We start from the raw sequence: 69,907 nt of genomic DNA, 5'->3' as shown, positions 1-69,907 counted from the left end.
GCTGGGTACTGAGCCAGGTGGTCTCCACTTACTTGTGACAACTGGGGCCATGTCCTGGTTCTGCCACATGGGACCTCCCCACAGGCAACTGACCTGTTTTGAAGGTGGCCAAAGGTGAATGTATGTGGGCAGTCTTGGGGCTTCACCAAGGGATTCAAGTGGGGTGCCCCTCGCCCCAGCTTTTCATTCTCATCCAGCCTTTGAGCAGGTGACAGGCAGGGAGAAGTGTGGAGCCCTGTGACTCCAGCTTTCCTGGTCCCCAATCATCTCAGCTGACTGGAGAACAAGGAGTCATTCTCATGGGATCCCTCCATCAGAAATCAGGGTGATTTGTTCAAAGTGACAGCTGTCACCTGGGGGAGTTGTGATCTGAAGCTGGTCTCAGACACCCCCCAGGATTCACACGGAGCCTGGCCCCGGGAGCCTGAATCCTGCTCCTCCTCCACCCCAGACTCTGCGTCTGAGCTCTGGGGGTTCTGTCCTAGTGAGCTGTCCGGCACCGGCTCTGGGTCCCCCGGGGGGCTAGGGTCAGGTAAACAGGATCCCAGCCTAGCTGCCTGACCTTGCTTACCTCCCGAAAGAATGCGAGGCATTCTGCCCTGTCTCGGGCTGAGTCACCCCGCAGCAATGTGCCCCAAGGCGGCCTCCAGCAGCCCTCTCCAACCGACCCCAGCCCCTTGCCTTCCCACCGGGTGATGTCACTCCTGTCGACCCCCCTCCAGCCGGCCCCCCGTGGAGCCCACCGAGGGCTCCAGTTGTCATGACGACGGCTCACAACAGGAAACGAGGCCTGCACTGGGCAGAAACACAGGAAGCTGCTCTGAGCGCTGGGCAGCATTGTCAGCCCGTAAAAAACAAAACAGGACAAAAAGATTTAATGAGAACAATTAGCCCAAAGAAAGAGGAAAAAAAAAAAAAGGCCAAAAAAACAAACAAAGCCAAACAGCCTGAAGACAGGGGCTGGCTAGGCTCCAAGGACCCCATGTTTTCCCTCCCACACAATGTAGGTTAAATAATATTTCCTTCTCAGAAGAGGCTCCTTGGGGCGCCAGAGAGATCTTGCCGGTGGCTCCCCCTGCTGCCCCAGGTGCAGCACTGATGGCCCTGGGCACGACCTGCCCTGCCCCACTTCGCAGAAGGGGCACCCAGCTCAGTGGGGAAGGTCTCAGCCAATGGGTACTCTCGGAAGGACCAATGGCCCTGGTGTGAAATCACTGCGAGTGACGGTCTCTTGACGCTACTTCTCCGTCTCCCTCATCATAGCATCTTCAGCATTCTCGGCACCTTCCCAGGTCATTTCAGTGAGCCGGCCGGCGGGAGGGGCAGATGTTTGAGGAATGAGTTAGTAAATAATTTGACTTCCCTGGAGGCCAGAGTTCAGCGTGAACTAACTAGCATCAGAGACGGGTAAAAGAGCGGCATCAGGGACCAGGCACCAGTTGTTGGAGCTGGGAAGACTTGGTGGGGCCTTACCGAGGCCTGCTCATGCCTGTCTTTCTCCCTGTCTCCCATGATTCTCTCGGGTGGTAGGCTGTCCCCCTAGCTCTGTGATGGAGCTGGAGGAGAGCCTGCCTCTCAGAGGAACCATGAGAACTGGAATGGAGTTGGCCCTGGTTACTGACCAGGGCTGCCACTGACCAAACCCATCGGGCCCCCTCCTTAGGAGTTGACGAGTGTGGATGACCTCGGCGGAACGTGGATGACCTCGGCGGAACGATGGTCGGGCTGGACTCTGGACATGTGACGAGGCGCCAGCAGGCACCCAGTGAGTGGCCATGGGAGGCCTCTTGGAGCCAGGCTGGAGAGTGGCAGGCGTGCTTAGACAGGAGGCACTGCAGAGACAGGACTTGAAGTAACACACAGGCATTTGGTTGGGGCAACAAAAGTGTTATTTGTTCGATTCGTGTATAACAGTGTACGACATGAGCTCAGGCGCAGGAAAGGAAACCCTGGTTGTCCTGGGAGAGACCCAGACCCACCTACCCCACGGGTTGGCAGTGGAGTCTAAATAAGGAGACCCAGGGAGCCTGACTGTCCAGGCACCAGGAAGCCCCTGGTAGCAAACCCCTCCCCCCCTTTCATCAGGGTCTCACAATGTTACTGACTGGCCCGGAACTATCTGTGTAGACCAGGCTGGCCTTGAACTCAAAGCAATCCACCTGCTTCTCCTTCCTGAGTGCCGGGATTGCAGGCGTATGCCTGGCTCGCAGGTGGCTTTTGAACAGGAGGTAATGTGTAAATAGGCCGGGTTGTTTTTCGGTGACCCTGTCTGGATATATCAGGGTAGAGGACAGAATAGGAGGTCAGGGGGTCCAGGACAGCTGACTTCCTTTCTTTTAATTAGAAATAAAAAATAAATAAAAAGCCAGGAGTGGTAGTAAGTCTTTAACTTCAGCACTTGGGAGGCAGAGGCGGGCAGATCTCTGAGCAGATCTCTGACAGCCAAGGCTACACAGAAAAACCCTGTCTCAAAAAAGTAAGACTCTGACATCCCACACAGGTAAATAGGAACAACAGATAAACAGGAAGGGCAATTTTACAGACTGCGGTCCAGCTTTGTGGTCCAAAAATGGCCATCTGCCAGTGGAAAGTTTGAGAATCCAGTAGCTGGTCAGTCAGTCCTCGAAGCTGGATGTCTCAGCTGGTCTGCAGTATATGCTGGAATCCTTAAGGAGGCCCTATTGATTTGTCAGTGAGTGAGGGCAAGCTAGCTTCCATCTGTGTTCATTATAAAGACTGCCAGCAGAGGGTGTGGCCCACATTAAAGGTGGATCTTCTGACCTCGAAAGATCCAGATTGAGGGGCTAGGGAGCTGGCTCAGTGGTGAGTCCAGTTCCTAGCAACCACAGCCATCGTACCTGTGGTCCCACAGGATCCCTTGCTCGCTGGTATGTAGACATGCATGCAAGCAAAATACTAATACACATAAAATAAAGAAATCTTAAAAAAGTCGGGCAGTGGTGGCGCTTGCCTTTAATCCCAGCACTTGGGAGGCAGAGGCAGGCGGATTTCTGAGTTCAAGGCCAGCCTGGTCTACAGAGTGAGTTCCAGGACAGCCAGGGCTACACAGAGAAACCCTGTCTCGAAAAACAAAAAACAAAAAAACAAAAAACAAAAAAAAAAAAAAACAAAAAAAAAAAAAAAAAAAAAAAAAAAAGAAATCTTAAAAAAAATAATCCAGGGGGCTGGAGAGATGGCTCGGCGGTTAAGAGCACTGACTGCTCTCCCAGAGGTCCTGAGTTCAATTCCCAGCAACCACATGGTGGCTCACAACCATCTGTAATGAGATCTGACACCCTCTTCTGGTGTGTCTGAAGACAGCTACAGTGTACTTATATACATAAATGCCTTTTTAAAAAATCCAGCCAGGCAGAGGTGGCACAGGCCTTTAATCCCAGCACTTGGGAGGCAGAGGCAGGCAGATCTCTGAGTTCGAGGCCAGTCTAGTCTACAGAGTGAGTTCCAGGACAGCCAGGACTACACAGAGAAACCCTGTCTGGGGAAGGGGGGGAGTAAAAAATCCAGATTGAAACTGAGTCTTCCCATCTTAAATAATTTAATTAAAAAAAAAAAATTCCCTCACAGCCCTTGGGGTTTAGTTAGTTCTAGATGTAGTCACACTGACAAGGGTGACCTTCACACACATCCAGCCCTCGTGGGCTGTAAGCAGGTCAGTAGAGAAGGCTGGATGGCTTTGGAGCGGGGAAGGGAAGGCAGGTGGCCGTGTAAGGAGGGCCACAAGGCTCCTGGGAAGGTGAGGGACAGAAAGAAACACCACAGGCTGGGGAGATGGTTCTGTGGGTGGAGACACTCACTTCCGGTCTGAGTTCAATCCCAAAGACCCAAATAACAGGGACAAAACTGACCCTAGGATGTTGTCTGACTTTCACATGCGTGGAGTTGTACACACCCCAAGTTAGTAAAGAAAAAAAGAAAAGAAAGAAAGACAGGGGATAAAGAGATGGCTCAGCTGTTAAAGGGAAGGCCCACAGCCAAAAGAACGACTTGCTGCTCTTCCAGAGCAGGTTTGGGGCCCAGGGGGCTCACAGGTGTTTATAACGCCAGTTCTAGGGGATACGGTGCCCTCTTCTGGCGTCTTTGAGTACTGCACCTCCTTGCTCTCATCCTGCCCCTGCACCACCTGGGGATAAATTATTTTCCTCTCTGGGCCTGAGTTCCTTCATCTGTGTGTTGAGAGACTATGACTGGTACTTCACAATGTCACATCTTTCAGGGCTGGCAGTGCAGGGAGGTGGAAGCAGGTAGATCTCTGTGTTTTCAGGGCCAGCCTGGTCTACTGAGTGAGTTCAAAGACAGCCTAAGGCTACACAGAGAAGCCATCTCAAAATAAACTGAAAAATAGGAGGAGGAGGGAAGAGACAGAGAAAGGAACTTAGTCTCTGGACCTCAGTTACCTGCAAAAAGAGGCTGTCAGTAGGCTCTCTCTCCTGGAGTGCTGGATAGCTCAGCATGCTTGGGCTAAGCTATGCAGCCTCTCCGTGCCTCAGCTCCCTTATCTGTGAAATAAGACTAATGGCGATTCCTACATAAGCCTGCCTTTAGCAAATGCTGAGGGCATGGTGGGGTGGGGTCTCCAGGCTGAGTCCAGTTCTGGTTTTCTCTGACACCACTTCGTTCACGGCCTTTCTCTCTTGAGGAAGAGCTGACCTGTAGGGAAGGTGTAAAGTCCACTGGTGTGCTGAGAGGAAAGCACCTAGAGGGCCAGCGGAGACGGGGGGGATCCACCTGCCTTCTGTGTTACCGTTAGCAAGCCTGGTGGTTGCGAGCTCCAGCCTTATCCAGCAGTGGAGCTGGGAGCATGGAGGAGCCCGTGGGGTGGCCAGAACTTGGGTGCTTGGCGCCACCTGGTGGTCAGTGTGAGTTCTGCTGCCCGGGAGGGCTCCAGGGAGGCCCTGTGGGCATCTATCTGCCTTGTTCCCAGAACCTTTGTTTTTACTGAAGATACTTACTTTGGCTTTCCAATCCGGAGTCGGGGTAAGGAGTCTGGTCCTCGCTTCTGGGAGCAGTGTAGCTTCCCATCTAACCTCTTCCCTCCAAGTCTTCTTGAAGAGCAGCCTCAGACCGAACAGCTCTCTTCAGAGGAACCCCAGGCTGGCGAGCAAAGAATCTCACAGATGACAGCAAGTCGCCGTGATGGAGGGACGCTGAGGGTTCTCTTCATCCAAAGCCCTCAGTGAGCCGAGGACTGGGTGGGAGGGGCCCCAGAGAGCGTGAGGCCTGACATTATGAAGCCACTGAAGCCTTTGGGACGGCATGGAGGTAGCAGAGACGGAAGGGAAACATGTTTGGGACTGTGAAGGGAGGGGTGGTGGCAGCAGCCACAGGCTCAAGGAGAAGGAAATGCCAGTTGGTCAGGGACACCTCTTGGGCGTCAGGCCGGTCTGGTTCATTTTGCCGGGGCCAGACACCTGAGAAAGGAAGAGAGAGAAAACAGGAATGGCAGGAGGGGAAGGGCTGTGGCCTGGGTGGGGAAGGGAGGGCGCTCCCTTGAGGCTGGGCTCTCTGTCTGAAAAGGTTGGGGATTCCAGGTGGCTCCACTGGGGACAGTGAGGGGCAGGGAAGTAAATGGTTTGAGGTCAGAGGTCACTGTTGATGGTGGTCTGTTCTGTTAGCGTGTAGACAGGTGTCTCTCACCAATAAATGTACACACGATCTCGGGGGCCCAACTGGGCGCCACCACAGAAAGGGAGGGGACCAAGACATTTACAGGGTGGTGATGCTAGTTGCAGGAGGGGCAGGGCCAGAGGCCCAGGAAGCTGGATTCGTAACAGTCCAGGCAGAAGAGAAAGGGACGTGGCTGTGACAGGAGGACATGCAGGATGGGGTCCAGTGTAGAGTGAAAGCCCAGTGCCCCTCACTCAACAGCTGGGGTGAAGGTTCTGGCATCGGAGTAGGGATTCTCCAGGCCCATGGAGGTGCAGCCTGCAGAATGGCACTGGCCACACACCTGGAAGCTGGCCCCAGGGGCTGGAGAGACAGGCAGGCAGGGAGGCAGGAGAACCCTCTCCGATACCCTCAGACCCAGCAGTCTACCACCTCCTTTCCTCCCTCCACCTGGTTGCCTCCTTCAGTTCTGCTGTGGGGCTGCAGTACAGCCCTGGTCTCCTCTGCCCTCGCTGATCCTAGGAGACTCCTAAGCTATAAGTGCAGCTAGACATCTCTGCACAAGTGCCCAAAGGCAGTCAGTTACCCGGGGTCCTCCCCCAGTTCCTTTGCTTATAGATTATATCCTTTTGAGGGGTCTACTTTGGGGGCAAATATCTACATATATAAATCTGTACTTTTACATTATTGCCATAGATATACAATTTCTAAATACACATGATTTTGCAAAGCTCATTGAGGAAAATAAACCCTTTCTACTCCTCCAAATTCCTCACTGCACCCCTACTCTTTGCCAGGGCCACTATATCTGTCACTTGGCTCCCACTGTGTGAATCTCAGTGTAAACTGCACACCCAAGGGCTCTTCCTGATGGTCACTGGAAAGGGAGGACGTGACCGGATGCCCCGCCCCTTCATTTTCCCAGGACAATGGTACACCTGTGGTCAGAACAATGTTCAGTCTTCTGGCAATGAGATCATTTGAATGTTCTGTGCGGCTGTTCTGTGCTTGTGTATGCTGATAATACAGAGGAGTATTTAGCTCCTTAGAGTTATTTTTATTTTTCTTGGAGGTTTTTTTGTTTGTTAATGAGGTGGTTTGAATGAGAATGGCCCCCAGGGCTCATAGGTCTGAATACTTTGTCCCCAGTAGGTGGAACTATCTGAGAAGGATTAGGAGGTGTGGCCTTGTCAGAGTAGGCGTGTCACTGAGGGTGGGCTTTGCGCTCCCCCCCTTCCTCTCACCCCCCATGTTCTCCACCTCCTGCTTGAGGATCCAGACATGGGCTGTCGGCTGCTGTTCCTGCCACCTGCTGCCACACTTTGCCGCCATAGAACTTAACCCCTCGGAGACCCTAAGCCAAATTAAACAATTTCTTTTATAAGTTGCCTTGGTCATGGCGCCACATCACAACAATGGGAAAGTGTCTTTCCAGTTAGGTCAAGTCCCTGGGGCCATTCAAGGCCTCGGCACCTTCTTTGATTCCATAGAACTCCCATAAGAAAGCAGGGCATGGAGGTGTACACTGATGCTGGCACTCAGGAGATGGGGACTGGCTAATGTCTGTGGCTCACTGGCTAGCCTGGCCTACTTGGTGAGTTCCAGGCCAGTGGGGAGACCCTGTGACGACAAAACTTGGACACCTGAAGAACTGCAACAGAGTTGTACTTCATATACATAGATGCATCCCTGCTGCTATAAACAGCACATGCACGCGTATGTGCACACAGACAGACGCATGCATATGCTCGAGCACACACACACACACACACACACACACGCATGCATGCGCATACAGACTGACAGACATGCACACATACCTTTTAGGTCCTTTTTTTAAAAAAAAAAATCTGTAAACTACTCAGAGCCTAGCTTTATGCCTTCTATGTAATGAAGCTATTTGCACAGGGTAGTCAGTCAGGTTTCTGAGGGTCCGCTGTAGCTCCTTCCAAGCCAGTGCCAGTTATTCTCAGGGCTCAGCAGCTGAGGAGATACTGAAAAGTTACTGAGGGCCAAGCCCAAAGGGTTTCTTTGCTTGTACAGTTGTTTCCTTAAAAGATAAATGTTGGATTAGTGTTTAGACAGAAAGCGCCTTACTCAGCCCCCAAAATCAATGATCATTTCTCACAAGCTGTGCATCTTCATCCTGGAACATTTCCTCACAGAGCTGCATCTTCCTGCCCCGCCCCAGCACCTCCCTCCCACCCCCCACCCCCCACCCCCCACCCCCCATCCCCCGCCTCCTGAAGGCCTCTTGTTGCTCAGCCCAAGCCAGACCTGAGGAGCTCTGTCTGGTGGGATCCGGGTTGACGCTGTGCCTGGCCTGAATTGTCTCTTCTTCCTCAGCCACACCTAGTGTTGGGTGACAGGGTTTCTCAGTGTAGCCTTGGGCTTTCCTGGAACTCTCTCTGAACCAGGTTGACCACGCGCTCAGAGATCTGCCTGCTTCTGCCTCCTGAGTGTTGGGATTAGAGGCGTGCGCCACCACCGCCTGGCCTAGGTCCAGATTAAAACCATTTTCGACTGCATTTTTGCATTATGGTACATCCACGGTCACCCTACCGCCCAGGCAGTTAACTACTGTGTGATGTCAGCCTCCTGGCTAAGCCCACGCGTCCCCTGCCCTCACTATTTGCACACCTGCCTAGGAGAAGTTCCCTACTCTCATCGGGACTTCCTCTCCTTACTGGTTGGTTTCACCATGCTGGTTAGTTCTGGGTTTGGGGGTTTGTTGATTCATTTGTGGTGTTGTGATAGGTCTTTTACAAATCCCAGTCTGGCCTTGAGCTCTTCATCTTCCTGCCTCTCCTTTCTGAGAACAGAGACCAGGACTAGTAAGTCACCACGCTCGCTCAGTACCTGCAGAGGGCTTTGTGGGTGCTAAGTGAGCGCGCCCTTCCTGTTCACGCTCAGCCCTCTGCAAGGTTTTGGAGGCAGAGAAGCCGTTTAGGGCCTTTGTCTTTTCAATATTTTAAAAGATTTGTTCGGCTTCTTGTGTGCCCCTTTGTAGTTCATTCAGTTTCAAGCCTGTATCACGATCCAGAGTGTAAATAACTTGGACTTAACTTTTCTGAACTCCTGGATTTAGGGGCTGCTTCCAGTTTCAAGTTGAATAAATATTGTTGCTATGGGTATTTTGAAACGTGCTCTCTGTTGCGTGTTTGGAAGAGTCACCCTAAGGAATGTCGCAGGGAGACTTAACGAGACCTGAGTGTGTTCAGGCGTGCCGAGGTTTCCCAAGCGCTCCGATCGGTAGGCTGCCTTCGCCTCAGCCAGCTCGCTCTACCCCACATGCCTGTCAGCACTTGCAGAAAGTGTCCTAGCAGATGCCAGTCAAGCAGGGGTGACGTTGCCGCTCATCTGTGGGGTTCTTTTGGCTTGCTTTGTGTACGGCCACATGTTCACGTGCCTGTGCGTGCGTGCACACGTGTACACATGGAGAGTGAGATCAATTCCCAGTGTCTTTGTCAATTTAAAATTTTTATTTATTTATTTTGTGTGTTGTGTAAAGGTATGTATGTATGTATGTGGGCACGCCTGTGCCAAGGCATACATATGTTGTTAGCAGCAATCTGGGCGTTGAAAACTGAACCTTCAGAGGAACTGGGTCCTCTGAAGAGCAGTCCGTGCTCTCACCACCGAGCTGTCTCTCAGCCCCACACTTTTTTTGAGATGAGCTTCCCTCTGGTCCAGGCAGGCTTTAAACTTGCTTTATAGGTGAAGGTGACTCTGAACTCCTGTTGGTCCTGCCTCCACACCTTGACTTTCTGGGATTACAGACGTGTGCCGTCGTTTGGCTGCTCTTTTTTTCTTTTCCTAAGAAATGATTTGGGCTGGAGGGATGGCTCGGTGGTTAAGAGCACTGACTGCAGTTCTGAAGGTCCTGAGTTCAAACCCCAGCAACCACATGGTGGTTCACAACCATCCGTAATGAGATCTGGCACCCTCTTCTGGTATGTCTGAAGACAGCTACACTGTACTTAACATATAAACAATAAATAAATCTTTAAAAAAAAAAAAGAAAGAAAGAAATGATTTTCCGGGCTCCAGACACAGCTCAGAGGTTGAGAGCACTGACTGCTCTCGCGATGGTCCTGAGTTCGTTCCCAGCAACCATATGGTGGCTCACAACCATCTGTAATGGGATCTGGCGCCCTCTTCTGGCATGCAGGCATGTATGCAGGCAGAACACTGCACATAAATAAATCTGGGGGTGTGGGGGAGGAATGAGTCCCAGCTATTCCACTCCTGGACCAGTGCCTGACACAGCGACACTTGCACCTTGATACTTAGTGCTGCTCTATTCACGAGGCAAACAGATCAAAGGAGCTTAGATGACTGTCAGCAGGGGAGTGGATATGTGGTGTGTATATAAAATGAAATGTGTGCATTAGCTGTAAGGGGAAAGGGAGCCATGAAATTTAAAGGGGAAAAATGGATAGATCCAGAAAGTGTAATATTAGCCGGGAGTTAGTGGTGCACGCCTGTGATCCCAGCACTTGGGAGGCAGAGGCAGGCGGATTTCTGAGTTCGAGGCCAGCCTGGTCTACAGAGTGAGTTCCAGGACAGCCAGGGCTATGCAGAGAAACTCTGTCTCAAAGAAACTAAATCCAAACATTCAAAAAACAAAACAAAACAAAAAAAGTATAACCCAAACTTTGAAAGAAAAAGAAACCTCATGTCCTCTCTCAGATGCAGCAGACCCTAGCCTACAATGTATGCATGTATGTGTGTAGATAGCTGTAAGTGTGGGTGAAGTAGGACATTTAGGAATAAGACTGGGAGAGGGTTATACTAGTTGATGAAGAAGGACAGAAGGACAGAATGCAAAACGACACAAGCCAAGAAAGGGGCAGCAAACTCAGCTGGTGGCTAATTTTCTTCCTAGCTTTAACCCCCCTTCTCTCTCTCTCTCTCTCTCTGTTCCTCCTCCCCCTTCTTCTCCTTCTTCATCTTTTTTCCACGTACCCTGACTGCCCCAGAACTCCCTCTATAGATTCTGTTACAGCCAAACTCAGAGATCTGCTTGCTTCTGCTGCTGGGATAAAAGGCATTCACCCACCGCCAACGTTATTTTCATTTTTATGGTTGATATGTGAATTCAATCTTCCTGATGTAGTAAGAAGCATTTTTGTATTTCAGAAGAATCCAGAGAGGGTTCTTTCTGTGAGACGGGCTGAGAACGCTGGGCTTTGTCTTTAATTACGCTGACCCTCGGCGCAGTGGGAATTCAATGTGGCTTGTCGCTGAGTTCATTTGTCACACTGACCCACTTAGAGTGATTTTTCTCTTCATTTGTTCCTCTGGAACTGTAATTACAGAGCACTGTGAGTCACCACATAGTGCTGGGAATGAACCCAGGTCCTCCACAAGAACAACTGGTACTCTTAACTTCTGAGCCACCTCTCCCCATAAGTGTGTGTGTGTGTGTGTGTGTGTGTGTGTGTGTTGTGTGTGTATATAACTTGTTTTGTTTTAAAATTTTCTTTATTGGTATATTGATTTTCAGGGAGAGGTTAGTCATGTTTTATAGAAGTTATACATTTTTAGAATTATATACATACATATAAGCGTATTCTTATAATATAACAAAACCTCATATAACTTAGAATGTTATGACTGCATTAAAAAATATGGAATGCCTCACGAATTTGCATGTCATCCTTGCGCAGGGGCCATGTTAATCTTCTCTGTATCGTTCCAACTTTAATATATATGCTGCCGAAGCAAGCATCATAAGTATATTTTTAATATTCTTAAAATATCAAGCCAGAAAGTGGTGGCGCACGCCTTTATTCCCAGCACTTGGGAGGCAAAGGCAGGTAGATTTCTGAGTTCAAGGCCTGGTCTACAGTGAGTTCCAGGATAGCCAGGGTTACACAGAGAAACCCTGTCTTGAAAAAACAAAAAAAGCTGGGTGGTGGTGGCGCATGCCTGTAAACCCAGCACTCTGGGAGGCAGAGGCAGGAGGATTTCTGAGTTCGAGGCCAGCCTGGTCTACAGAGTGAGTTCCAGGACAGCCAGGGCTATACAGAGAAACCCTGTCTCAAAAAAAACAAATACAAAAACAAAAAACAAAAAACAAAAAAAATTTCAGAGTTTATCATTTGCATTTGATTTTAAGCCACATAGAGTCCATATTAGGCAGTAGGCCCAACTGAACTGTTGCCACAAGTTATCTAGTAATTTTAGCACCATTTGCCAGAAATATTATCTTTGACCCATTGATTAAATTATCCCCCTACATACACATGAAATCTATAGGTGCACGTTCTATATTCAGCCCTCCCCTCCTCCTTCCCTCTCTCTTTGCAGGTATTGGGACAGGGAGACCCTCCTTTCTGCCCTGTTGCCCATTTGTCCCCTTTCATGTCAATCAAACGCCATCTTGTTTGCTTTATCTCTTGCTACCTCCTAGGAGTGTTGGGCGTGCCCACGCTGCATGCAGATGCACAGATTGCCGAGTTGGTTCTCCCCTTCCTCCATGTGGGTCCTGGGTCTCAGACTTGGGTCCTCAGGCTTGGTGGCAGGCTTTTCTAACTGTTGAGCCATCTCAGGGTCCCTCCTCCTGTTTTATTTTGTTGCCCTACTGTCTAAGACAGCATTATCAGATAAAATTCTAATGTAAACTTTACATACAAGTTGCAGACATAATTTGAAATTTTAAAAATATATATGATGTATTTTTATTTTATGAGCTTTTGTGTTTTGCCTGCATATATGTCTGTGTGAGGATGTCGGGTCTCCTGGAAGTAAGTTATAGACAGTTGTGAGCTGCCAATGGTGCTGGGAATTGAATCTCAGTCTTCTCAAGAGCAGCCAATGTTTTTGACTGCTGAGCTGCAACTTTTAAAGGCTTTAACCTCCCTTGTAGCCCACCACCCAACAGAGGTAGTGGAAAAGAAAAGATACAGGGGAAGTGGACCTGATTAGAAAGGTTCTTTGGAACAACTCTGTGTTGTCTGAAAATAGACAGTTTAGTTCACAGGTTAACAGCAGTAGCTCCATCCACTGGCAATCTCTCTAGCCCAGCTCAGTAGAGTCGGTGACAAACACTGATCAGTCACAGTGGCATTACCTAGCAGAGACAGCCAGACCTCAGACTCAGCTCCAGTCAATAAGAAGGACGGGAAAGAAGATCAGGAAAAGGTTTTGGCTGTGTGCGTGTACGTGCGCGCGTGTGTCAGGGAAGCAAAGATCAAAAACAGACATGGGACCCATGAGCGTCGTTTATCTGGTTCTCTAAACAAGTCAGGCCCCGCCCCCTTCCATCATTGTCTGTCGTGTCCTATTTATACCTTCCAAATATCACGTGTCCTCTACGGAGCTTGTCTCAACATGTGTCTTGCTTTAAGACATGAGTCTGTCTTAGCTGACATTTTGTCAATCAACCCGAGTCCACAGAAAGGACAAGAAAGTATAACACACTACCACAAGTTTTTTGGTGCATTTCTCTCTATAGAGTCTTGACAAATGTAGCTCAACTCCGTAATGAATGTAAGGTGGACCAATACATGTACATTGTTAACAAAAAATCTGTTATCATGTGTCCTTTTATATGTTTGTTTTTAATAGAACTTTTCTGGTGTCTGATTCGACAAAACGTTCTTTTATGAGTCTGTCTTAGCCTTTTACACCTATGTCCACTTTAATGCAATGTTCTTTTATGTGTTTGCCCCAACAAAACACCCATCTAACTGACTTTTCAAAGAACCTTTAACTTTTTACTTCACTGAGCTGTTTCTCCAGCCCCATAATTTGAAATTTAATGATAGCTACAGTTAAAAAATTAAAACAAGTAAAAAGAATTTTATATTTCATTTAGCCTACTATATCAAGATACTATCATTCCAGAAGAGTATTAAGTAGTGAGGGCTTGGTTTTGCTCTTTGAAAGATGATTTCGAATTGTAGCCTAGACTGGGCTCAAACTCAGAATGATCCTGCTGCTTCTGCCTCCCAAGTAGATTTCAGGCAGAAGCCCCCACGTCCAGCTAGAAAGTCACTGATATGTTACACTAGGATTTGGAGTACTGGATTTTTTGTTTGTTGTTTTGTTTTTTGGGCTTTCCGAGACAGGGTTTCTCTGTGTATCCCAGGCTGTCCTTGAACTCACTCTGTAGACCAGGCTGGCCTCGAACTCAGAAATCCGCCTGCTTCTGCCTCTGCCTCGGCTGGGATTAAAGGCGAGCGCCACCACCGCCCCACTGGGTTTTGTTGTTGATTTTCTTTGTTTCAGACAGGGTCTTACTATGTGCACCTGGCTGGCCCTGAACTCCCAGAGCACTGACTACCTGACTTCTCGATGCTGGAATTAATTGTGTGTGTGACTAGCTTTGGTACTGTGAAATCTGCATATGATACTCTTTATGTCTTTCTTGGGGTACACACATTTCAAGTGCTCCACCGTCACCATGGCTCCTGGCAGGCCATACTGATACAAGGGAAAATGGAGTCCCTTCTTGGGGTTCTTAGTTTCGTTAATAAAAGAATTTAAGACTAGGCTCAAACGAGAGCACAAGGCCAATTTTATTAGAGTTTTAGGAAAACTGTCAGCAAGCGGTAAAGCACAGCAGCTGTCCAGACGAGGGTGGAGGAGAGAAAGGGAAAGGCCATTTAAGCTGGTGTGGAGGTCAGTCATGTGATCAACGGACAGCTAAGGCAGGGACGGAAACTTTAGCATAAACCCAACATGCTGGAGCAAGAGCCCAAAGGGTTAAGGAAAGCGTGCTTAGAAAAAGATAGAGGTGAATAAATAAGGGGGCTGGGGAGATGTCACCGCGCTGAAGAGATGGCAGCTTATCCGGAGGTCCTGAATTCTGTTCCCAGCAACCACATGGGGGCTCACAACCCTCTGTAATGGGACTTAATGACCTCCTCTTCTGTCCGATGCTCTCTTCTGTCATGCAGGCACGTGTGCAAACAGCCTCATTTACATAAATCAATAGATTTAAATAAATAAAAGGAAAAGTTACGAATTTCAGAAAACCAGGCCCTTGGAAGGGCGGTTACAGTCAGTAAATTACTGCACCCGGGGTGGGTCTGTTTAGCCTGGCCTGGAGTGAGCCCGCCTCCCTAGGGGTGGTCCTTTAGCCCAAGGGATTGGACCAGCCCGACTGGAATCGTGAGCCTCCTCTGAAGCTGGAGACTCCGTTTTTTGACGGGGAGTGTAGGTTTCCGTGTTTGCTTCTCCTCGGTCGAGCTGGCTGGCGTAGTGAGCATTGGAAGTGGGCTGAACTTACCTGGCCACCCGTCTCCAGCAGATGCCTCCAGCAGCTCGTCTATAAAGAGGATATTTGTGGTACACTGTTTTTCCTTGGTCCCTTCACAGGGAGTAACCCATTCCCTTGTGGCTCTAACTTGCTTTGATTTTAAAAATGTAAGCTGGGTTTGGTGGTAATCCTGTAATCCAGAGACTGGAGGCCAGTGATCGCCACATTCCACACTTAGCTCACCAGGGAGGGGCCCCATTAAGCTTTATTCCTCATTGGGATGATTTATTTTATTTTTTATTTATTATATATTTTTTTGTAAATGGCTTCCCATGTAGTCCCATGTAGTGCAGAGTCTTCACTTTTTTATTTTTACCCCTGGTGTTAGCTAGTTGCATCTTAGCTCTGTTAAGTCCTTTCTAAATAAATAAATAAATCCCTGCACTGCACTCTGGAGGCCGAGGCCAGCAGACTCGTGTGAGTTCAAGGACAGCCTGGTCTACAGAGTGAGCTCCAGAACAGCCAGGGTTACACAGAGAAACCCTGTCAGGAAAAACCAAAAGAAGAAAAGAAAAAAGACTGTAGTCCATCAGTCAAATTTACAAATCATGTTCAAACTTCCGGTTTCTTAGTAACTTTTTCTGCTGGTCTACAGAGGCTGGGGTGGTAAGCCTCTGACTCTATCTAGTTTGTGGATTCCCTTTTTTCCCCTTCTTTTTGTAAGAGTCTGCCTCTCCCTACACGCCTTCAGCTGTGGTGTTTTGCATGTCAATCCGAAGCCATTCTCCTGGTAAGGCGGTCCCTTTAGTAGAAGGAGCTTCCTTTGTCTTTGTGATGCGTTTTTCCCCATATTTAAATAGCTCTGTTTACTATCCCTTCTTTACAAAGGTCCACCCCTTTTGTATTTTACTCCGAGCAAACTGCTTCAGCTGGGGAATTTCAGGTAGCCTGTTTTTTTTTTTTTTTAATTGACCCCAGTATTAGTTCCCTACGTTTACTGAGTCACAGGACATTTGAACTTAAATCATCTTGTGTTTATTTTTCTCTCTTCTTGCTTGGTTGCTTTTCTTGGTGTTTTTTCCTCCACTCTGGGGCTCAGCACCGACCTCTGAGTTTGCCTTCCTTTGGTGTTTACTGTATCCTTGGCAACTTGTATTCTTAACTTATCCGATTTTTTATTTTGCTCCGGGGTGTGTAAGGCTATTAGCACACTTGAACTCCACTTGCCCGGGTTACCCTGCCCCTTGTTAATTTCCCGTCTGTTTTTCTCTGGGAAACGTGGTTTCTGCTTTTCTCCGCCATCAGTGTTTTCATTGTCTCTTCCTCGTTGCATCAGACCTCAGACCCCTCTGTCCGCCGCCGTGCCCCACCCCCCCTTGCCTAGTTTTTGGGTTGGAATTCCCCTTAGGGATAGGGAAATTTCTATTGTCTGTAATCTTAAATGTCTTCATTGAACCTTTGTTTTTAGTAGATATTTCCGTGGACTCTATAGTTCTCGGATGATGGTAATTTTCTCTGGGGACAGGGACATGTCGTCCCCTACCTCTGGCTTCCTTTGCACTTGACAAAAAACCAAACAAACAAACTCAAAACACCTCAGGTGCCATTGTACCATTCCCTCTTTTTTTTTCCTCGCCAGACGTAGGTGTTTAGAGTTTATTCTAAGAATTGGGAACCTCGGAATGTTTCTAAGCACTGGGTGACTCGGTCGAGTCTGCTGGTAGGAAGCGCACTGGGTCACAGGACCCCGTCGGGGAGGGGGTTGCTGCTGAGATCCGGGTTGTGGGTGGTGACGTTGAGGGGGAAGCCCTGAGTCACATCCAGAGGGTCAGAGCCGCTGGAATGAGAAGGAAGTGGGAGGGACGGGGGCGGGGAGGGGGCGACTCGGACCTGTCCTACACAGTGCGGAAAACTGAAAAAGGCTTAGTGCTGGGTCGGGGGCGAAGGGTTCTTTCTGCCCTCCACACTTCGTTGCAGCAAACGTGCAGCAAAGCAAGGGCACGGCGGAAACCCACCGAAGCCCAGGCTCTGGCGCGATCTGCTGCCCGCACAAGCCGGTCTCCACCTGCGACCGGGTCTCAGCGCCCAGCCTGGACCCTCTGGATAGCGCGCTCGAGTGTGTGGCCGGTGCGTTTTAGCATCGCCGGCTAAGACTTGTTTGGGTTGATGGTGGAAGCATGGAACGGTGGACGCTGAGGCACCTGTTCAGGCCTGCCTAGACTACGTACTCGGGTGGAAAGCCTTTGCTGTCTGTCCCTCCTGCCGCGTCACGGTTCCGGCCCGGCCTGGTCTCCTTTGTAGGAAATAAATGACCTTTTACTCTATGACCTGTTTTCTGTTTACACAGTACGGCCCCACAACATTTTTCAATTTTCATTTTATTTTTTTAAAGATTTCATTTTATTTATTTTTATTACATTATATTTTAAAAACAGGATCTCATACATAGTTCTTCTGGCTGTCCTAGAATTCACTGTGTAGACCAAGGTGGCCTCGAACTCCGAATGGTATGCCTGGCTCTACCTCCCGAGTGCTGGGATTAAAGGCGTGAGGTACTAACCCCAACTTTAAGGTTTTGTCTTATTTTTGAATAAGTATTTATGTGTATGAGTGGTTGCTAGCCTGCGTGTATGTATGTGCATGCTGTGCGTGTGTATATCAGGATAGTATGGTATTCCTTGAAACCGTCGTTGTGAACCATAATGCGGGAGGTGGGAACCAGCCCAGGTCCTCTGAAAGAGCAGAAGTGCCGTCTCTCCAACCCTTGTTTCAGTTTGTTTGAGACAGGGTCTCACATAGCTAAGATGAACTCCTAATCTTCCTGCCTGAAAGAGCAGAAGTGCCGTCTCTCCAACTCTTGTTTCAGTTTATTTGAGACAGGGTCTCACATAGCTAAGATGAACTCCTAATCTTCCTGCCTCAGCTTCGGGGCCACTTCATTTGGGACCTTCCCAGACGTAAGGGGAATTTGGGAAGACTGATCTCGTCCAGCCCAGAAGACGAACGGAGAGATGGGGTGGACCATAGACTGCTCCATTTAGACCCTAAGATCCAAATAAGCGTGAAGCATCAGACCTGCTGCGGGCTGCCCAATTTGGCCAGCAGGCGGGGTTAAGGAGAGGGGCGTGGCTCCGGCAGCGAGGGGGCGGAGCTGACCCTCTGGGCGCTCTCCGAGGCACGCGCGCGCGCACCCGCTCTCTGGCGCTGGGGAAAACGTTGCGCAGGTTCAAAAATGGAACGTCGGCGGCGTGAGGGAGCACTAGGGGGTGTGCGCGCGTGCGCGTGCGCGCCCGGACGAGCCTGACGGGGTCCCCCGCCGTCCCGAGCATCGCGCGCAGCAGCCGCGGCCCCGCAGCTCCACCCCCGGCCCGGTCCGGCCCGGCTCCGGGCCCACTCGCCCGCCGCCCCGCATGGAGCTGTCAGCCATAGGCGAGCAGGTGTTTGCGGTGGAGAGCATCCGGAAGAAGCGCGTGCGGAAGGTGAGGCTGCTCGGGGGCGGCTCCCGGGACGGGGCGAGGTCGCCTCCCGCTCCCCAGCACCGCCCACTCCAGGTTGGGCATAGCAGAAAGTGGTGCGGGGGTCACCTGGGTACCCTGGGCTGCCTGGCCGGTCTCCACATCCTGTTTCTCACTTTCCCCGCCACTATGTAGGGCCAGTAGAGTTAAAGTTGTTGCCCTCAGATGCTAGTGCAGCGGAGGCCACCGGGGATGGAGATGAGGATGGGACTAGATGAGCTCCATTCCGCTTTGGCCCCTGTACGCTCACTTTCGAGGAGACTAAAGCTTGAGTTGAGGAAGGAACTTGCCAGCGCGTAGAGTCAGAGAGTCTCGAACTCGGCTCTCTGGATATTTAGTACCAAGTCCTTTGAAGTTGGCAGCAGAGCTTTGGGAAAGTCTCCAGTGGCCTCTGAAGTTTTCTTGTTGGACTTTAACCTTCCCTATCCCAACCCCCCAGGGCACACCTTTCTTCTCCGCTCCCATTCCTCCCCTCCCCCAACCTTCCAGCCGGGGTGCTGCTGCTCTGAAGCCTGGGCCACTCTTGTTGGGGCATCCTCGAAGCTCCTCCCACCTCTGCCCAGCCTCCACACACACACCCCGAGATTTAAGGAGAAGGTTTTGCCGCGCTTCGGACCACACACCTCAGCGTGCAGTTTCCGGTTCAGACCTCAAATCAAAGATCTTTGTGCACGTGCTTGCTGAGGGACTCATCCCAGAGTGAACTTGGATCTGGGCATATGCAGTGAAAAAGTTCCTGCCCTGGATCTATGGGAGGGTCCCCTTTCCTTTTCTCCCTGGCGGCCACCTTTTTCCATTTGCACGGGAGTATCTGCGGTAGCATCCTCAGCACGGGTTTGGGTGGAACCAAGGGGGGTGGCTTGGAGCTTGGCTATTTATTCGTTAGGGCCGCCTCCTTGCCATTCCACGGTATTAGACTGAAGCGGGTATAGACACGATCTCCTTTTTGACAGGGCGCAGGGATAGGTCAGACAGGGGACTCATTAATTCAACTCAGCACTCCCAAATCTCTACCGAGGCTGCAGTGTATTTTAGATACCACCCTGAGGCTCAAGGCTCCCTTTTCTCTCTCAGAGCTGGCTTTCTGGCAGAGGACAAGGATGCAGGCTGAAGGAAGGATGGATGAGGAAGTAAAGGGATGCCTTTGGTGGACTAGGTGCTTTTCATAAAGAGCTGTCCACTGCGTGGTGCTAGGGAGGGAATCTGGCAAGGTGATCAGAGAGGAGGAACTCAAAGCTCTCCTGTGTTGATGCTTTATCCAGTGCGTAGTGCTGGACAGGACACTTAAAGACCCCTTTTCCTGGAGACTCCAGTTCCTAACAAGTGGAGGGCCCACTACCTTTTGACGGGGGCGGGGGCCTGCTGGCAGCCTCTACCTGAGGCTTCTCTTTTGAAAGTGAGGAATCATGGTCCTGGCATGGGACCTCAGCCACCGTGCAAGGCGTGGTGTGCATGCTCCCATGTGTCACAGCTTCTCTCTGTGACACGAGCTCCTATCTTGGATTCCAGGGATGTCTGGGACCAGATACACTCCCAGGGGACAGCAAGGAGGTCTGGAGATGTCGAATAGTAGCCAGAGTTTGGGGGGGCGTTGACTCCAGGTTGACAGTCTTGAGGTTCCCAGGTTGATGATGCTGTATTTGGCAGAGGCTCCTTTCTCCTTTATCATCTTACAGGTGGTTGTAGACTGTGTCTCACCTGGTGCCTTTCTTCTTTTCACAGGGCAAAGTTGAATATCTGGTGAAGTGGAAAGGATGGCCCCCCAAGTAAGGCTCCTTTGTGTGTCCCCTGTCTGTCTTCCTCTCACCAAGCTGGCTTTATTTAGCGCCTGCTGCTTTTTTTTTTTTTTTTTTTTTTTTTTTTTGGTATGTTTTTAAGCCAGCGGTGATGCTATGCACCTTTTTTTTTTTTTAAGTTTTATTTCATGTATGTGAGTACACTGTCAGCTGTCTTCAGACACACCAAAAGAAGGCATCGGATCCCCATTACAGAGGGTTGTGAGCCACCATATGGTTGCTGGGATTTGAACTCGGGACCTCCAGAGGAACAGTCGGTGTTCCTAACCACTGAGCCATCTCTCCAGCCCGCTCCTGCTGCTTTATGGCAAACATTCCTAAGTCACCAGTTTTTCTAGGCCTTACTCCCGCCCCTCCCCCTCTCCCCCCCCCCAAGGGGCGTCCTGCTTATCCCCACATCCTTCCCTCCAGCTGGCCATGATGCAAAGGCCCCAGCATCTTGGCTTCCCAAATGGCTGCTGGACGGGTGAAAAGGTCCCACGTGGGGCAGGGACAGTGCTGGCTGAGGGGGGACCCTTGGGCAGAGGCTCCCCAGTCCTCACTGTGTTCTTTGTGGAGAGGGGCAGAGCCCGGGTCATCTTGGATTTGGCTGGTGTCCCCTTGCCTGCAGGGTAAGTTACCAGGCATTCTTTTTAAGTAGCTGTGATCTGAGCTTTTCGGGTGAAGAAACAGAGACAGTGAGCAGTTTTCCTTGGGTCACACAGCCATTTCTAGGCTTCTCTGAATTCCCAGTATTCTTTCCTGATGATGTGGGGTAGAGAGCCAGGTTTGATACCTAGCACAGCCGGTGGGCCTCTGGTGCTGAGACCTACTCAGGAGCCTCTCACTAGCCAGTCACCTCCTAGCAGTGTATTGTTGCTGGGGAGATCAAGCTAAGATATAGGACCTCTCTATTGGCTTGTGAATGATCTGTCCTGCCTCCTGGAAAATCCCACTGCTTTCCTGATGGCTCCGACGACCTCTGGACCAGACTTTCTTCTGTCTGTGTGTGGGAGGGGTGGAGGTGGAGGGCTGACTTGTGGTTGGGTCCTGAGATATCATGAAGGGATAATGAATGGGAAGAGGGAAGACAGCCTGCAAATGCCTCAATTTTCCCTTCTTTAAAGGGGGTTCAGTGGCCTAGGCCTTCTTCACCTGTCTCCCAGGCTGCCTAGCCTGGTAAGTTGGAAGGCCTGGGTGTTGGTTCAGGGTGGACTGCAGGCATCAGGTGCTGTACCTGATGACTGACATGCACATCACACACTGCCTACCCTTCCCCCTACCCCATCTTCCATTCCCAAATGCCCCTCCATTGGTCACTAGTGGTCAGTGTCCTCAGCAGGGCTCAGCTGTGCCATCTTCATCTGCAGCTGACCATAGCGACAGCTTCCCTGAGGAGAGGGGGAGCTAGTCCCTTGATAGCCCTCCTGGTCTGCTCAGAGCCATTTGGCTAGATCATCTGAGAATGATACCTGCTCCCCCTTTGCTGCAGAACTTAAGGCCTGTGGCCACCTGTGAGCCCTTGGGCAAGCCCTCCGCCTCTATTTGGTAGTCTTCAAATACTGAACCCCCGAAGCCTCTCCCAGAACCAATTGTTCTGGGAGGACCCATAAGTCATGTTTTCCTTTTGGAAGTAAAGATTCCATTACAAAATATGCGCTTAACGTTTCCTTAGAAAAATACTGTCCTTTCAGAAGGAGAAACTGAGGCTGAGAGAGGAAGGAGGTCATTCCAGAGAGGCAGGTCCAACTGCCAGGTGGCCCCACCTCCAGGGCCTCAGATCAGCTAGTTTTAGGGAACTGGCTTGGAATGGAGGCTGAGAGAGTGTGGGGTGGGTGTTGTCTAGCCTAGTCTTGGACCAGGCTGAGATCCTCCCATTTTGTAGCCACTCTCCTCATGGCTAGGTAAGGAAGTACTAATTAGTAGTAGTGACAGGAAGGTGCCCTTGCCTGGTCACTGCAGAGCCATTTTGTTCCCGCCCATTTTCTCCCCAGCAAAAGGCAACAACAGCCTCTCCATCGCAAGTGAACGTGGTAGAGGGGAACTCTTGGATCTTTGGGGGCACCAGGCAGAGGGTGTTAACTACAGGTGTTCTGTTTGCCTCATAGACCCTTGACCACTCCGTTTTTGCCTTTCCCTGTCCAGCACCCTGCTGCTCCCCCATGTTGGAGACCCTCATTCTTATCTTGCATAAATACAGCTCCATCTTTTCAGAAAGACTGCTCACTGGAGCTTGAGTAGCGACATGAGTCCCCAAGCTGCCATTGGGAGAGCTCTGGCATGAGCCAGGTGTCACCCCGTTTCAGATGGGGTACAGAAACTCAAAATGAGATTCTGACCTACCCCCGAGACACACGGCCAGCGCCACCAAAGGGCCCTAGTGTGTCTTGATGTTAGCTTTTCTGGTACCAGGCTATCGTGCCTCCTTATGAACTTTGGTTATGATTGACAAGCTGTGACCCAAGGCAAAACCCTAACTTTTTGCTCTTCCGCCATTTCCTCATTTTTAAATGAAGCCCGCTAGGAGTCACTAATGCACCCAGGGATAGGCAGCCAGGTACAGAGCAGAGCCTCCTCTCAAGGCCCAGAAGCCTGGTTTAGCCCTGGTAGCCATGCCAAGCTTCTTGGGTTTTACAATGTGCCATACTCAAGTATGCGAGTCACAGCATAACACATCGAATCTTCTCCACAACTCAAAGCGAAGGGGTTGCAGGGAGACCCGCTCTAGAATGAGGCTCAGCAGTTGGGGCCGTTGAAATTGGAGTCATGGAGCTGCCGCTGGCTTTGCTCCGCGCGGTCCCAGCTCACCCAGTTTCTGTGTTCATCACGGCAGTCCCCTCCCCCACCCCGCAACGGCCGGCTGGGACCCAGCGACCTGTCTTGCTGGGGTGTTGCGACCCACCCCAATCGCCTGACTAGCTCGCGGGTACTGCGCAGTCGGTCGGGTGCAGTAGTAGAGCTTGTTTACCGGGCTAGGCTAGTGAGAGGGCGGGGCAACGATCACGTGGCCATGTTTATCTCCAGCAGGCAAGCGTGCTCCGCCCAGATAGGTTTCCAGTGATATGAGTGCGCAGGCGCCCGCTCTCTGTACAACAGATATTTGCAGCGGCATTTTGCACCAAGTTTTGGGCCTCTCTTCAAGACCTTGCTGTTTCACGTTGCCTCAGGGGCTGGTGGTCCTCCCACCTCTTTCCGACCTGCAGCTTCCTCTCTCTGCTAAGGGACTTGGTTCTAGGACTCTGGCCCCCCTTTTCTGTGGTTTCACTGCTTGCAGGGCTTAAAGGCCCTAAATCTAGACAGTGATCCTAGCTCTGGAGGTGACCTTGGGCAAGTTGATTAACCTCAGTGCCTCTTTTTTTTTCCATTTCTTAACTGGAGTGATTCTTTAGGAACCTGCCTTTGTGAAATACTTGGGGGGGTGGAGTTGGCATTTCCTGGGATAGCCTGGTGCACTGGGTGTGACAGACTGTGGAGGCAGTTGGTTTTCTTTTGTTTGTTTTGTTTTTGATGAATGAATTGAGTAGAGAAGGGTGGGGACTTGCTTGGAAACGCAGTAAGAATGGGCCTAGAGGCAGATCGTGAAGGGTAGCGAGCAGAAGGCTGTGTTCCACCTGTGGGTGGTGGTCAGCTCAGTAGCTTTCCTAGAACCTGGGGCTCCGAGAGGCAGCGGCCCCTGGATTGTACCAGTTGCAGTCATAGATGGGCCAGTTGGGAAGGGAACCCACAGAAACCTGGCTCTTAGAGGGAGCTAGGGGATGACTTCTGGACCAGGAGAAGAGTTTGTATGCTGGGCTGGCGACACTTATCCAACACCTAGAGGGAGCTCCAGATCCCACAAACCAACTGAGTAGTAACAAGGAGCCAAGAAGGAGGAGTTCTGGGCCTGGGCAGCCTGCCCTTCTCAGTCTACAGACTGAGTTCCAGGAGAGCCAGGACTACACAGGGAAAAAAACTGTCTTGAAAATACCAAATATATATGTGCGTATACATATATATGATGTATTTCATATATGTATCATTTTTGTATTTCATGTATGAATTCTTATTTTATACCTTATGTTATCCTTCATATATTCATATTTTACCCTTTGATAATTTCATGTATGTATAATGTATTTTTCTGATAATAGTGTCTTTTTTTTTTTTTAATGAGTACACTGTCGCAGTCTTCAGACACACTAGAAGAGAGCATCAGATCCAGTCGATTACAGATAGTTGTGAGCCACTATGTGGTTGCTGGGAATTGAACTCAGGACCTCTGGAAGAGCAGTCAGTGCTCTTAACCGCTGAGCCATCTCTAACCCCGTTTATAATGTGTTGTGGTCATTTCTGTTTGTTTGTTGAGACAGAGTTTCTCTGTGTAGCCCTGGCTGTCCTGGAACTCACTCTGTAGATAGATCAGGCTGGCCTCGAACTCAGAAATTCACCTGCCTCTGTCTCGCAGAATGCTGGGATTACAGGCATGCGCCACCACCGCTCACCTTACAATGTGTTTTTAAAAGATGTGAATTTTCACAACTTTGTTTACATATGAACCATTTGGCTTGCATGTATGTGCGTATACCACCTGAGTGCTTTAGAGGCCAGGGGAAGGCGTCAGATTCCCTAAAAGTGGAGTCATGGATGGTTGTGAGCTATCCGCCGTGTGGTTGCTGGGAATGGACTCAGGTCCTCTGCAAGATCAGTCAGTGCTCTTACCTGTTGATCCATCTCTCCAGCCCCTAAATGTGACCATATTTACCCCATTTCCCTTTTTTGTTTTTTGTTTTTCATGACAGGGTTTCTCAGTGTAGCCCTGTCTGTCCTGGAACTCATTCTGTAGACCAGGCCGGCCTCAAAAGTCACAGAGATCTGCCTGCCTCTGCCTCCCAAATGCTGGGATTAAAGGTGTGTGTCTGTGTCTCTGTGTGTGTGTGTGCACTCACGTGTGTGTGTCTCACTGTGGAGGTTAAAGGATACCTTGGTTCTCTGTCTGCCCAGTAGGTACCAGGGATCAAGCTGGGCAGCAGTTGCCTTTACCTCCTGAGCCACGTGTCTAACCCTCATCTCCTTTTAGAAAATATGATTTGGTGCCGGAGGAATGGTTAAGAGCACTGGCTGCTCTTCTAGAGCACCAGGGTTCAATTCCTAGCACCCACATGGTGGCTAACTCCAGTTCCAGAGGATCTGGCACCTTTCACAGACCTAGATGTATGCAAAACAGCAATGCACATAAAAATAAAAAATCCTTTTTAAAAAAAATACATGATTTATTATTGTTATTATTTGTTTTGGGGGGATTTTTTTTTTCCGAGACAAGGTTTCTCTGTGTAGCCCTGGCTGTCCTGGAACTCACTCTGTAGACCAGGCTGGCCTCGAACTCAGAAATCTGCCTGCCTCTGCTTCCCAGAGTGCTGGGATTACAGGCGTGTGCCACCACCGCCTGGCGATTTATTATTAATACTACTATTTATCTGTATGCATGTGGTTATGTACACATGTGAGCTCCTTGACCTGGGGCTGCAAACTGAACTCCTGATCTCTGCAAGTACAGTATGTACTCTGGGCTGCTGAGCCATCTTTCCAACCCCAACATTTTAAAAATTAGCTTACCGATGAGTGGGTTTTTCGCAAGACTTTTCATATATTCATATATTCATAGTTGTGACTGACCCCTCTCGCATTCCCTGCCCTCATCCCCACTTAAGCGTTCTGGCCTACTCTAATGTCCCGGCCTCGTTTCCCCCCCCCCCCCCCAGAGTCTTTCCCCCTCCATCTCTCGTGACTTTTCTAGCTTCCTGACCTCTACAGAGGCTGCAGGTTATGCAAGGCCAAGCAGCAGAAGCTAGGCTGCATCTCCAAGGAAGCAGGTGCTGTCTGTCTGTCTGGGCCTGGATTGCTTCATTTAGTCTAACATTTTCCACTTCCCTCCATTTTCCTGTGAATTTTGTCACTTGCCTCTGAGTGACGTTCCAGTGCACATGTGCCACAGCTCACTGACTCTTCGTCAACTGTGAACACTTAGGCTCTGGTGCCCAGCGCGGTGGGCAGGGCAGCAGAGGACTCTGAGGAGCAAGTGTCTCTGCAATGGTCTTTTCAGTACATGCCCAGGAGTGTATACTTGAGGCCGTGACCTTTTTTGAGACTCAGCACACCCAGCGGTCTGTCCATCCATTTTTGTTATAATTTTATACTTGTAGCTGTAATTGATCCAATTTTCCCTCCTATTGCTTTAAGTTTATATTCATTTTTTTACTTTTAGGATACCTGTCAGCTGGGCAGTGTCAGCACATGCCTTTGAAAGAAGAGGCCAGCATATCTCTTGTGAATTCAAGGCCAACCTGGTCTACAGAGTAAAGTCCAGGGCGGCCAGACCTACACAGAGAGACTCTTTGTCTTGAAAAACCAAATAAATAAATATGTCTCTTATCATGAGATGTGCCGGTTGTGAGCCAGGCTCAGAGAAGGGGGCTGCAGGCCTTGCTTGACGGTAGAGATGCTGGCTGGGCTGGGGGTGGGGCTGTCGCTGAGCAACATAAAAACACAAGTAGCAGAACCCTTTCTCCCCGCCAGGCACAGTCAGTCAGTCAGTACCTCACAGAGAGGGACGGGGGATGCATAGAGAGAGCTGCTGAGTACACAGCTCAAGACCGCGTGACAGTCAGCCAGGCTCAGCTGGGACTTGAACCCAGATAGGCCAGCGCCAGGGCCTCTGCCATGCTGTGGGATGGGGAAGAGAGGCATCCTTAGGCCTCAGTTGGATGCTGGCTCTAACTGGAGTCTGCTGTAGGAGTCTTGATCGCCTCGTGGTGTGGTGAAGGGGCTGTGATGTCATGGAGCTCCCGGAGGCCTAGGCTAAGGGATGGGCACAGCATCCAGCTGCAGCCTCTGCCACCCGGGTGGTGGCAACACAGCTCTGACCTGTTGTTTTTGTTGTCCTCAGGTACAGCACATGGGAGCCAGAGGAGCACATCCTGGACCCCCGCCTGGTCATGGCCTACGAGGAGAAGTAAGGGCCCTGCCTGTTCTGGGGCTGGCCTCTCAGGAGGCCTGATTCTGGCCTTGGGCAAGGGTCTTCAGGGCAGGGTGGACTCAGGGAGATGTAGTGACACCTGGGACCTGACCCTGTGGCCGGCTGGTATCTTGGTATCTCCCTTTCCGCCAGCACCTGCCTCCCTGCAGCCTCCCAGTCACTGGCTGAGGATTTACAGATAAGCCCTTTGTGGGAATGGATCTGACTTCCCCTGTCAAAGAAGGAAGTCTGATGAGGTCAGGCAAGGTCAAGGTCGGGGATGTGGGGTGGGATTGGCTTCTGGCCTCAGCAACGTGCTGAGGGTCGTCACCCCACCATCCCGTGGGCCTCACTGCCTCATGTGGATCACAAACTTATCATTTTTAAAATTACGTCTGTTTCTTTGCGTGCGTACATGCATGTGTTGGTGTACCACAGGGCGTGTGTAGAGGACACTTTGCATTGGTTCTCTCTTCCTATTGTGTGGGTCCCAGAGAAAGAACTCGGGTGGTCAGACTTAGCAGACTTACCAGGAAGCCTCTTTACTAGCTGAGAGATCTCAGCAGCATCCCTACCCCACCTCCACCCCCAAAGCGGGTTTTTCTGACAGTCTTGCTATGGCCCTGTAGCCCTGGCCCACGAGGAGCTAAGACTGGTGCACTCTCCTTTATCTCCTACGCGCTGGGCGTAGGGTGTGTGCTACTCAGTGTAGTTCTCAAAACTGTTTATATTTGGCTCCTTTTGGTAATCTCCAGACACAGGAATGAGGGTGTCATTGGACAGATGAGGAGATTGAGGCGGATCTGGGCAGTTAGAGGGCCTTGTCCAGAGCCTTGGCACACAGCACCTGTGCTGGCTGACCCAGGCGCCCCTCATTGCTACATCCCTGCTTCTCCCCAGAGGCTTCTGGAAGCACATCAAAGCATGTGCCATCACTATTAGTCCTTACTTGTCATTGTTTTATTTGTTTTTTGTTTGTTTGTTTGTTTGTTTGTTTTTTCGAGACAGGGTTTCTCTGTGTAGCCCTGGCTGTCCTGGAACTCACTCTGTAGACCAGGCTGGCCTCGAACTCAGAAATCCACCTGCCTCTGCCTCCCAGAGTGCTGGGATTACAGGCGTGCACCACCACCGCCTGGCTGTTTTATTTGTTTTAAGACAGGGTCTCTCTCTGTAGCCCTGAGCTGCCCTGAAGCTCACTCTGTAAGCCAGGCTAGCCTTGACCGCATAGACATCCCGCTTCTGCCTTCCACGTACTGGGATTAAAGGCGTGCGCCCCTGCTACCTAGGAACCATTGTTCTTTTAATATTTATTTTAGTGTGTGTGTGTGTGTGTGTGTGTGTGTGTGAGAGAGAGAGAGAGAGAGAGAGAGAGAGAGAGAGAGAGAGAGAGAGAGAGAGAGAGAGAGAGCGCGCGCGCGCGCGCGCGCGCGCGCGCGCGAGCATTACATGCAGTACCTCTGGAAGCCAGAAGAGGGTGTCAGATCCCCTGGAACTGGACAGTCTGCCTTGTGGGTTAGCTGCTGTGTGGGTGCTGGGAATTGAACCCGAGTCTTCCACAAGAGCTGTCAGTGCTCTAAACTACTAAGTTGTCTCTCCAGTCCTTCATCATTTCTCTTAACTCATTGTGACAGGTGGCGGTCCTGTCCTACGGTTTCTTTCTGCTCCTTAAGTTCTTAGGAGCAATGGTTCTCAACTTGGCAGGGGTGTGTGTGTGTGTGTGTCTAATGACCCTTTCATAGGGGTCACCTAAGACCGTCAGAAAACATAGATATTTGTTTACATTATAATTCATAAACAGTAGCAAAATGACAGTTATGAAGTAGCAACTGAACTAAGTCTGTGGTTGGGGGTCAGCACACCATGAGGAACTGTATGAAGGGTGGCAGCGTCAGGAAGGCTGAGGTCCACTGGTGCTGTGTCACTGAGAGAGACAGGGTCTCACTCTGTAGTCCTAACTGGCCTTACACATTTGGCAACCCTCTAGCCTCTGCCTCCCACATGCTGGAATTACCAACATGCCACCATGCCCAGGTGTGTGGACTGTCTTTGACTGTGACAGAAAGCATGGAAGGTGTGATGGCCAGGTGCTCATTCCTTGTGTTGGTAGAGCTTTGCTGGGCGAGGGTGTGGTAGGTCCCACCAAGAAGACCACTTTAAGACATTTGGGGAGGACTCATTTATAGAGAGCCCAGATGGGGGGGTGGCAAACCCTTTTAGAAAACGAGCGAGCTCCCAGCCTACAGTCTTTCTGGTGTCCTGAGGTTTCGTGGGCTTCAGGGAGGAAGCAGGAGCGGGGTAGACTGAGGCAGGCAGAGAAGAGTACCTAGTGTCCCATGACTTTGGCACTGCCACATGGGATCTTAAGTTGTGTCAATACAGGCTGATGTTGGCGTTGGGAGGGGAGCACTCTTCTTCCCTACTTTCTTGACGAGACAGGTTCCTTCCTTTCTCTGCAGATTCCAGAAAATTCCAGGTAGGGCAGCTGGGCTGAGCTCCTCACCAAGCAACTTGCTATACTCATTCGTGCCCCAAGAGGCTCTGGGCAGGCCGGGTTGCCAGGCTTCCCTCCCTCTAGTTGAGAGTAGACAGTAGGACTCCATCTTTATGGGGTACCTGAGTAGCATGAACAGCAGAGCCCTGTGTGGCAAAGACCTGTGTTTTCAGAGTGAAGCCCAGGCCCTAGAAGTTGAATGTCAACCCCACCATTGCGGCCCCCAGAGCAATGGGGAGGAGTGTGGGATGGCCCATGGTGTCCCCACCCACACATGATGGAGGAGGGGGTGAAGCAGACACCCTGCTCCTCTTAGATGTCACCAGTGTCTCTTTTTCTCCTGCCACCTTCCTCACACTCCTAGGGAGGAGAGAGACCGAGCATCAGGGTATAGGAAGAGAGGTCCGAAACCCAAGCGGCTTCTGCAGGTAACCACTGCCTCTGAGCCTTCTCCCTCCCCCGTCCCACCCTGCCTTGCCCCCACCACCTGCATGTGCACTGGCCCTTGGGCCTACTCTCTCACTCTACCCAGCACCCCAGGGTACTGTGGAGTGAGACACTCAGTGGGTACATTTCAGTAGAAGGGATTTTGTAAAGGCCCGGTGTGGAGCTGGAGCCAGGGACGTCAGCCGTGGTAGGGGACTTCAGTGGGCCTGAGGGTAGACAGACAGTCAGTTTTTGAGAGCTTAAAATGTTGTGAATAAGCCTTTTTGAACCTCCAAAACTCTAAACACAAAATACCTGAGGATCTTAGCATTGAGGAAACATGGCAGAGTAGGATTAAAAAATCTGAGAACCAGAGACCCTTAGCATCCTGAACATGACCTTGGGACAGCCGACTTTGGACGGGAAGATGCTGTGAAGCCTGTTCTTCCCTGCCTTGCAATGTTTCTGTCCATTCTCAAGATGCCGTAAGTCTTGGCAAAGAAGCCGAAAGAATATGGAGTTGAGTGATTCTGCGCAGGGCTGAGTGCTTTCTCACCTGTGAGGGGGTTGGCGGAAGTGGCGGAAGTAAGGCCCACCCGGCATGCGTTTAACCACTCCTAGTGCTGGATTATCTCAGGCCCTCCATACTGGACAGGACGGCTTGTCTTTAGGTGGGGTTGAGTCACAGGGGTGTCCTAAACAGGCTCTAGGAATGAAAGTGACCTTTGCTAGACACGAACCCAGCACACGTCACAAGTGGACACGCTCCATCTGTATATCAAAGCAGGGCAGATGTGTCAGGTCATCTACGCTGTGTGACAAACTGCTGTTGTTTCCCATGGTCTCTGGGTCCACAGATGATGCTGCCTCAGCTGGTTGTGGAGTAATCTTAGTCTCAGATCCAGTCCCGATGTTTTGGGGTGGGGCAGGGAGCTTGGCTGCCTGGTTGCCCATCATGGTCAGGGAAGCAGTGCTGGGCTTGACAGGTCCTGCTGTGTGGGGCACCCACAGTGTGTCCATGAGTTTCCGAGGCAAGTGGGTGAGCGAGGAACGAGGGAGGAGCCGCGCTGTCTTTATGGCTTTGTCTGAAGTCACGCTGCAGAAAAGTCCAGAAGGTAGTATTGCTGGACACAGCCTTTGATGAGGTACCTAGGTCTCATCGAGGCCTGGGGTTTGCCTGGGGTCACATATACATAGAACCCAGCTCTGATCTGGAGCTGTCAGGGCGAGGGCTGGGCCCAGGGAAAGCCTTGAGGTCCCTGTGTCAATCTTCTCTGCCATACTTCCATGCCAGATGATCCACTGGTGGGGTGGAGTGTGGACTGCCATGTGTCACCGCTGCCTCAGGCCACCGGGACAGTTTGCGATCTGGCCCCATTTGATGGTCCCTTGATGGGACTCTTGGCCTCTGGTGGCATGTGGCAGAAAATGCAGAATCGTGTGGGATCTTCCTCACACTGGGGATTGTTTTGTTTGGTTTTGTTTTTGTTTTTTTCTGTACAAATTTTACCCAAAGTTGGACAGACTCCCCATTCTTGAGTGCCAGCCCTTAGGTATGTGAGTGTGCCCTCCACTCTCCTTCAAGGCTGAGGCGGCAGAAGAGACCCAGCCCCTAGAGTGGGCCCAGGGCAGCTCCAGAGCCCAGGGATGTCTTGTCTGCAAGTAGCGGGTGGCGTGCTGTTTGTGCAGGCTGGATTGCCCCGACTCCGTCAGTGGCTTCTCCCCTCCTGCAGTCTGCCGAAGAGCTACTGCTGTTGCAGCTTTCGAGGCTCCTTGGGAGGCAAAGCTCTTTCTCCTAAAAGGCAGAAAGTCTCCATAGTGTGTCTACTTCAGAAACCTAGTTTTGTGTAGCACTTGATATCGAACCCAGGACCGAGCTGCACCCCAACCCTGTCGTGTTGGTTTTCAATGTCTGTGCTTGGTGCTCTTTTGCTGTGGATCAAAGGAGCCAACCCCCTGCAGCCTTGACCCTCAGCTCCGAGGCGGAGAGGGATGACTGAGCTCAGCAGGTTTGCGGGTTGTCATCTGTGGCTAGTGTGGTCTCTGGCCCGTGGACAGGGGAGGGGCAGGTGGCACAGATGCAAATGAGGCTGGGTATACCTGGGGATTACAGTGCAAGCGAAGGTGCTGCAGTGGGTGGCGGGCTGACCGCCACGCCCTGGCTCGCCCCTGCAGCAGCTGTACAGCATGGATTTGCGGAGCTCCCACAAAGCCAAGGGCAAGGCAGTGGGAGCCCTGAGGGGGTGGTCAAGGCGGGGGCAGCTGAGCTGGTGGAGAAGGGGCCCTTGGTGCCCACCCTGCCCTTCCCACTCTGCAAGCCACGTAAAGCCCACAAGTACCTGCGACTCTCACGCAAGAAGTTCCCGCCACGTGGGCCCCACCTGGAGAGTCACAGCCATCGACAGGAGCTTTCCCCGCAGGAGTCAGCAGCCCCAGATGTCCTGCAGGCCGCTGGAGACTGGGAGCCTGTGGAGCAGCCCCCCGAGGAGGAGGGTAAGGCAGTCTCCCCGAGACCTCAAAGCCCGAAAGGCCCCTGACCCTTGTCCAGGGGGCCTGGAGACCCAGCTGTGGAGCAGTCAGGCCTGATTTCTACCGTTAGCTAGGCGGTGCATGTGCACCCTCCTAAGTGCCCAGCCTCAAGCGTACGGGGGATGGGCTGGTGCTGCCACTCACTACTTCTGACTGCCCACTTGGTGCCAGCCTGTTCCTCATCTGTGTCTTTGTTCCATGACTGCAGCAGAAGCAGACCTAGCTAATGGTCCGCCTCCTTGGACACCCACGCTCCCTTCAAGTGAAGTTACTGTGACCGACATCACCGCCAACTCCGTCACTGTCACCTTCCGCGAGGCTCAAGCCGCTGAGGGCTTCTTCCGAGACCGCAGTGGGAAGCTGTGAATAGCGGCTTCCCTCTTAAACTGTGTTTCTTGGGGCTTGGGTGAGGAATTCCAGAGACAGGAGGGGCTGGGAGCAGGGTAAATATTTTACCTTTTAAAAGAGCAGAAGCATGGGGAAGACCCCGCCACCCCACCCTTGCTCCATGAGGGTGGTGTACAAAGAGGCCTCTGGGACAGGGTGGGAAGGCCAGTGTTCGGGCCTCACCTCCAGGGCAGGTGGGAACAGGCTACCCTGCCCAGTACGCCCCTGTCATTATCTTTCAGAGGCTGATCCGTGGAGTCGCAGGAGCCCAGGAGGTCCAGACCTTGCCTCAAGTAGTCACCCCAGCTTTCGGGTGGCGTCCCTCCCTGTTCCTTGACGTGGGTCTTTATTATGAACTTTCCACTCCAGCTTTTGGTGGGACATGGAGGCTGGCCTTGGCCACCAGGGACAAGATCAGGACAACGGGCATGGGCTGGGCCAGGGAAGAGGCTGCCCACCAGGCCTCCTCTGAGCACACTGCCTCCCTGTCATTGGCCCGTGAACACATCCGGCTACCCCAACGTGCACACGCCGAGTGTGTGTTCACACTGGCACCGTGTCTCTAGACCTGTCCACACGGACCTTGCATACCTTTAGAACCTAACCATGAACATGGCGTCATTCACAGCACAAATGAACTTGCTGCGGCACCCTTTCCACCTTGCACACATGTCATGTGACAGGATCGACAGGATCGGTCCCTGTTGGTTCGCAGCTGTCATCTCTGAGCCACACATAGCACCAGGCTTTGGTGTGCAAGGTGTAGATGCTTCCACACAGGCTCACAGACATCTGGCCCACCCTCCCTCCCGCAGGAGTTCACGTTCTTTCTGACTCAGGTGACTTCCCAGCCCCACCCCTCCTTCTCTATCCTCTCCTGCAGCTCAGCCGATCTGGGCACCCATGGGTGCCAGTGGTGTGTGGGCAGTCCCACCACTTTCTCAGGGCAGTCCTTGTCTTCTGTGTCCCCTCCCCACCCCATACCTTGTGGGGATCGAACTATGATACATGAGTCAGGTTGCACACAGGCGTGGTCCTGGTAGGGGGGGCGCTCTACTAGTTTGCACAGGCACCCTATAGGAGGACACCCTCCTCCCTGAGAAGGGACCTTCCTTTGTCAAGGGCACAGCGCTCTCACCCCCTGCTACCATACGAACCGATGTGGCTGGGCCCTGGTGGCTACCAAGTCTCCTGTGTCTTTAGGAGGCCAGCAGAGTCAGTATGAACAAGGGCAGGATGACTTCTAGACACTCCCATTCCCAAACCAAAGATCCTGCACCTTGTGTCTGTCTGAGATTCGCTCCTCTACCTTCTCTAGTCCCTGGGCTCTCCCTTAGTTCCCAGTTATCCAGGGTTAACTCAGTGCTTCCATTGGAGCAGTCTTCTGTGGGGGACCTGCCTGGGACCTGACTCTAGAAGATGTGTGGGTGGGCCAGGGAGAGGAGGGACAGGAGCCTCAGTCAGTGGGCTGCAGGGGCCTGAGGTGGGGAGACTTGGTGTTCTTGAAGCCCAGCTCCTGGAGAGGGAGGGTGAGGGTGGATGACTGAAGCTTTTCTTTGCTGCTGGGTTTGATGGCCCACAGTACTGGAGACAGAGTCCGCTGATGTCGTGCTCCCCACTCCTAGGGCTGTGAGAGCCCAGGAGCCTGCAGTTTGCATCAGGAGGCTCCAGGGGGCTTTCCAGGCAGCTGTCTTCTGCCTTCAGCAGTAGGCGATGTCCTTTTCTCTCACGGGACCCTTGATGAAACCCACCAGTTCCTGGAGATTGTGGCCTAGGCTGGGTATCCCTCAGGGGGATCCCTCAGTTCTGGACTGCTGGGAACTGGCCACCTAGGGAGAGTGGCTGAAGGCTTCAAGTGGCTGCAGGGCTTCCCCCAGCCTGAAGCCACCCAAGTGGACAGTAGAACCCATACACTAACCCCATACAGGGCCAGTACTCAAGCAAGGAGTGGTGGCCAGCTGCCTGTCTTTCCCCTGGCCCCACCCATTTGAATGTAGAGATTGGGTTGTACTTTCCCTCACTGAGTTGGGGTGAAGATGTGCCCCAGCCTCTGGTGTGGACGCTTGCTGTGCCACAGTTGAGCCCGTGTGGGCTGTGTGGTTCTCGGCTGGTAAGATGGTGATCTCATTGCCAAGTTCCTTCCACCTCCTGCCTACTGAGGAAGGAGCTCAGTGTCGGCGGCGAGGTGGTATTGATTTTGCTTTATAAATGGCGGACCAGACCTGGCCGCCAGGTCTCAGCACAAGACCGCTTCCTTTGCACAGAATGAGCTGCGAGCTTTGTTCAGACTACCTGAATGTATTGGGAGGAGTTGGGCATAGGCCTCCCCTGGGGCGTGTGTGCTGGGAAGAGTCAGCAGGTGTAGACTGCAGTTTTATTTTTGTACTGATATTGGTAAGACTGTATAGCATCTATTTATTTAGATGATTTATCTGGTAGATGAGGCAAAAATTATTAAAAAAAATACATTAAAATGACTTTGAAAACTTCTCATGTGTCTGGTTGTTTTGATGGTGTCATAACTGAATGATGCCTCCCAACCTCAGCCCAGGACCTCATGCCTCCCAAGTATAGTCTGTGGTCTGGGACAAGTCATCCAGTCCTAAACCATTTAAAATCAGTGGAGGAAAGACATGAGCCTAGTGTGTCAGGGCTGGGCTCCTGTGGTGTCATTAGAGGCTGGGACTACTCTGGTAGGCCTTGTCATTCCTCTACATCTTCTAAGAGTCTCTTGTTCTAGAGGTCTGGGTGTCAGCAGCTTGAGTCTCCAGTCTCAGGCTGGTGAACCCAGGTCAAGCATGAGGCTAACTCATGCCTACACAGACTCTGCATGCCTGACAACCCTGTCAGGCAGGCAGCACAGAAAGCGTTCCCTCAATGGCTGGATGGGAACCTTCCGTATGTTCATCCACAGTCAAGATGAGAGGTGATGTCAAGAGAGCCACTGGAGGTGTGGTGGCCACTGCTCCACTGAACTCAACTCCACAATCTCCAGGACTCTCCAAAGAGGTGGTCATGACAGTCTAATAGAAAGAAACCAGTTTCCTGGTAGGATGACTGGAACTGTGTAACTCCAGCAGTCACGGGCAAACTGGGCTTACCTGAAAGGGAGGCTGGAATTAAGGTGGGGGGGGGGGGTGAGAGAAGAATGGCGCCAGAAGTCCTGATCAAGGCTCAAAGCTTAATTTTCAGTCCTGCCTTTATATAGGTAAAGACTCCACCCCAGGTGGGCTAGGCAACTGTGGCAAAACAAGGCCTGATTGGCCCGCTCAAGGCTGGGGGAAAGGTACGGTACTGGCCCCACGGTTGCAGCGGCCAGCATTCATCTCCTTCAGTCCCCACAGTTGGCATTTCCACAGGTCAGGGCATTCATTGGAGGGGTCCAGGGCCCTATTATCTTACCTTCATCCTCCCAGGCTATGCCTCTGGTCTGTCTTAGTCTCCACTGGGAATAGGAACAGTATGATAACCCAGGTTCAGCTCCCGCTTCCAGCAAGTTCCTCTCCTGGATAGGAGGCTGTCAACCTCGGGGTCGGCAGCAGCCTTGGAGTGAGTAGGTGCTATGTTAGCCTTGTTTCTTCCATTGGCCCACTGGCTCTGGGAGACAAGTACCCAACTTGAGCAGCAGGTTCTGAGGAGGTCCCTGCATTGCTTCCCTAGCAACAAGGACATCTGTGTTCCACGGAGGAACAGTCTGTAAGTCTGCGTGAAAGCCCTATCTAGCCTCCAGCCCTGGCAATTTCCTGACTCTGGCAACATTTGGCATTCACTGGGTACCTGTACTACATCTTACAGAGATGCCACCTGCACAGACACACACATAACACACACACACACACACACACACCAAGGCTTTGTAGTACATTGTCCACACAGACCAGCTGCCCTGGGTAGTAGTGCACATGCAGTGGGGCGTTGGGTCTGAGGACCACCACGCGGCTGCATTCCCCTCACTAGGAGTGTGTTGCTGACTTGAAGCTGCTGCAAGGGAAATGCTTCTGAAGTAAATCCAGTGTTTGTCACCCATAGATGGCAGCAAGGACCTAAGTGACGCGCACCCAAGTCTGAGTAAATGTTGGAACAAGCGTATATGAATCACAGTCAAGGTGTGGTTCTCGACCTTCCTAATGTTGCAACCCTTTAATACACTTCCTCATGTTGTGTTGACCCCCCCAACCATAAAATTATTTTGTCACTACCTCATAACTGTAATTTTGCTACTGTTATTTTGTTTTTTTGGGTTTTTTTGTTTGTTTGTTTGTTTGTTTGTTTTTTGAGACAGGGTTTCTCCGTATAGCCCTGGCTGTCCTGGAACTCACTTTGTAGACCAGGCTGGCCTCGAACTCAGAAATCCACCTGCCTCTGCCTCCCAAGTGCTGGGATTAAAGGCGTGTGCCACCACCGCCCGACTTTGCTACTGTTATGAATTGTAATGTAAATATCTGATTTATGACTTTCCTGGGGGTCACGACCCCCAGGTTGAGAACCATGGCTCTAAAGGGACAGGAGTCCAAGGTAACCAACCAGCCACTGCACTAGCAAGTGATTTCCCTGAGGCTCAGCACCATTCAGGTCCCCCCATCGGTTCCCACCTATGACAGATGAGACAAGTCATCCCCTAAGTTGCCTTGAGGCAGCTTTGGGAGGAGACGTCTACACTGGAGTCTCACATAGCTTCCCCTGCCCTGTCCCAGTGGCTGTGCCATTGGGCAGATGCTTTGGTAAGGACTGAGGCTGGCATCACCCACTGTCAACAGATGGAGGCACAATGAGCCCCTCCCCCCATGTTTCCTGGGAGTCCTCTGTTATACTTGCTCTTTAAGAGTACAACCTTCGGAGGCAGAGGCAGGTGGATTTCTGAGTTCGAGGCCAGCCTGGTCTACAGAGTGAGCTCCAGGACAGCCAGGGCTATACAGAGACACCCTGTCTCGAAAAAACCAAATACAAACAAACAAACAAACAAACAAACAAACAAAAAGAGCACAACCTTCAGGGACTGGAGAGTTGGCTCAGCAGTTAAAAGTACTGACTGCTCTTCCCAAGGTCCTGAGTTCAATTCCCATATGGTGTATCAAAAGCATCTGGGATCCATTGTATCAAAAGCAACTGTAATGGGATCTGCTGCCCTCTTGTTTTGTCTGAAGACAGCAACAGTGTACTTTTACACATAAAACAAATAGTGTTTAAAAAAAAAAAAGCTCATATCTGCAGTCTCAAGGTGTCAGGGAGGCTAAAGCAAGAGGATCAGCAATTTGAGGCTAACCTGGTCTATATGGTGAGACCCTGTTTTAAGAATAAATAACTAGGCCGGGCGGTGGTGGTACAGGCCTGTAATCCCAGCACTCTGGGAGGCAGAGGCAGGCGGATTTCTGAGTTCGAGGCCAGCCTGGTCTACAGAGTGAGTTCCAGGATAGCCAGGGCTATAGAGAGAAACCCTGTCCCGAAAAAAACTAAATCCAAAAAACCAAAAAAAACCCCCCAAAAAAACAAACAACAACAAAAAAAAAGAATAAATAAATAGAAATCTGGGCTTGTGTCAAACATGGTACTATATGCCTTTAAGAGTATTTTCCAGCAACTTCCATTATTCTGGAAGTAGAGGTAAGCAGATGTCTGTAAATTTGAAGCCAACCTGATGTACATAGGGAATAGCAGTCAATCAAGATCACATAGGAGACCCTGTCTCAAATGCCAGGCAAAAAGCCCAGCACGGTGGCCACCCATACTTGCTATAACTGCAAACTTGGATGCAGACGCAGGAGGATCAAGGACCCCAAGGTCACTCTTGGCTCACGTCCTGGAACCCTGGGATGGGCTCTGTAGACTGGACTGGCCTCCACGTCAGACATCTGCCTGCCTCTGCCTCCAGTTGAGGGATCCAAGGTGTGCCCTATCACCTCCAGGCCCAAGCTGTGTAGAGACTTGTGTGAGAACTGCCTGGGTTGTGTGAGACTTTACCAAAAAATGAAAAACACGAGAAAACTGAAGACAAAATTATGAGGGTCAGGGCATTGTTCTCATTAAATCCACTCAAACCTTCCCACCACCTCATAGACCTGGGCTGTTAGCCCTCTGCAGAGATAGCAGGTCCAAAAGTGTTTTCCAGCTGGGTAGCCACAGCTCAGACGCCCATATTACTAAAGAGGAGGTGTACCCACACATTCGTGTCAGCTTCCACAGGTACCAAGTGGAGGTGAAGGTGGAGGCTGTCTTCACACACAAACTTCTAGAGCCTCCATGTCACTGTGGTGGGACTGTTCCTGGCCTGCCTGTGACATCCTGTGGGCAGCAGGCCTCTGTGCCACAGGTGCCTACTAGGCTGGCCATGTTCCCCTGCCCTTTTAGCACATGCCAGGTATTGCATCTTTAGGAGGGAGTCTATTCCAGGTGCAGTCTGAGCTGATAGCCAGAGGGGAAACAAAGTGCCAGCTTGTGGAGCATGCATCCCGGGAGACATTCTCCACGTCACCAAGCGTGATGCAACTGCTCCTTCTGGAAGCAGCCAGAAGACTGGTAAAGACTGTGGTCCATTGGGTTGATTGGTTTTTGTCAACTTGACACAAGTCACGGTCATCTAGGAGGGAACCTCAACTGAGGAAATGCCCTTCCCCCATCAGAACAACCTGTGGGCATGCCTATGAACTATGAAGCATTTTCTTGATTGATGTGAGAGGGCCCCGCCCACTGTGTGGTGCTGGGATTACAGGCGTGCGCCACCACGCCCGGCCAAACATCACTATTAAGCCTCACCCCTTACTTTCTTATTCACACCCAAGATCTAAATAACTTTAAAAGTCCCACAGTCTTGCATATTAAAAGTTCAATTCCTTTAAAATATCCAATATCTTTTAAAATACAAGGTATTTTTAAAATTCAAAGTCTCTTAACGGTGGAATCCACTAAAATAACTTTCCTTCTTCAAGACGGAAAATTATCAGGGCACAGTCACAATCAAAAGCAAAATCAGACCCCAACCGTTCAATATCTGGGATCAAACTCATGATCTTACTGGGCTCCTCCAAGGGCTTGGGTCACTTCTCCAGCTCTGCCCTTTGTAGCACATACCTTGTCTTCTAGGCTCCAGCCGCCTGTACTCCACTGCTGCTGCTGTTCTTGGTGATCATCCCATGGTACTGACATCTCCAAAACACTGCTGTCTTCTGCTAAAACTGAGCTTCACCAATAGCCTCTTACAGGCTCTCTTCATGGTGCCAAGCCTCAGCTCCTTTGCATGACCCCTTCAAGTCCTGGATCATCAACTGCAACTGAGGCTGCACCTTCACCAATGTCCTTCCGTGGCCTCTCACAGTGCTGAGCCTCAGCTGCTCTTCATGACCCCTTCATGTCTTCAAAACCAGTACCACCTGGGTGACTCTTACACAGTACCAAGTCCAGCCACAGCACAGGGTACAACCTTGGCTATCTCTGGAACATAGCCTCTTTGTGTTCTCAGCAAACACTTCCCAGAAGATTTCAGAGGAGATGCTGGTCTCTTCTTTTTTTTAATGGAACAGCTTCAGGAATTTGCATGTCATCCTTGAGGAGGGACCATGCTGATCTCTGTATTGTTCCAATTTTAGTATATGTGCTGCTGAAGCGAGCACTGCTGGTCTCTTTTTAAAATTAATTTATGTATTATATGTAAGTACACCGTAGCTGTCTTCAGACACCAGAAGAGGGCATCAGATCTCTTTATGGATGTTGTGAGCCACTATGTGGTTGCTGGGATTTGAACTCAGAACCTTTGGAAGAGCAATCAGTGCTCTTACCTGCTGAACCATCCCTCCAACCCCATGGTCTCTTCTTCTTTTTTTTTTAAAGATTTATTTAGCCAGGCAGTGCCTGTAATCCCAGCACTCTGGGAGGCAGAGGCAGGTGGATTTCTGAGTTTGAGGCCAGCCTGGTCTACAGAGTGAGTTCCAGGGCAGCCAGGGCTATACAGAAAAACCCTGTCTCGAAAAAACCAAATCCAAAAATCAAAAACAAACAAACAAACAAAAAAGATTTATTTATTATTATATGTAAGTACACTGTAGCTATCTTCAGACACACCAGAAGAGGGCGTTTGATCTCATTATGGGTGGTTGTGAGCCACCATGTGGTTGCTGGGATTTGAACTCAGGAACTCTAGGAAGAGAAGTCAGTGCTCTTAACTGCTGAGCCATCTCTCCAGCCATCTCTCTGTCCCATGGTCTCTTCTTAATTACCACTAATTTCTTAGCTCCAGCTAACCAGAATCAACAGTCCTAGTAACGCAAAGGTTTTGCTTTAGTAGTTGTGCTATCTTGTTAATCACAGCTGATTCTTCAGCTCCAGCTAACTAAAACCACAGAACCTTTACAGTCAAAACAACAACAGCCTTTATAAGAGTCTTTAATCTTCTTCCCTCTGAAATTTCACAAGCCAGGTCTCCATCTTCTGCACTGTTTTCAATATTATCTTTCAAGCTCCTACAGAACACTCCACAGAGCTCTAAATATCCTAATGGCTCTTCTAACTCAAAGTTCCAAAGTCTTCCACAGTCCTCCCCAAAACATGGTCAGGTTGTCACAGAATACCCCATTATGTTGGTACCAATTTGTCTTCATCAGGGTTTCTTTTTTTGTTTTGTTTTGGGGGTGGGGGTTTGGATTTGATTTTTTTCAAGACAGGGTTTCTCTGTATAGTCCTGGCTGTCCTGGAACTCACTCTGTAGACCAGGCTGGCCTCGAACTCAGAAATCCGCCTGCCTCTGCCTCCCAGAGTGCTGGGATTACAGGCATGCGCCACCACTGCCCGACTTCATCAGGGTTTCTATTCCTGCACAAACATCATGACCAAGAAGCAAGTTGGGGAGGAAAGGGTTTATTCAAATTACACTTCCACACTGTTGTTTATCACCAAAGGAAGTCAAGACTGGAACTCAAGTAGGTCAGGAGGCAGGAGCTGATGCAGAGGCCATGGAGGGATGTTATTACTGGCTTGCTTCCCCTGCCTTACTCAGTTTGCTTGCTTATAGAACCCAAGACCACCAGCCCAGAGATGGTACCACCCACAAGGGGCTAGGCCCCGCCCCCTTGATCACTAATTGAGAAAATGCAGCTGGATCTCATGGAGGCATTTCCTCAACTGAAGCTCCTTTCTCTGTGATAACTCTAGCCTGTGTCAAGTTGACACACAAAACCAGCCAGTATAGGAGGAAAAAAAATCTTAAAAGTGTCCTTCAGGCCAGGCATGGTGGTGAACACTTTTAATCCCAGCCCTCTGTCTCTAGGCAGAGACAGGTAGATCTCTTAAGTTCCAGGACAACTTGGTCTAGAGAGTGAGTTCCAGGACAGCCAGGCCTTGACTAGTCAGGTTGTACTGCCTAATAAAGATCTTGCTTTGCTGGATTCTTGTGCCTGCTTGGGTTGCTTTGGATTTCTGGACTCCAACAGTATAATGCACATCATGGCCACACAAATAGTTTAGATCTCATCTAACCCAACAGGCCCAAGGTCTGTCTGACTCTAAAGTCTAAGTGTTCTTTACATTTAGTGTGACCCGCCTGGCTCCCTTCCTTCTTGTACTGCGTGCATTATTTACTGTGACTTGTTTCCTCCTTACCTTCCTTCATTCTGAGGAGAATGTAGAGGTGACCGCAGCAGATGTTCTATGTCAACATCCAGTGTCCAGATGTGGGTGGTGTGGGCATAACATCCTACACCATGGCTCTGCTGTCAACCCCAACTGAACACTGGTCTTGGGGCCCTCCTGGCTTCAAAGTTCCCCAGTTCAGTCCACTATCTTTCTTCAGGATTCAGTGAGCCACTCAACAGTGCCAGGTGCTTAATCAAACCAACCTTTAACATCTTTTTATTTGTATTTAATTAGCTGGAGTCATTGCTTCAGCTAATTAAATTTTAGGGCCTAGGCCAGGGTTCAGCTAAGAATCCTGAACAATACTATTCTGAGGTGTTTTTTTTTTTTTTTTTTTTTTTCAGCCTGTACTGTGCCATGTGAGGTTAATCTTTGTGGCTAGATTAGGAGTCACCTAGGAGACACTGCTGGGCAGTGTGAGAGTTAAACTGAGGAGCAGAACTCAGATCCATCATCCATATGGTATTGGTTTCGCTGGCATTCAAAATGCCAGTTGTGATGGTCCCATGGAGGCTTGCGCCAAAAGTCCAGAAACTTCTAGGTAAGTCAGTGTCAGACTTGGATTACCGGTAGGAAGCTGAGTTGTTTTGAGAGGCTGTGATGGTGAGGCTAAGTATTGATGGAGACCTCAGGAGACCTTATACATGCCAGGAGCATGCTCTGTCCACAAAAGTAAGCAGGCCCGGGGTGGACTGGTCCCAAGAGATGTTACATGTCGATGTAGATGGCCTAGATGACCAAGCTGGAGAGGGAGCCATCAGCCTCAGGTGGCAGACACAGATGTCAGCTTCGGTGTTTGCCCTGCTGAGTCTTGCTTTGATAAAACTTTCCTTGCTATACCTCTATACCCCACTTTTTGGGTTGGTTTTTGTTTTTTCGAGACAGTGTTTCTTTGTGTAGCCCTGATTGTCCTGGAACTCACTCTGTAGACCAGGTTGGCCTCGAACTCAGAAATCCGCCTGCCTCTGCCTCCCAAGTGCTGGGATTAAAGAAAGTCGTGCGCCACCACTGCCCAGCCATACCCCGCTTTTAACGTGGGGGTGTTGACTCCATGGTATTGCCTACCGGAAGTACATAACTTGTATGATTTTCTGGGTATTTTTTGTTTTGTTGATTTTTACAGAAGCTTAGTGTTAAGCAGTTGCCTTGAGTCTCAGAAGAGACTTTGAGATTTTGAATTATGTATGAACTGTTAAGATTTTATGGTGGGTAGTGATGGATCATGCCAGGAATACACAAAGAGAAACTTGTCTTGAAAAAAAAGCAGCCCCTACCTTCCAAAAGAAAAAAGATCTCAGGGACCAGGTCTGGGAAGTTGCCTTAGCAGTTAGGAGCACCTGCTGCTCCTTCAGAAGACACAGGCACCATCCCCAGCACCCACACAGTCGCTCACGTGGATGTGTAAGTCCAATCCCAGGGGTCCAAATCCTTCTCTGGCCCCTGTGTGCCTCAGGCACACATGCAGGTAAAACATCCAAACACATTAATAAAAAAAAACCCACATGAATAACAATGAAGAAAAAAAGATTTTTGAGTACCTTACAAATGAACTAAATGCACTTTGTGTTATGAAAGGCCATAAGCCTTTGAGGATCAAGATGGAATCGTCTATTGAAGAGTAACACGAGGAAGACTTTTAAAAGATGGTTAACACTCTCAGCCTGACTGTCTAACAGTGTTTCCAGAGAGGTGTATACCATTTTTTGTCGTGTTTATGTGTGTGTATGTGTGTTTGTGTGTGTGTGTAGGGGGGTCACGTGCCTTCCTCAATCAAACTCTTTTTTTTTTTGGAGACAGACTCCATATGTAGAGGAACTGGGCTGGAACTCAGGGATATATATATATATATATCATACATGTATATATACCTACTTTATGTACACACACACACACACACACACACACACACACACACGGTGCCCATAGAGTCCAGGAGAGGATACCAGGTACTCTGGAGCTAGAGTTAGATCAATTGTGAGCTGCGGGAGGTGGGTGCTGGGATCCGAACTCTGATCTTCAGATGCAGCTCGCTCACCTGTGAGTTAGCTCGACAGCCCCTTCCTTGCTGCTCACACACTGATGGGTGAGGGGGCCTGGTTGTCCACTTTATTAGAAAAGAGCTCAGGTTTGGGGATTTAAAAACTGTTCTTTGGGTGTTTTATTGAGACAGGGTCTCTTTGTAGAGCCCAGGATGACCTCAAACATGCGGCAATCCCCCCCTGCCCCCCCACGAACCATCATGTGCCATTTAATCTTTTCTTTCTTTTACTTCTTCCTTCCTTCCTTCCTTCATTTATTTATTCATTTATTCATTCATTTATTTATTTATGAGACAGGGTCTCTCAGTGTAGTTCTGGCTGTCCAGTAGCCCGCTATGTAGATCAGGCTAGCCTCAAACTCATGGGGGTCCTCTCGCCTTTGTGTGTGATTAGAGGCCTGCTGCCCCACCCTGCCTGGCTCAACTTAGAATTTTCAAGTATAAAATTAAGCACCTATTGATGGAAAATAGAGATAAAAAGATAATAAAAAAAAGAGGAAGGAAAGGCCTGGAATGGTGGCCCACGCCCAGAACAGTTGCTCAGGGCTAGGAACGGGCGGCGCATACCTTAGTCCTGGCGCTCAGAAGGCTCAGGCAGGGATGGATTTTAAGAATTTAAGGCCAGCCGGGTGGTGGTGGCGCACGCCTGTAATCCCAGCACTCTGCGAGGCAGAGGCAGGTGGATTTCTGAGTTCGAGGCCAGCCTGGTCTACAGAGTGAGTTCCAGGACAGCCAGGGCTACACAGAGAAACCCTGTCTCGGAAAAAAAAAAAAATCCAAAAAAAACCAAAAAAAGAAAATAAAAGTTTAAGGCCAGCTTGGTCTAGTATTGCTTTCTAAAGGTCTCCTAGACTTGAATCTCTTCTTGCTGGTCAAGGCAACGGGGGTCCAAGCTGTAGATTTTCAGTTATTCACCAAATCTTGCAGGCCCCAGGACTGTTGGGAAAGAAATATGGGCATGCCAGTGGGTGCGAGGAAGGGAGGTAAGAGGGATGCTCTAGTTAAGAACAGAGACAGAGAGGTGTGGAGCGCATGACTAAGAGAAGGCAGGGCCTCCCAAGACAATAAAAGATGTCTAGAGATGAGGGGCTGGGCCGAGGGTAGGGTGAAGGGCGTGGCACACAAGGAACGTGGAAAGGGGGAGGCGGGGCCTGCAGCAAGAAACCGGCCAGGATTGAGAATTCTACTGTAGGGCCTGTAATGGGGCTGGGCTTGAAGGGGCGGAGTACGCAGTAGGAGGCGGGGCCTGCAGCAAGGTGGTTCTCACCTCCTTGATCCTGCGGAGCCGCCTCTGTAAGCGCCAGCTGTTTTTCTCCAGTCCATTCCATGGCCTAAACGGCCTTCGCGGGTTCACAAAGTTTCTCCAGCAGTCAGTAAACTCTGAGATGATAAAGAGGGAAGCCGGTGAGTCCCCAGGCCGTGCAAAGGCCTTCCTCTACTGCCTTCCCTTCTCAAGGTATTACTCTCTTCATAGAATCTGCCCAGTCCTGTGGAGGCAAATCTTTGGCCTCAGCAGGGCTAGCATCCTCCCTTCCTGCCCAGCTTCTCCCGGATCCTCCTGGCCATGGCATGCCCACTGGTGGCCGTGGTCCTTTCTTACGTGGGAGGTCCATGACGTCCACCTGGATCCCTGATTGCCACAGAGAACACAGCCCCTTCTGGAACGCCGTCCTCCAGTAGAAATACAGGCGGGAGGCATAGATCCGCAGAATTATGTCTGGGTGATCCTTTTTGAATGCAGCCAGTTGCCAGGCACAGTTCGGGCAGGGGCTCCAGGTGAGGTAGCAGGTGATTGTCGCTTGGCTCAGCTCCATGGACCGCATCTTATCAAGGAAGAGGATTTCTGCATGCTGCTTACCTTTCTGAGGGGAATCCAGGCAAAAAGAAGTCGGAAGGCAGAAGCCAGACAGTATGAGAGACTGGGGGTGAACTTGGGGACCGGGGGCTCTATCCTGTGAATTTCCTAATGTCTTGCCCAGCATAGGGAAAACCCCCTCTTTCTGTATTCAACCACTAACTCCACATTCCCAAAGCACCACAGCCCTTTCTAAATTGGACAAGAATCTCAGAGGTGCTCAGAGAAAAGGGTTCGGCAAGGAGATGAGACTTTCAAGTCATGGTCCCCAGTGCTATGACAGTGCTGACCCTGGACCTCATTATGTAAACCATGCTGGCTCCAATCACCTCCCGAGTCCTGGGATTAAAGGGGAACACCACTGAGGTCAGGAAGAATTTTTTCAAAGATGTTTTAACCAGAGAGTGGGTTATAGGGCAGTGTGGGAGGCAGCAGTGAAGAGGCCACTGTGTGTAGTTCACTGTTTCCTCAAGGCAGTAAAAAAGCAGACCAGGAAGGATAACCAAACACAGAGCACACCACGGTGGCAGGAGGCATGTGCCATGCAAGGGAGCAACCTTGAAAGATTCAGGATGCAGGCGGTGGTGGCGCACGCCTTTAGTCCCAGTACTTGGGAGGCAGAGGCAGGCGGATTTCTGAGTTCGATGCCAGCTTGGTCTACAGAGAGAGCTCCAGGACAGTCAGGGCTACACAGAGAAACCCTGTCTCCAGGGGCTAGGGGGAAGGGTGGGGAGAAAGATTCAGGACAAGCAAGAAAGACTGAGCCCCAGTGTGCTGAGTAAGAGAGGGACCTGAAGGTTGGGACCCTCATGGCGTTCATTATGTTTCAGAGGGGCAGGGAGAAGTCCCTGGCTGCCTCTTGATCTAGCTCTGGGAACCCATCTGGTACCTTGTTTAGCAGGCAGCCTTTGTGTGGCTCTTGGCCATTGGATGGCTCCAGCTGGTAGCACAGGTAGGGCTGGACTGGCTGGACCCGGTGGCTGTTGTTAAACTGCAAGTAAAACACCTCTTCTCCTAGCCAACCCATTTGGCTATTGTACAAAAACAAAACAAAACAAACAAAACAAAACAAAACAGACAAACAAAGGTGAGAAGATGGGACCTCTGGGCTCTGCCTGCTCTTAACCCGACTCTGGACCAATGCAGGGGCTTCTGACACCTTCATCATCAACCTGTCAATCACAAACCTATCACCACATCCCCACATGGCCGGCCTCTTTACCCGAAGCCCTTGGCGAGTGGCATATATAATAAGCCACGGCCACTCCCCTGTGGAACCTAAAGGTGTCTGTGTTCCTGTGCACTTGTCATTGCCCTGGGAGTAGGGCTGTAGAGTCTTCTGGGACGTTCTCTTAATCCTGGGCCTCAGGGCCATCTGATGGGGCCTAGCCAGGGCTACTCTTATATGGAGCAAACATGTTCTCGCAGACAGCTCAGCGCTCAGGGATCTCAACCGTCTCTCTCCAGTCAAAGGTCCTCCTACCTCCCCTGACAACTAACAGTTCTTGCCCATAGTGACTCTTTGGTGGTAGCAAAAGCCCTGGGACAAGGCGGCCCAACAGTGTAGCTCAGAAGGGAAAGGGGAGTGTCTGTCACTTCTCTACCTGGTTGAAAGCCAGGAGGCCCAGCTCACCGTGGGTGAATCTGTATGCGATCGCTCTCTGTTCTTTTCATCTCTGTGGCTGACACGCTAAGAAACACTCTCCTCTTTTTTTTTTTTTTTTTTTTTTTGGTTTTTCGAGACAGGGTTTCTCTTTGTAGCCCTGGCTGTCCTGGAACTCACTCTGTAGACCAGGCTGGCCCAGAACTCAGAAATCCACCTGCCTCTGACTCCCAAGTGCTGGGATTACAGGTGTGCGCCAAGTGCTAGGATTACAGGTGTGCGCCAAGTGCTGGGATTACAGGTGTGTGCCAAGTGCTGGGATTACAGGTGTGCGCCACCACGCCTGGCTACTGTCCTCTTTCTTATCCCCAACTCCTGATCTCTGAGTGTGCCTGGCTGGCATGGGCAGCTTGTCTAGCGTGAATCTGTGCCTGCTGTCCAGGAGTCAGCCCTCCTAACTCTGGCTCTCCCTCCTTCCTGCCTCTCCCCCAGGAAGTGTCTCTGCAGTGAAGTTCTAATCCTGTGATCTCTGCTGGAAACTCCACCTTCCACTGATTGGTAACCTTTCCTCACAGGTGCGCAGGCTGCCCTGGGCCTGAAGTCTTCTATCAAGAAAGACATTTCTATAGAGTAGTGCCTTTACCTTCCAAGGGGACACTTTGTGACAGCCTGTAATCCCAGCATGGAGCAGTCTCCCTCTGTCCTGTTGTGACTCGCCAGTAGGATGCTTTATTTTTTATTTTATTTTATTTTATTTTACTTTTTTGGTTTTTTGGATTTGGTTTTTTCGAGACAGGATTTCTCTGTGTAGCCTTGGCTGTCCTGGAACTCACTCTGTAGACCAGGCTGGCCTCAAACTCAGAAATCTGCCTGTCTCTGCCTCCCAGAGTGCTGGGATTACAGGTGTGCACCACCACCGCCCAGCTTATTTTATTTTTTAAAAAGATTTATTTATTTATCATATGTAAGTACACGGTAGCTGTCTTCAAACACACCAGAAGAGGGCGTCAGATCTCATTACAGATGGTTGTGAGCCACCACGTGGTTGCTGGAATTTGAACTTAGGACCTTTGGAAGAGCAGTCAGTGCTCTTAATCGCTGAACCATCTTTCTAGCCCTGGATGCTTTATTTTAAACTGTAATAAATCTGACTTTCAGACTCTAAAGCATTCAACTTCCTGTGTAATGTCACCAGGCCACCGTGTGTGTGCTCCTAGACCAGGAGACCGAGCCTGCCACCGTTCCACCGTACATCTTACCCTTTTCTGTGTGTACATATGACATGTTTAGTACATGCCCTGAACCGGAAGCTCCTTAGTCTGCGCTTGCTGGCCAGTGGGCTCCTGGGTCGCCATCTTCAACACCCAGTGCTGGGCTAAATGAACACATGCAGCCTCGCCCAGCTTTCTTACATGGTTACCAGAATTCAAACTCAGGTCTTTGCACTTGCAAAGCAAATACTCATACCTCCTGAGCCATCTTCCTCATCCCTGGCCCTGCTAAGCGCCCAGGAATCCTCTGTTCTCTGGTTTTCCTGCTTCTCTGTCAAGATTCAAATCTACCACATGTCGGGACTAGAGGGTCGTCTGAAGGGCTCCAGTGGTTGAGAGCACTCGCTGCTCCTGCAAAGGACTCAGGTTTGGCTGCCAGCAACCACTCGGAGGCTAGCAGCCATCTGTAACTCCAGTCCCAAGGTATCTGATAGCTTTTTCTTCTGCCCTCTACAGGTAGTGTATGCAGGTGAACTTATATAAATGCTGGTGAGGCATTTATACATACAAAATTAAAAAAAAAAAACCTTAAAAACAAAAAACAAAAACAGCTCAACTCACCACATGTAAAATTTGGTGGGATTCTCAAGGTCCTAAGAAGGATGGGGTATCTTGGGTAGCCACTTTTTTGTCCCAACTCTTCTAACTTATCCTTCCAAAGGAAAAAAAAAATGGGCCTGCTGAGGGGGAAGCTATTGGATAAATGTCAAATCTAGGGGCACCATTCCATCTTAAATACCAGGCAGGTAGGGGCCTGGTATTTAAGATTTTATTTACGATTACAGACATGGTGTATAGGGTGCTACGGAGGGGACATGGGGGTAAGGGACAGAGAATAACCCTTTGTTTGTTTTGTAGGGAGGTTTGTTGTAGGGACATGTCCCTCCCTAGCTCACTGTCGGAAGAGGCCCAGCCTAAAAATCCAGTCTCCACTCCAGACTGGACCACTGCCCTATCTGGTTCTCCAGAAGAAAGTAGCCCCATGTTTTGGGGGGGGGGGGGAACCATGCACCTTTTATATGTAAAAGTACAAGTGTAGATTAATGATGTCTAAAAGCTTTGAGCCTTTGCATTAACCCCCCTCTCCTGCCTAACATTAATTTCATTGTCCTAGATCACTGAAATGGCTTTTCTTTCTTTTCAAAAAAAGATTTTAGCTTTCGGGGGAGGCGGGTGTGTGTACATGCGTGCAGGTGCCCAGAAGGGTCAGAAGAGGCTGTCAAAGCCCCCGAGACTGGCGCTGCTGGCCCTTATGAGCTGCCTGGTGTGAGTGCAAGGTCCCCCTCCAAGAGCAGTTGGCGGTTTTTAACCACTGAGCCTTGTCCCTAAACTTTTCTTATCTTTGCCAGATCTTGCTGGATGGTAACATTCTGTAATCCGAAGACTAATATGAGACCAAGCCCCTCTCCAACCATAAAAGTGAGGGCGTTGGCACATGCATGCATGAGGGCACCTTAACAAACAGCAGTGGGACCAGTCACACACTGGAACTTTATGTATCAGCAAGTAACCCAGCAGTGCATAAAAAGCCCGGTGCAACAAACTATCCTTCAGTGTAACCAACCACCAACGCTTCGCTTCTGAACCTAAACCCAGAATGATGTGCGGGACATGGTAATGTACAGGACAGCTCTTTCCAACTGTAAAGGCTCAGGGATTCATGCTTTCCCTCAGAAGGCCACACAGTCCACTTATGCCCACCCTTGTTTGTGACCACCAGGCAGAGTCTTTGTTTTTAAGCACAGGGTCTCACTGTGCAGCTCTGGCTGACCTAAAAGTCATCCGGTAGATCAGCTTAGCCTGGAACTCATAGAGATCTACCCCTTTATACTAGGATCAAAGGTATGCACTGCAGAAGTTCGATGCTAGCCCAGGCCTTTAATCCCAGCACTTGGGAGGCAGAGGCAGACTCAAAGAAAAGGCAAAACAAATAAAATCTCTGCGCCACCACACCTAGCATCAGGCAGGTTCTTCTAAAAAAAAAGATTTCGTTTTCATTTATGCAGCAGCATCTGTGACTGTGTGTGAATGTGTGTGTGTGTATGTGTGTGAGTGTGTGTGTGTGTGTATCGGTATGTGTGAGTATGTGTGTGTGAGTATGTGTATATGTGAGTATGTATGTATGTATGTGTGTGTGTGGGTATGTGTGTGTATGTGTCTATGTGTCTATGTGTGTGTGAGTGTGTGTATATGTGTGTGAGTATGTGTATATGTGTGTGAGTATGTGTGAATGTGTGTGTATGTGTGTGTGTATGTATGAGTGTGTGTATTTGTGTGCGCCAACTACATCAATGTATATTTATGAAAATAAAATAACTAACCCTATTATTTTGTACACTGATTTAAAAATTAAAAATACATATGAAAAAAATTCAAGCAAAGTGCCTAAAAGCATAGTGTGGGGGAGCGGTGGGGTCTTCTGAAGGAACCAGGGGTGACCGGAGACACAGAGTGGCCAGTTCTGGCCACCTCTGTGCTACAAGAGGCACTGTGTGGGGTTTTGTTTCCTTTTCTTGAGGCAGCCTGTGGACCTGGGAAAGTCCCAGGTTTGTGGCTGGGCTCCTAAAACAGCTGCATGTGACCGCATCTACTCCTCCTGGGCGATGGCCCTCCTGCTTACTTTCTGTTGTTTTTTGAGACAAGAGTGTCTTTGTGTAGCCTTGGTTGTCTTAGAACTAGCTCTGTGAACCAGGGTGGCCTCGAACTCACAGAGATACGCCTGCCTCCCAACTGCTCCCTTTTTAAAATCTCCTTGGGCCCCACCTACCTATCTCCTCTGTTCTCAAGCTTCCCCTGTGCCTGCACTGGAGCATCCTATGGGACATCCTGGGCAGAGTGGTCCTAGACCTCCAGTCTGGGGGCTTCACTTCCTGTTTAGTAAACTCTGTTTCTGAGACTGACAGTGACGTATAGGCCCCATCCCGGAACAGCAGGGCCCACAGCAGTTAGGCTGACTCAGTCTCAGGCGTGCTCCCCTTCCTGCCATCCCCTGGCTTGGCCTAGATAGAGACGGTCTTCTCTTGCAATCTGAACAGGGATCCAAAAGGAAAGGAGAAGCAAACGCCCTTTGGGGTGGGGCAGAGGGAGCCCACTTCACTCACCCCTAACTTGCACAGAATTTCATCTCTGGCCCTGGAGAAGGCAACACCTGCCCTAACTTCTGCCTCCCCAACAATACAGGAACAGAGGGACATCTCAGAAGAGCTCTTAGACTGTCACATAGCAAATAGACAACATGGCTGAAGGGCTGACCAGGCCTGCTTGGCTGCGCTCCCTCCTCCAGCTCCCCCTCTGTGGCCCTCATTGTTCCCAGGAAAGTAGCAGGAGTGGGGGTTGGGGGAGGAGGTGACTCCTACAGAGTCAGCCAGGTCTAAGATACAAGGACAAGGACTTCAAGTTCACTTTCCTGAAGCTTTCAGCCTGCTTTGGCAAGTCCCAACCAAGAATCCTCAGATTAAAAATACAAAGAAGTCTGTGAAAGCTGTCACCCCAGGGCCTGGCTCTCACAAGAACAAGAGTTCCTGGCAGGCCCTCCTCCTCACCCTCCATCGCGCCTTGGCTCCTCTCCTGTCATAACAGAAGCTCTGGTAAGAGTTTAGTCATCTGGGTCAAGCTGAGCTCTTATTTCTCATGGTGTCACAAAACAGCCAGCTAAGCCAAGGGCTATTGTCCATAGCCAGCCTATGACCTTACTCTCCAGAGCTTCCCCCAAATACCTGCCTCCTGGTCTCACTTCCCATCCTGCCTAGTTGCCAGAGGTACCTTCCCGGCTGTCCCTCTGGGCTGGCCTTTTACTCTTAAAAAAAAAAAAAAACCACCTAGCACTCTGGGAAGCAGAGGCAGGCGAATTTCTGAGTTCGAGGCCAGCCTGGTCTACAGAGTGAGTTCCAGGACAGCCAGGGCTACACAGAGAAACCCTGACTCAAAAAACCAAAACCAAATCCCCCCCCAAAAAAAACAAAACAAAAAATAAACAAACAAACAAGCAAACAAAAAAAACCCCAAAAAGTATTTATCACCACCACCACCATCATCATCACTATTATTATTAGTGTGTGTGTGTGTATGATGTAGGTGTGCATCTGCCATGGCCTCAGGGTGAAGGTCAGAGGGCAACTCTGTAGAACTGTTTCTCTCCTTCCACCTTTACATGGGTTCCAAGGAGCAAAGTCACGTCACAAGGCTTGCGTGACAAGCACTTTTACCCACCGGCCCCTTATATAAGTGTCTCCTGCCCCCTGTTTTGTTCAGTTCCCAGGGCTCACCTGCACTCCACCGAGAACCTCGTCTCTGGGAGACATGTTATCAGACAGACGTCTGACGGGGTGGGTGGGTAACTGGAAGGGCCCAGGATGCAGCAAGGCCTGGAAAGTGGAAGAGGGTGCCGCGTATGGCCAGGAATTCTCCTGCGGTGTTGGCAACCAGAGCAAGGACTCTGTGCTCCCCATCCACAAAGATGCCTCTTAGCCATGTGAGAATCACAAGTTCAAGGCCCCTAGGCCTCAGGACTCCGAATGGGGCCAATATTTTGGAGGCTACCCACTTAGGTGGGGGTCCTCATTCAAAGTCAAAAATAGACTTATGGGAAGAGGCAATTTGGACAGAGGGTCTGCACCCTCTAGGAAGGACAGTCTGCACAGCACACAGAGCCCCAACAAAAAGGACCATCTAGAGGCCAGGGGAGAGAGACCATCGGGAAAAACTGCTTCCCCCCCGCCCCCCACCCCCCAGACAGAGTTTCTCTGTGTAGCCTGGCTGTCCTGGAACTCACTCTGTAGACCAGGCTGGCCTCTAACTCAGAAATCTGCCTGCCTCTGCCTCCCAAGTGCTAGGATTAAAGGCGTGTGCCACCACTGCCTGGCTTTTTTTTTTTGGTTTTTAAAGTTCTTTTTTATATGTATTGGTGCTTTGTTTGTGTGTATGTATGTGTGGGGCTCCCTTGAGTATGGAGTTACAGACCGCTATGAGCCATCATGTCGTTGGTGGGAGTAGAACGCAGGTCCTCTGGAAGAGCAGCCAGTACTCTTAACTGCTTAGTTAAGGAGTTTTTCTCCAGCCCCCCAAGACTGCCTTGATGGGGTTTCTCCACCTCCCAGGCCCCATGCTTAGGCCTAAACCAATTGGCTTGCAGCAGGACTCCGTGATGGGAGACACCAGGGTATGGAACTGGGAAGGGCCTGGTGGGTAAAGATGCCTCAGAGAGAGGAGGTCGGGGAGGAGGGAGAAGAGGGGAGGTAGCCAGGCATGAGAAAGCCCCTCACCTGAGAATCTCCTGAAGCTTGGAATCCTGGAATCTAAAATTTTTATATAGCCTCTCCCAAGGCGTGAATGGCTGGCCGTCATTGTATGCAAACTTGTCCCAACACTTTTTAAATTCTGAATCAGAAGAGGAGAGAAGGCAGTTAGGGCCCAGCAGCAGTCTCCACAGTCCTCAAGGCCGGTTCCCTGGGCACACACCCTCCACCGGATGGCAGACCCACATGCCCTCCACCGGCACTGGTGCCCACCCCTCACCTGGTAGGTCCATGGCGGCCATCCGGGCTCCTTCCTGAACTAGCCTGCAAAGCATCTGCTGGTGGCTCGGGTCTCCCTTGTAGTAAAAGCGGGAGCTGAAGATGGCCAGGCTCAGGTTGTGGTGTGTGGCCAGGAAACCGGCCACCTGCTCAGCACATCTGTTGCAGGGGCTCCAGGACATGTACCAGGTGACCTTGAGCTCCCCTGGGGACAGCACTTTCAGTATTCGGTCATGGAGCCAGTATAAGAAGCACAGTTCAGCATGGATGCGGCCCTGGGAGCGAAACGGGAACTCTTGATGGGAGGGAAGGAGCAGGCCTCGTGGTGGAGGGTGGGGGGATCTCCACCGGGCGCCTCCATCCCTCCCCATCTTTGTTAACTTTTGAACCCCTCACCATTCAGGGTGTAGTACTAATTCTGCATTCTTAGCAACCCCTTGCACTAGCACTCTGAGCCCTGTTGAAGCTGGGGGATTCGCTGGTTACCTGTCTGCCATAACCGCTACGGAGGACACAGGCTCAGAAGAGCCCTGAAGGAACCACTGGCCAAGGGTAGCTACCGAGTCCTTAAAACATGGCTCATCTGAGTTGATGTTTACAGTACGTGCGCAGTACACAGTCGTTTCCTTTCCTTTCCTTTAAATGTTTTTTTTTTTTATTATGTATTTATCTATTGGTTTTCAACAGAGTTTCTTTGTGTAGCCCTACCTATCCTGGAACTCTTTCTGTAGATCAGGCTGGCTTTGAACTCAGAGATCCACCTGTCTCTGCTTCCCCAGTGCTAGGATGTATGGGCCACTATGGCCCAGCATCATTATTATTTTTTGGGGTTTTTTTTGTTTTTTTTGATTTGGTTTTTTCCGAGACAGGGTTTCTCTGTATAGCCCTGGCTGTCCTGGAACTCACTCTGTAGACCAGGCTGGCCTTGAACTCAGAAATCCGCCTGCCTCTGCCTCCCAGAGTACTGGGATTACAGGCGTGCGCCACCACCACCTGGCTCATTATTATTTTTGAGACAGGGTTTTACTGTGGTATTCCTGGCTAGCCTGGCAGTAGCTATGTAGACCAGGCTAGCCTCAAACTCACAGAGATATACCTACCTGCCTCTGCCTTCAGAGCCCTGAAACTAGAGGTGTGGGCCAGCGCACGGTGCCCCTGCATTCTCAATGAATGTAAGAGGGGCCTGGGCAATCTATTTTTTTTTTAAGCGTGTGTGTGTGCGTGCGTGTGTGTGTGCGTGTGTGTGTGTGTGTACGCGCATGCGTGCACGTGTACTCATAGTGGGAACATGGTGTGTACTTGTGAGTGTGCTTGTAGGACTAGAAATTGAGCCTGGATGTTTTGTTCACTCTCTACACTGAGGCAGGGTCCTGCATGGTACCCAGAGCTAGCCCACTCAGCTAACACCACGAGCCAGTTTGCTCTGAGGTTTCCTTGATTTTTCCTACCATAGGTTAGGAACATAGCTGGTCTCTCGGTCCACCTAGCTTTTACACGGATTCTGGGGATCCAAACTCTGGGTTTCAGGCTTTCATGGCAAGTGTTACATCCTTGGGGCCTCCTCTGCAGGCCTTCAGTTTTATTTACTATTTGTTTGTTTACTTATTTAGTTAGTTAGTTAAGATCTCACCCAACCCAGGCTGGCCTCAAACTCTACATAAACAAGGGTGACCCTGAACTTCCGGTCCTCCTGTCTCCACTTCCCTGAGTGCTGGGATCCCAGGTGTGAGCCACTCTGCCTGTTTTGTGTGTGTGTGTGTGTGTGTGCTGCTGATCAAACCCAGGACTCCCACAAATGTCAGGTAAACATCCCACCAACTGAGCTACATCCCCTACCTAGTACCTCTTTCTTAAAGACCCCTTGGCGAAGGGAGACAGGTAAATCGCAGCCCTTTCCATTCACTTCAAAGCACAAGAAGGTATTCTTCCGGCCTTTGGCATACGGGAGGTTCTTAAAGTGGAAGTAGAATGTTTCCTTATATAACTTTATCGGGTTTCTGCAGGTACAAGAGAGAAAACAGAAATTGCAGAATGTGCCCTGGAGTGGCCCCAAGCAGAGCAAGGCCCCTGAAGTCCCGAGGCACGCCCAACTCCCTGAACCTTTTTGACAATTTCTGGAGTCTTTCCAAGCAGGAAGACCGTGGGGGAGAAGAGAAAAGCCCTGCCGCCAGAGAGGTGCCTTCCTATTTGGGCCCACGCTGCTCCTCCCTCCGAGTCCTACCAAGAACATGCTCGGCCTGAGAAAACAATTCTTCAGCATCTCGCTGCAGCTCCTTCCATACTCAACGCCTCCATGCGGGATGGAGGTTTCAAAAATCAAGGAAATGAGACCAGAGAGATGATTGGTCAGTAAAGCACTTGCACACAAGTCCTAATTCTCACAGTAGATGTAAAAGCCACGTGTGGGGGTTGTGAGTCTCTAACCCCGAGTTGGGGTCCAGGAAACAGGAGGGTCCTAAGAGCTCGCAGGACTCCACAAGCTCATTTCAGTGAAGGACTCTAGCTCAAAAAATGAAGTGCAGGGCTGGTGAGATGGCTCAGCGGGTTAAAAGCACTGACTGCTCTTCTGAAGGTTCTGAGTTCAATTCCCAGCAACCACATGGTGGCTCACAACCATCCATTAATGAAATCTGACGCCCTCTGCTGGAATGTCTGAAGACAGCTACAGTGTACTTACTTATAATAAATAAATAAATCTTAAAAAAAAACGTGGAGAGTAACTGACGAAGACACTTGACATCAACCCGGATGGGCACACACAGTCTATACCTTACCCCACTCCACCACACGATATGCTATTTGAGGAAATCTCTAACTTCACATGGGCAATCTACTGTCTCAGTATGTCTTGGACCTGAACTCATTAAAACCCTGCAGGCGATGTTCCCATTTAACAGACAGGGAAAGCCCAAGCCTGTAACCATAGTCTTTAAGAAGCAGGAACAAGAGGATTATGCCAAGATCGAGTCCTGCTTGATACTGAGTGCCAGGCTAGCCAGAGCTTTGTAGTAAAATCCTGTCGGGGTTGGAGGTGGGATGGGCTGGGGTAGGAGACAAAAAAATGTAAACAACAACAACAACAACAACTCAGTCAAACTACCACCACCACCACCACCACCACCACAATAAAATTCTACAATATAATAACAACCAAAAACCAGGACACAGAGTCTGGATCTCCTACCTCAGAGCTAGCTAGATATCAGTGGCCTTGGAGAGCATCAGGCTAGACCCCTCCCTCATAGCCAGCAGCCTGTAGAATAAAAGGGCTGGAAGAGCCAAACTTCTATCAAGCCCTGGTCAGAAGAATGGGATCTGAGGCTAATCTCTGACTCAAGAAGGAGAGGTGACATGACATCTGGGACTGGTTACAAGGCCACACACAGAGGACAACGCTATTAACAGATAATTGCTGATAACTGGCTTCTGAGGCCCTAATCCTGGAGACAGATGGCTGGCAGGGGCTTTCTGTTGAAGACTGAAGCCATTCTGAAGCTATTCTGTGATATGGCGGTTGTCCCTCTATACAGCTCTATCCATCACTGGACAGAACAAAGTTGCTCAGGGAAAGGTGAATCTGTTCGAAAGACAGGCCGGGAGGTGGCTCAGCGGGTAAAAGTACTAGCTTTGAAATTAAAGCCTGCATTTCCACCAAACGCAGGCACTTACGCACTCACGCGCGCGTTTACGTACTCACATGCGCGCTTGCGGCTGGGCTGCACAGTGGTCTCATTCGCTGTTCACTCCTACTCTGCTTTAGTCTATCTTTGTTGCCTTACATTTGCTCTACACTGAAGAATTCAACAGCAGAGGGGACAGAAATCAGAGTGTCACCCAAGGGAGTAGGCAGTTCGGGGTATGACTTTCTTCTTCTTATATGTAGGTTTAGAATACACTCCCATCTCTTGATGTTGGGTGTGTATTCATGTCTGTATGTGTTATGAATTAATATGTGCATGCTGGGAAGCCTGGTTGTCCTCGGGAGAGTTACAGGTGCTTGTGAGCCATACCATGTGTTTGCTGGGAGCTGAATTCTGTGGTTCTGTGGAAGCAACAAGGGTCCTTAACTGCCGAGCCAGAGCCATTTCTCTCCTGTGCAAACCCGTCCGTCCGTCCGTCCGTCCGTCCCGTCCCCTATTCTTTCTCTTTTTCTTTGATCTGAATGGTGTGGTTTGGGAGAAGTCACCGTGACCATGCAGGCAATGGGTGTGTTGGGGAACTTCTCTTCACCCTTTCCCAGCGCGGAGGGGTCACTTCTGGAAAGATGGTTCACATCGCCCTAGAGAGTGCTCCCCTCTTCTACCAGCGTACCCCGAGATTGGGTTGAAACAGCACGGGTATTCTAGGGCACCCATCTAAAGTTCTCCAAACGCGATCGTCCAAAGGCTGCGTCCATGGATTTGTCTTTAATTCTTGAAGCCCAGCCCAGCCCAGACTCAGCAGGAAGACCCACAGACGAGCAGCCCTACACTGGGGAGGAGGAGTCTCAACAGGAAGAAATATGGGCGGCGTGGAGAGGGGTGCAGGGTGACCAGTTTAGAAGCAGCTATAAGGCAACCGAAGTGGCTCAGAGCAAGGACCCTCGAGGGCAGTGGGAACTACAGAGTATCCCGGAGAAAATGAAGGAGGAGTGTGGGGGAGTGGGGGGGGTGGGGGGGTGGGGACCTAGAGGAGAGGCTTAGCACGCAGCACAATGGGGGCCACCAGGAAGAGACTGCGGAGAAAATTTTGGAGGAGCGGGGCCAGCGGTACCTGATCGGTGGATAGGGTCTGCGATGGCTGCATCCCAGGCAGATTGGTCCCATCTCAGCTCTGGGCCCCAGGCGCTGGGGCTGCATTTCTTGTGTACAAGTCCCTAGCTTTGGGAGACCCCAGAAGTGCGAGTGACCTCCCGGGCCATGTGAATGCAGGCCCCACCTTCTTCCTGCTTCAGCTCCCGGAATGGGAGGGCTCTAGGCGATCAAGCCCAGAAGGCTCCTGCCCACCTTCTCTCCTATCTGTCCCTTATCTTGGCAGAGACCTGCTCCTCCAGACAGCAGCCCGCGGGGATCGCAAAGAGAAAGGGAAACTAACTGACGGTAGAGAGAAGCGGGTACCGAGCGCAGCGAGGGTAGGACAGACTCATCTAAGGTGGCCCCAGACGTCTCCATCCAACTGGCCTAGACCAACCTGTGCCCAGAGCCTGGAGCCGAAGCTGCCAGTTGAACCAAGGGTGTGAAGGAGTGGGAACTCCTAGATTCTCTCCCTTCGACTTAGGAGGGGAGGGGACAGACAGCCTAGCTTCGCATTTCTAATTGTGGGCTTCGATTTGGGCATCTTTCACCTCTAACTTCTCAGCGGCCCCAGGTGTGGAGCTAGACTGAGATCGAAGGGGCCCCAAGCACAAACGAGTCATTGATGACTCAGGATCAGCCAGCAACCGGTGGCCGAGCTGAGGGCCGAGCCCGCCATCCAAGCTCCCTTCCCTGCTGATGAGGGAGGGATTCCCAAAGAGAAATGAGTTACTGTGCCCACAGACCGTGTCTGTCGCGGGTGGCAGCGTGGATCCGGAAAATGAAACACGTGCACACTTTTGGTTATTGAAGTTCATCCAACGTTCTTTGGAGGAATAAATGCACACGGCATTAAATAATTTTTTTAAATTGGATATTTTCTTTATTTACATTTCACATATTTCCCCCTTTCCAGGTCTCCCCCTTCGGAAACCCCCTATCCCATCCCTCCTCCCCCTGCCTCTATGAGGGTGCCTCCCCCCACCCACCCACTTCCGCTCTCCCACCCTGGCATTCCCCTACACTGGGGCATCGAACAGCCTCAGGCCCAAGGGCCTCTCCTCCCACTGATGTCCAACAAGGCCATCCTCTGCCACGGCATCAAGTAATCTTACGTTGTTTTGTAAGATTTTTTTTACGTGATACATGTGTGCAGGTGTCTCCGTGCTCATCACAGAGGCTCTGGGCACAGCGGCCAATTCCTGGAGGGCGAGCGTGTCACAGTGCCCCCATCTGGTGGAAGGCTAGTCTATTTCTGCACAAAGCAAATTTGTTGAACTTGGTCAGGGAGGGAGTGCATGAAGTTTTCTATGGTCTTGGGGAAAAAAAATGGACACAATATAACAGCATTGGTGGGAAATAATCAGAAGTAGACACATTTAAAAAGAAAATATAACAAAAGTAGATCCAGAAAAAGCACCAAACCCCGATTCAAAGGCGCCAGAGGACATAGTGGTAAAGACACCGGCACTGCAGCCGAGGAAAGACTTCTGTCCTTTTCTTTATGTGGCCTCTGGTGAGTTATTTAACATCCCTGAGTCTAATATTCCTCATCTATAAACGGACATTTTTTTTTGGTTTTTTTTGAGGCAGGGTTTCTCTGTGTAGCCCTGGCTGTCCTGGAACTCACTCTGTAGACCAGGCTGGCCTCGAACTCAGAAATCTGCCTGCCTCTGCCTCCCAAGTGCTGGGATTAAAGGCGTGTGCCACCATCACCTGGCCTAAATGGGCATTAAAAAAAAAAAAAAACTACCTTATGGGGCTGCTGGCAAAATAAAATGTGGTTTATGTAAGAAACTCAGCAAGTGCCCAAAATGTTATAAGAAATGAAGGAAAGAAACAGCACCACTCACTGTATTTATTTCTTTATTATATGTATTTGTATGAGCGTTTGTTTGCACCCATGTGTATATATCATTCAAAAGAGGGCATCAGATCCCTAGGTACTGGAGTTACAGAGGGTTGTGAGCTGCAGTGTGGATGCTGGGAATTGAACCTGGGTAATCTTAACTAACCACTGAATCACCTCCCCAGCCTGTCCTCTATCCTTTGATAAGAGATACCTTGGATGGAGTTCTGACCTGTCAGTGAGCCTGGAAACCGCAGCCTTGCCCAAGGGTCGTGGTGTGCATGCGTCCCTGTTAATGCGGTTCTGGTAATAGTCCTAGGAAAAGTGCAAGTTTTTGACCAAGCCACTTCCCTATCTCCTGTGTGTTTGGTTTAATGAGAAATCGCTACATACTCCTACAATCGCTACACCACTTTGTATTCTCTGTTCCAGTGTGTGAATGATTCATTTCCTTCACCTCCCCACCCCCACCCCCCACCTGGCATCTGGTAAGGTCACTCATTTCATTGTAACCACCAACGAATTTATAACCATATAGTAAGGTTGCTCTGTTGTTTTGTTTTGCTTTGTTTTTTGAGACACACTGTTGCTAGGTAGACCAGGCTGAACTTCAACTCCAGATCCCCCTGACTCAGCCTCCTCAGGACTGGGATCACCAGCATGTGGCACTGTGCCTCACCTGTAGTGGTCTCCTTGTTCATTTCCCCGTGGTTAATGACAGTGAAGAGTCCATTCAGGTGTTTTTCTGCCGCCTCTAGAGAGCTGCATTAAACAGATTAGTAATCTGCATAACTGAATTCATCTCCTTGACTCTTTCCATCCTGATAGTCACTAAGTCCAGCACTCCCCTCCTCTCCGCTCTGTCTCTGTGATCTCAGCCGCAGTAACTTGTGCTTCAGTGAATTTTAGGGTTACTCTTGCTGTGATGAAACACCATGACCAAAGCAACTTGGGGAGGAAAGAGTTCATTTGACTTACACTTCCACATCACTGTTCATCATCAAAGGAAGTCAGGGCAGAAACTCAAACAGGGCAGGAAACCTGGAGGTCAGAGCTTGCTCTCTCTGGCTTGCTCAAGAGCCTTGCTATAGAACCCAGGACTGCCAGCCCAGGCATAGCACCACCCACAACAGGCTGGGCCCTCCCATATCAACCTCTAATTAAGAAATTTCCCTACAGCCAGATCTTTAAAAGGCTTTCTTGCAGTTGAGGTTTCCTTCTTTCAAGTGATTCTAGCTTGTGTCAAGTTGATACAAATCTAGCCAGCACTTTGTGACTGGCTTTTTTTTTCCATCAGCACAATGTCCTTAGTGTCCGTCTACAGTGGAGAAAGTGTCTAATTTCTTTTCTTCCTTCTTTTGCTTGTTTTTCAGACAGGCCTGGAACTTAGCTGGTCAGGAACTCAGAGATCCACCTGCTTCTGCCTCCCCGGGGCTCGGGTTAAATTTGTGTGCAGCCATACTGAGAAGTCCCCTAAAAATAAAAACCTTAAAAATAAAAAAAACTTTCAGTTTCCAAGGAAAGCAGATTGGGCTCCTCTGAGGGAGCTTCTGAAAATAGGCTGTTCATCACTGATGGCTTTGTAAGCTCAGGGCTGAATTGGTTCCTAGAACTTCCTCAGCACCTCACTAAATACAATAAAACTATCAGAAACCCACCCATGTAACTTCAAGGTGCCCACCATTAAAGTTTTAGATTACCTGACCCTAGCTAAAAGCCCCCTAGTTTTCTATAAAAGGTTTGAGTGCTTTTGTCTGGGATCACCATTCTGATAAACAGTTGACCCCTGAACGGTGGTAATTTCTGCAGAATAAACACTCTTTGCCTTTGCACACCATTTGAGTCTGGGGTCTTCCTTCGGGGATTCTTGGACTTTAACAATACTTGGCACAAGGTTTTGTTTGTTTTTTGTTTCTTTCTTTCTTTGAAACAAGGCTTCTCTGTGTAGCCCAGAAATTTGCTCTGTAGACCAGACTGGCCTCAAACTTAGGGATTCACCTGCCTCTGTCTCCCAAGAGCAGGGATTAAAGGTGTGAGCCACCACCATCCAGCCCAACTTTGTTTTTTATTTATTTATTTATTTTTTTAATGGCAAATACAGGCTGAGGCTGGAGCTGAGTCTTAGCATGTTTGTTTAGCATTTAGTGAACCCTGGTTTCATTTCCTGGCTGTTAACTCCGCACTTAGGAAGTGAAGGCAGGAGGATCAAGGGCTCAGGGTCACTGTGGATTGTATATGGTGTTTGAGAGGAGCTGAATAATACGCTGTGTGAATTCTGCTTCTCCATTCATCTGCTGATAGACATTTCAATTTCCGCCACATTTCATCTATTGTGACTAATGCAATTACAAATGCCAGTAGAAAAACCTCTCTTCGAAACCTCTTTCCAGCTCTTTGCAGTGTATACTAGGCAGTGAAATCAATAGATTATACGGTCAACTTATTTTAACCTTTTCTTTTGAAACATGATCATGTAGCCCAGGCTGGCTGGGAACTTACTGTGTAGCTGAGGAGGACCTTGAACTCCTGAAACTTCTGCATCTACTTCTCAAATACTCGGTTACAGAGCTGTGCCACCATGCCTGCTTCATGTGACACTGGGATCGAACCCAGGACTTTGTGTCTGCTAGGCAAGTACTCCATTAACTGAGCCATATCCTTCGTCCTATTTTTAACTTTTTGGAGGCAGGGGTGGGGGACTGTCACTCTGTTCTATAGTAGATATCTGTTTCTGCTGAGCAGGTATCTATCTGTCGAATGACTCTGTCCCCTCACCTATCTTCACACGATTGTTCTCCTCACATTTCCTGACATCCCCCTTCCTTTTTTTTTTTTTTTAATGATTTTTTTGTTTTTTTGTTTTTTGGGTTTTTTTTTTTTTGGCTTTTTCAAGACAGGGTTTCTCTGTGTAGCCCTGGCTGTCCTGGAACTCACTCTGTAGACTAGGCTAGCCTCGAACTCAGAAATCCGCCTGCCTCTGCCCCCCAAGTGCTGGGATTAAAGGCATGCGCCACCGCCCAGCTTTTTTTTTTCTTTTAATTGAGAAAAGGATTTCACTGCTTAGTGCTGGCTAGTTTGAAATTCACTAGGTGGACCAGGCTGACCTCAAACTCACAGAGCTCTGCCTGTCTCTGCCTCTGGAGAGCTGTGCTTAAGGGCGTGTACCACCAGGCCCAGCTTGCTTTTTTCTTTCCTAAGACATTCTCTTAAGGTGTAAAATTCCTCTTTATCTCTCCATCTGATATATAGATGCCCACGAAGGCCAACGTCATCCGAGGCCCCGGAGCTGGAGTTACAAGCAGACGTGAGTGGCCCAATGGTGGGCTTGGGAACCTCTGGTCCTCTGCAAAAGTATCATGAGCTCTCGACCCTCAGCCATCAATCAAGAACCTCCCTTTGTTGAATCAGTGAACTCTCAATGTGCAGTAACTGCAACAGTTTTGTCTTTAACATAAGAATGGCTCATGGAGGCTGTGTGCTGGTTTAGGAGCTGGAGAGATGGCTCAGTGGTTAAGATCATAGATTACAGAGAATCAGAGCTAAGTTCCCATTTTAGGCAGCTCACAACTACCTGTAATTCCATCTCAAGGAATCCAACCTCTCTGGTTCCCATGGGCCTCTACATTCATATCTGAGCACAGATACACACACACACAATCACTAATAGTAAAAATAAACCTTAAAAAAAAAAGACCGAGCTGGGTGTGGTGGCGCATGCCTGTAATCCCAGCACTTGGGAGGCAGAGGCAGGAGGATCTCTGAGTTCGAGGCCACCCTGGTCTACAGAGTGAGTTCCAGGACAGCCAGGACTACACAGAGAAACCCTGTCTCGAAAAACTAAAAACCAAAACAAAACGAAAAGATCCAGGCAGTGGTGGTGAATGCCTTTAATCCCAGCACCCAGGAAGCAGAGGCCGGAGGATCTTTATGAGTTTCAGGCCAGCCTGGTCTACAGAGTGAGCTCCAACATAGCCATGGCTATACAGAGAACCCTGTATGAAAAAACAAACAAACAAGCAAACAAACAAAACAAAATAAAACAAAAAACCCCAAACAAAACAAACACCAATGAACCAATCAATCAGACAAACAACAAAAAAAGAGTCTGTCTTAAAAGCAGAGACTGTTATGTCTGGCTGTGCAGCCCAGCATGCACTTATTGGTCAAGTACCCTACTTTTACCTGGGTACTGAAGTCCTCAGGGTTCTGCCCTTAACATTCTGCCTAGAGGCACAGTGCACAATTACCCTATAACTCAATGCTCTTGGACCAAACAGGGCAAGCACCGTGAAAGCTCTTTCTCCATGGAGCCTGGTTTTACAGCACTGGAGCTGCTGAGGCAAAGCTAGCTGTCACTTTCCCGTGATGTCAGAGCTTGACACGTCCAGGGCAGAAAGGTTGGGATTAAACATATGTGCCACCATACCCAGTTTGCAAAATAGAGCTTTTTCTTCTTTCTTCTTTAATTTTATGTGTATTGGTGCTTTCCTGCATGTGTCTGTGTGAAGGTGTCAGAAGTCCTGGAACTAGAGTTACAGACAGTAGTGAGCTGCCATGTGGGTGCTGGGAATTGAACCCCGGTCCTCTGGAATAGCAGCCAGTGCTCTTAACCACTGACCCATTTCTTTAGCCTCTCGGTGTACTGTTTTTAAGAGTAGACAGAAAGTTGTTACGGAAGTAAGTAACACTGACTATTTATTTGGTGTATGTATATTAGTCAGGGTTCTTTAGAGTCACAGAACTTATCGAATGAATCTCTCTCTCTCTCTCTCTCTCTCTGTCTCTCTCTCTCTCTCTCTCTGGAATTTATTGGAATGATTTACAGGCTGCAGTCCAACTAATCCAACAATGGCCAGCTATGAATGTAAAGTCCAAAAATCAAGTTGTTTCTCAGTCCCCCAAGGTCTCCTGTCTATGGTGGAATCCAGAAGTCGGCTCCAATAGCAGCAAAGGAATGGATGTGTGGACAGATAGGAGCAAGCAGTCAGAACAAACGCTTCCTTCTTCCATTGTCTTTACATAGGTTTCCAGCAGAAGGTATGGTCCAGAGTAAAGCTGTGTCTTCCTTCCTCAAGCTCTGGATCAAAGCTGTGCCTCCATCTCTGGATTGTAGTTCATTCTAGATGGTTGACAACCAAGATAACCATCACATGTGTGAATGAATGCACTATGCATGTAACACACGTGTGGAGGGCAGAGGCTGCTTCTTTCTTTCTCTTCTTCTTCTTATTTATTTATTTATTTATTAAATGTAAGTACAATGTAGTTGTCTTCAGACACCCCAGAAGAGGACATCAGATCTCATTACCGTTGTGAGCCACCACGTGGTTGCTGGGATTTGAACTCAGGACCTTCGGAAGGGCAGTCAGTGCTCTTAACCGCTGAACCATCTCTCCAGTCCCAGAAGGCTGCTTTCAAGGGTCAGTTCTTGCTTTCCACTGTTTGGATTTTAGAGCTCCAGCTCGGTTCACCACGCTTAGTGCTTCTGTCCGTGGGGCCATTTTTGCTGGACCATGTTTGGTTTGTTTGCTTTTTGAGACAGGGGTCTCATTTATCCTGGGCTGACCTCAAACTCACTGCATCGTGGAAGATGACCTCACACTCTTAATCTTGCTTCCACCTTCCAAGTGCTCAGATTTAGGCTTGTGCCTTGACTCCAGGAAACAGTGTATAACATTCGGCATGTGTGGGTCAAGTATTCTTTTTGGAAAAAATTATTTTATTCATTTACATTGCAGTCATTGCTTCCCCAGGAGACAAACATTCTTTATATTTAGCTATAATGATAGCTAATATAATAATAACCTAATAAACTAACATGTCAGCTGGGGCTCACATCCAGCACTGAAGGAACTCTACTCAAGTTCTCACTTATGCAATGGGACAGAAGTGCAGAAGTGCCCATGTGACCCACAGAGGTGCCCGTGTGACCCACCACCTGCCAGGGTCCACATTCATCACCACTTGATCCCACTTGTCCAGGAGTGGCCACTACTCTGTGGATGTCAGCCTTCTCCTCTGGTTCCCTGAACTTGTTCTCCAAATAGGTTCTCTGACAAAGCAAGGCCATCCTTCCTCAGCTGCTGCAGGGGAGGGGGTCCACCTCATCTCTAGCCAACAGTATCGTGTGTTTATGAAGACTATAGTTAGTGCCTATGGTGCTGGGGATGATTACCTTGTGGATGCTTGACAAGCAAGCATTTTACCGATTCAGCCACATTTCAGTCACCTTGCAATGGGTTCAGGTCAGGAAATAAATAGCACATCAGGGAAGCAGATCTGACCTTTTGAAGATGCCTCTAGGCAGGGCAGTGGTGGCACACCCCTTTGGTCCCAGCACTGAGGAAGTAGAGGCAGATGTACCTCTGAGTTTGAGGCCAGCAAGTTCCAGCAAGAGCTACTCAGAGGAAGCCATGTCTCCAAAAACAAAAACAACAACAACAACAACAAACCAGAGGCTAGAGAGATGGCTCAGAGGTTAAGAGCACTGACTGCTCTTCCAGACATCCTGTGTTCAAATCCCAGCAACCATATAGTGGCTCACAACCATCTGTAATGGGATCTGATGCCCTCTTCGGGTGTGTCTGAAGACAGCAACAGTGTACTCACATACATAAATAAATGAGAGAAATCAACTCACAAAATAAGCTTTGAAAAAAACCAAAAAACCTCTGGGCGGTGGTGGTGCACACCTTTAATCCTAGCACTGGGGAGGCAGAGTCAGGTGGATTTCTGAGTTTGAGGCCAGCCTGGTCTACAGAGTGAGTTCCAGGACAGCCAGGACTACACAGAGAACCCCGTCTCTCGAAAAAAACCAAAACCAAAACCAACAACAACAAAACAAAACAAACAAACAAACAAAAAACCCAAAAAAAACAAAAACTAACCCCCCCCCAAAAAAAGAAAGAAAGAAAGAAAGAAAGAAAGAAAGAAAGAAAAAACAAACAAACAAAAAAACCAAACCAAATCAAAAGTCAAGAACCACCACCACCAACAAACCAGAGAATGTCCAGTGCTGGGGGGTGGAGCAGTTTAAATACACACACACACACACACACACACACACACACAGTGAGGTGAGGCGGAGGCACAACTAAGTATGTGTAACAAACCAGACAGTGTCTTTTGCTGTGGTGTTGTTTTGACGCTGGGTCTCAAAGTCAGCCTAGGCTGTTTTGAAGTTGAAAGCATGTGGAATTATCTACCCAGCATCTATACCTGAATCTATCATTTATATATCATCTATCTACCTATTGTCTACCATTTATCATCCATTCATCTATCTATACATCACCGATCTATCACCTAACTATACCTATCTATTACCTAACTATAGTCTACTATCTAGGTCACCCATTGATCACCTATCATTTTATTTATATATCTTTAACTGATCTACAAGTATTTCAGCTTTCAGGGTCATTCTGATGTTGACCACGGGGCTCACAACCGGCTCTCTTGGCCAGAACGGTACCGGCCCGGTCATGTCGGTGGTTCTGGGGCTACATTCCTAGGAAACAACCTAGTTCGCTTGTTCATGCTCTGCAGTACGCTGCAGAGTTTGGCGTCGGATATGCGGGACCCGTTTCTCTCTTCCGGTTTCACTGTCCCGAGACTGGAAATACAATGGGATTCGCAGGCCTGGTTCGCTCTATTCAGCCCAGGCCACCCCCAGATTTTCCGTTGGTTCCGCTGGTGGGTCAGCCTCCGGGAGAACAGCCCAGCTGGGGATGCGGGAGCGCCATTCACCCTGCAGCTGCGCAGTCTCCGGCTGGGACGCCAGGGCGGGTCCTCTTGTTGTCCCCGCCGCCGCTGCTTCTCCGGCCGCCGCCTGCAGGGGGCGCCGGGGTCCAGGGCGCCGCAATCCCTGCCGCCACCTCCACTCCTGCGACAATCCCTAGCCAAGATTGTGCAGCTTTGGGTGGCTCTGCACCTCAGAGCTCTGAACGGCACGTGGGCCCTGGCATTTCAAACTAGTTAGATCATGGGCCACCGATGTCTCCGGTGATAAAAGACTGCGATTTAATAGTTTTGCAAGCTACGAAGCTATACCAATATTAAAGAATATCTTAATACCAGTGCGTGGTTAGAAAGGGGCAAACGCAAGGCTGACTTGAGTAAGGGGAGCGCCGAGATCCCGCGCAGGGGAGAATAGAAGGGCCTGGACATGGGATTCGAGAAGTCAGGTGCGGGTTTTCAGAGAGGGAGCTTGGCAACAGACGCGCATCCTGTTAACCACTGGCTTTCCTTTGGGCCACCAGAAGTTAGGTTATGCTGTAAGAACCAAGGGGTTTGACTCTAGGAAGCCTTTTTCTACATATGCTAAGTATCCCCGGGGGGTGCGGGGGGGGGGGAAATCCCATCATACATTTGCACTCAGTGGCCTTCAGTGGGCCAGCAACACCTAGAGATGCTGGTTGCTACGGATCTTAAAGCTT

The 69,907-nt window shown here is 49.9% G+C and overlaps 2 protein-coding genes and 2 non-coding genes across 6 annotated transcripts; 1 reads left to right on the top strand and 3 right to left on the bottom strand.

Moving 5' to 3' along the window:
* Window positions 1–11,252: 11,252 nt before the first annotated feature.
* LOC127668292 (U6 spliceosomal RNA) lies at window positions 11,253–11,359 on the bottom strand. Its single transcript, XR_007974065.1, has one exon. It is a non-coding gene; the product is annotated as a U6 spliceosomal RNA (small nuclear RNA).
* Window positions 11,360–17,998: 6,639 nt separating this feature from the next.
* On the top strand, window positions 17,999–35,439 carry Cbx7 (chromobox 7). The gene is given in 7 exon segments (XM_052160572.1): window positions 17,999–18,315; window positions 20,074–20,117; window positions 27,049–27,114; window positions 29,973–30,036; window positions 32,210–32,252; window positions 32,255–32,527; window positions 32,772–35,439. Coding segments are annotated over 7 exon segments (717 nt in total). The 5' UTR covers window positions 17,999–18,246; the 3' UTR covers window positions 32,930–35,439.
* A 5,011-nt stretch (window positions 35,440–40,450) lies between these two features.
* LOC127668302 (U6 spliceosomal RNA) lies at window positions 40,451–40,554 on the bottom strand. The gene has a single exon (XR_007974072.1). It is a non-coding gene; the product is annotated as a U6 spliceosomal RNA (small nuclear RNA).
* Window positions 40,555–45,368: 4,814 nt separating this feature from the next.
* Window positions 45,369–59,901, bottom strand: Apobec3h (apolipoprotein B mRNA editing enzyme catalytic subunit 3H). 3 transcript variants are annotated; one of them, XM_052160680.1, is made up of 9 exons: window positions 59,601–59,901; window positions 56,692–56,845; window positions 54,850–55,123; window positions 54,597–54,711; window positions 53,601–53,699; window positions 47,351–47,492; window positions 46,207–46,468; window positions 45,874–45,986; window positions 45,369–45,542 (listed from the first exon to the last, which is right to left on the bottom strand). In XM_052160680.1, exons 1-9 carry the CDS (start codon window positions 59,684–59,686, stop codon window positions 45,510–45,512), a joined length of 1,278 nt encoding a protein of 425 aa, XP_052016640.1. In that variant the 5' UTR covers window positions 59,687–59,901; the 3' UTR covers window positions 45,369–45,509. The 3 variants fall into 3 exon arrangements, with proteins under 3 accessions (XP_052016640.1, XP_052016642.1, XP_052016641.1); XM_052160682.1 differs by lacking the exon at window positions 56,692–56,845; XM_052160681.1 differs by lacking the exon at window positions 53,601–53,699 and having other exon boundaries at window positions 59,601–59,899.
* Window positions 59,902–69,907: the final 10,006 nt, after the last annotated feature.

This window comes from Apodemus sylvaticus, chromosome 17, assembly GCF_947179515.1.
Source record: "Apodemus sylvaticus chromosome 17, mApoSyl1.1, whole genome shotgun sequence".
NCBI classification, from domain to species: domain Eukaryota; kingdom Metazoa; phylum Chordata; class Mammalia; order Rodentia; family Muridae; genus Apodemus; species Apodemus sylvaticus.
Note: the sequence above shows the minus strand (reverse complement) of the source record. Positions and strands in the feature narration are given on the sequence as shown.

Bases quoted from the DNA above. Each gene is read 5' to 3' on its own strand.
- Apobec3h (XM_052160680.1), bottom strand. From the start codon at position 59,686: ATGCAGCCCCAGCGCCTGGGGCCCAGAGCTGAGATGGGACCAATCTGC. The intron at 55,124-56,691 runs GTACTAGGTAGG...TTTCGCTCCCAG, and splicing joins AAGGGGTCTTTAAGAAAGAG to GGCCGCATCCATGCTGAACT. The intron at 45,987-46,206 runs GTAAGAAAGGAC...TTATCATCTCAG, and splicing joins GGACGTCATGGACCTCCCAC to AGTTTACTGACTGCTGGAGA.